The 72,089-nt window shown below is 37.5% G+C and overlaps 2 pseudogenes; both read right to left on the bottom strand.

Moving 5' to 3' along the window:
- Positions 1 to 41,317: 41,317 nt before the first annotated feature.
- Positions 41,318 to 41,953, bottom strand: LOC149220437 (cullin-1 pseudogene; annotated as a pseudogene).
- A 74-nt stretch (positions 41,954 to 42,027) lies between these two features.
- Positions 42,028 to 43,386, bottom strand: LOC149220436 (cullin-1 pseudogene; annotated as a pseudogene).
- Positions 43,387 to 72,089: the final 28,703 nt, after the last annotated feature.

The following is a 72,089-nucleotide window of genomic DNA, read 5'->3' as shown; positions in this document are numbered from 1 at the left end:
GTGCTTTTTCTAATTCTTGCTTTGTATCATTCAATCTTTCATTAAGTTTCAGGAGCAGGTCCATCATGTCTTCTTCTTATTTCTGTTGTACAACTTATGCTGTCTGAGGATGTCTTAAAGGAGGCAGTTTCAGTTGTTTCCTCAGGGCAGCAATGTCCTCTTCTTTCTTCTTGATCAAAGCCTATATGCCTTTAAAATCTTTGGGATCATGTCCCAATCCAATGATGATCTCTTCTAATGATTTAATTTTGTTATCCTTGGCTAGGGAGGAGAATTTTTCCAAGTGAATTTGGGCAGTTGTATTATCCAAGGAATTTTGTAGCTTGTGGGCCATTATTACTTTGTCAGCCAGTGTGGAATAGACCATTTCCCCAGTCTGTTTATGAAGTTCAATTTGGTCCATAGGATGAATATCTTTGGCTAGGACCTCCAAATTTGTTCTAATGTAATCTATTGCTGACTGGGGTTGCTGCACCTTTGGCTTAAAATAACTCATTAACATTTTTCCTTCCTTAATATCATAAGCTGACATCAATCTCTACTGGTTTGTAGGGGCCATTTTTAAATATTGATTATAAATTTGAAGCCTTGCTAGATCATTCCTGGCTTTTATCTCTGTAAATGTCTTCTTAATGTCTGATACTTGTTTGCTTTGTGGCCTGGTGGATGATACTTCTGCACTGTGTTGCTTTTCTAGTTCTTGCCTCTGTGAGCTAAGAGATGTTTCTGCCAATGGAGAAGTTTGTTGGCTCACTGCCCTTTCTTCTCTTTGGCTCTCTATAGTTTCTTTCATCATTTCCTCTTCTGACAGAGGATTCAATCTTTGTCTTTTAGTCCCAGGTTGTTCCATGGGTCTACTGGCAGGAGTAGTGATTTCCTTGTCCCTCTTTTTACCTCTTTCCTCATTTAGAGGAGTTTGCAAAACTGGAGTTTCTACTGCTTTAGTTTTAGGTGGAGGAGTTGGTTCTTGACCCTATTCTTTGGAACTTTCATTTTGATCTGGCATTGTGGGTTGTTCTGTGGTCTCTACTTCCTTCCCTTTAGGTGTGCTTGTGGCTCGTATGTTGACTTTTGGTGGAGGCTATTGAGAAGTTCCAGCAATGGATGCCCCCTTTTCTGGCCCTTGAGATAGCTTGAAAAATACCTGCCCAAAAGAATCTAGGTCAAGGGTTTTTTCAAGGTTTCGCATAGCATTTTCCATCTTTTCCTTTTCACTAATCTCTTCTACTAGGGTCTCTTCTACCCATTCATCCTAATTTGCAAACTGTTCAATTTTTGGGATCCTATGATGTATATAAACTGATAGCCTATTTTTTTTCCTTCTGTCACATACGAAACTATTTGTGTCATATGGCACCCACTAGAAACTTTTCTTCAATCTAAGGTGGTCTTGTAAAATATTTTTAGCTTCTTCCCAAGCATCCCTAGAATTTATGACAAAAGGGCCTAACTGGTTCTTGATTCTTAGCTGAGCCTTTTTCTTTGTGCTACAAAAATGGACTAAGTCTGCATTTATAAGCTGTCTAAAATATTCTAGTGCAAACAATCTCATGGGCACATATCTAGGTAACTTGAAAGGGTAAAGTTCACACCCATACATTCTGATCTCTATGTGATTTTGATATAGGTACCAGTCTCCTATCCTGTACTGTTTAGGGAGCTGCAGAATCTTCTTCATGTCACCAGTGATCCTAGGAGGGGGAACTCCTATCAATAAAGTGGTTGCTGGATGTAACAACCAGTCACTGAACTCATCATAAGTGTAAGGGGACTCACTAGTTTTATGAAAGATGGAACTCCAAAAGATCACAAACCTTCGATTTCCTTTTGAGTCCAATTTCCTGACGGGGAAAGAAAAGCTGTCTGGCTGATGATACAAAAAAAGATGGTATATAAAAGATGTATATTTGAAGACTCCTTCCCTCTCCAAACTTATGAATTGATCATGGATTTTGTTGGCAATGAAAGTGGCATAGTCATATCTGACAACAGGGGGTTGTCCTGGAGTAAAGATTGATATTAAAACTAACGTGATGTCATCAAAATATTCACTGGAATTGAATCCCATGATCAGGGATATCATTTCAACAATGAGTCTGCCAGTGTCAGTGAAAAAGGTTTGCAGATAAGGAGGTGGACCTTTGGGTTGGTGCTTTGGTAGCATGAAGGTCTGAGCAATACGGTTTATCTTTGATGTGGGAAATTGAGATGCTTTTTCAAGTAGATAACCCATGGAAAGACGAGCAAGGGGATTAGTGGAGTGGAATTGTATCATTTCATTAATGGACTTAGCAGTTATAGGAAACAGAACAGTCTGGGATGGGGACATAACTGCTCTGTGGACAGGGTCATAGTTGGCACAACAATGACGAATTATTTCTGGGAAAACATGGACTGAGGGGAGGAAATACATGGGAAGATTAGATTCCCACAGTCCAAAGATGTCAGACTTATTTAGATAGCTTTCTCTGACTTGGCAGAAGGCCTGAAGATGGTTCCGGTCACTAGATAAATCTTTTATTTGGAAATCTTTATCTGTAAGAGGTAGATAATCTAAGTCTTTGAGAGGTGCATCTATAGGCGTGACATTCAGGGCTATGGGAGTTTCCATGTTTGGTTCTTTTGTATTCAAACTGGAATTGGGGCTTTCTAGGGAATAAATGGACTAAACAACAGGCTTAGGGTCTTTTTATGGCAATTACTAAAAGTTTTTACCTTGAATTTTGGCTTTTGCTGGTAGAATCATCAGTGGAAAACAAAAATTGCAAGGTTTCAGGGCGAAATGAATAAATACCAGGATTAAATAGGTAAACTATGTACTTGCAGGCTGAATGATGGACTGCAGAGCACGGTGTTGGAGTTTTCTTGGCTGGGTGGCGGGTTGAATGCTCAGATAGTCGAATGAACGTTCTTTTGCATGGAGAATAGTTTGCAGAGGATAATGGGAAAATGAAATTTTTATCGTTTATTTAACGAAATTTGGGTTTGGCGGGACTTTTTGGCATTTATTTGGCAGATGACGTTAGCGTAACCTGCCGTGTTTGTCGTTATGCGGAAGGGTGGTAAGCGGTAAGTGTCGCATCACTTTTGGGGCTAGGTGGTTTTGAACGCAGGGCAAGTGAACACATGGAGCGGGCGACGCGTGGCGGGGGTACGACAGAAAGCTGCTGGGCGATCGCGGGTTAAAACAAGGTCCTCTGCCTTTCTGTCATCCACAACTACATAAATATGAGGAATTCTCTGCCCAACATTCCGAACAGTCTGCACCTCCTATGCACTATATATCTTATGCCTACCACCTTGATGCTATAGACAATCTCTCCTAAGGTGTTCCTCACTGCATGTCCAACATTCCAACCATATAGTACCATTACCTTTATGTTGCTATTGTGGTCCATGTCCCTATCTAGATGCATTAAACTTCTTTCGAGATGCCACATTTTATTTCTCCTCTACATTTTGAGGCCTTTCTCTCGTTGGCTTCCATTTACCTTTAGCTTTTTCTTTCCCGTTCCATCCTTGCTGACATTCATTCTTACGCTTTGAATGTTCATAACAATGATTTAATTTACCAATGACTTCCTCAAGTGATCGAGGCACATCATACTCAATTTTATCTATAATTGCTAATGGAAAACCACTGACAAATTGTTGAAATCTAGCATTCTAATCTTTAATATATGGTATATACCTCAATAGATCTAGAAACTTAGTCATGTACTCTTCATCGTTCATTGACCCGATCTTTAGCTCATAAAATTATTTGGCCTTACTATTGTAGTACCTTTCCAACAAGTATTTCTTCATGAAAAGCCTCTTGAAATCATGCCAACTCAAGTTCTCTATCTTGATGCCTCTCACCCACTTTAGATATTCCCACCAAATATATGCTTTACATTTCAGGCTAAAGATAAGGATTCTAGCCTTCATACTATATGTGTACTCATGCAACTCAAATAATTTTTTCCTCCCAAGTATCCAAGCCTCTGCATCTTCTGGTTTATTCAAGTTTCCATAAAACATAGGTGGTTTTACTTTATTCAATTCATCAGGAAAGTATCGCCTATCAATCTTCCTATACGAATGACAACAACGATGATCATGATGTCTATTCGAATCAAAACTAGAATAATACATGTACTCACCACCCCTCCTATCCGAAGTGTCCAACAATCTACCATCTTTCATCATGTCATCTCTATCTCACCCATGTCTACCAGGAGACCTACTGCCATATGCCCCATTAGTTATGTCCTCCTACTCTTATATGATCCAAAGTGGCCCTTGCCGCTGCAATTCTGACAAGCTCTGAAGAAGTATTGCATTAAATTCTTTATGTTTCTCTTGTTCCTGTATGATCCTATCATTGTATTTCTTACAACTCCTTATTTCTTTGTTTAGGCTTCTTAATGTGTCTACCAAATCAAAAGAGTTCCCACCACATTTCTCATCTAATTCATAGGGAGAGTCTTTGTATTCTACCATCTTGCTATTCATTTTGATCTTTCTCCTGCAAGGAATAATATGTCAGCTAACTAAATCATAATAAACCAACATTCCTTAGTATAATTTGGGGAGGATACCTCATCTTCAATATCATCCAAATCAACATGGTACATGTATAAACATAATCATAATAGCATATAAACATATAACAACTAAGTGTGCCAACACATAACATCATTCTAGCTAGAGTCCAATCATCACTACATGACCATATCACTACACATATTATGACTTCATGCATGACGACATCAACCATACCAATGTACATGGACAATACACAATCATAAACATAGACGATACACCATCATACAAGTAGACAACACACAAGCATAAACACAGACAACACACACGCATAAACACATATAATCAAGCATAAACAAACAATACTTGTAACAAAAGTTAACAACATGTAACCAAGCATACATGAACGATACATGTAAGAAACATATAACAACATGTAACCAATCATACACTCATGATGACACACTTCCCATCAACAACATCCTCTTTCACATGGTGACATCACTACAACCATAACCGACACCATGCATGTTAAACAAGCACATAGACCATAAGGATGAAAACACATGTACAAACGACATGAATGGATGACCAACACACTGCCCATCTAGTCCAAGTGGTGAACCATGCTCTAATACCACTTCGTAACACCCTCCTCCCACATCTACCCAAGTTTTCGGCCAACAGGGGTAAACATTTGACGAGAGGCTACTATGATGGGATGCAACATCCTATGTGATCTTAAGGAAGTGAAATCGACAGAAACACCATGCATGTGAAATAAGCACATAGACCACAAGGATGAAAACACATGTACAAACGACATGAATGGATGACCAACACACTGCCCATCCAGTCCAAGGGGTGAACCATGCTCTGATACCACTCTGTAACACCCTCCTCCCACATCTACCAAGTTTTCGGCCAACAGGGGTAAACATGTGATGAGAGGCTACTATGATGGGATGCAACATCCTATGTGACCTTAAGGAAGTGAAATCGATAGAAACACAACATACAAACCTTCCACATCAACATGGGTCTCCCAGGAAGCAACCCAACCTCTCTTGCAATCAACCCCCGGGTCCCACTGAGTTTTTAGACCAATTAACTCCCAGAATCTTCCATGCTATGGGCATGCCAACGTCTAGAGGGCTTTGGACACTCCCACAACATTGGATGCCAGCATCTAGGGACTATTTTGCTTAGTGCTGTGCTAAAGTCCCAAGGATTTGAGACAATTTTTCAGGGCCAGAGCCCATGTCATTGCCCATAATTAAATGACACCTTAAGAACAGAAATATAAAAAGGTAACGATGATACGAATGCAATTTCTTGAACAAGGGCTTGACTGGACCTATACTAGCCATGAAAGACATTTCGTCAAACATATCACAAATATGTAAGCTATACGTGTAAACAACAAATTTAAGCACACCAGTCTCATACTTATCTGAGAATCGCTAAGAAGCATTGTTCCCTTATATCATTAACTACATTATCATCTATTAGGTGATAGATACATTGTTTATTCATTTACAAATAAAACATGAGGAGAGCCATACATCATCACTATCAGAATACTTGTTCATGACCAACAAAATAACAATAGAAATACCATGAATACATCAGCCATATAATCCACATATAAACCAGTACATTTACACATGAAAAGCCAAGGGAATGAATTTCTCATTAATGAATGTAGAAACCAACTGTGGGTGAGACTACCATGTTCCACCTGACCATAGATTGGCTAAGCCAAATCTCTCTTCGTAATCACCCCCATGCCATATTCCAAGCATGAATGTGGGACTCATAACCAAACAAGCATGGATGTTACTAGAGTTCTCTTCCTACACCGTGAGGAATTTTAGAGCCTCCTAGTCTCTTAGGATTTACCATAATCTACAGTCTGATCCAGGGATCACTAGGCCCTACACCGAGACCCACTCTCCAGGATTTACTGTACATTCCATTCCAAGAATACTAGGCCCAACAGAGAGTAATCTACCTCTAGGCTTTATCATATATCCCACCATTTTTCGGAAAGGATTCCTATGCACACAATCCTGGAATTACCACATCCCACTATTTGGCTCAGGGGTTACTAGGCCACTAGCTTTACCATGATCAACATTTGGTTCAGGGCACTAGGCCATGTGTTTTTCATTTTGTATATCAGCTCACTCAACTTCAAATCCATCTGATAATCCAACTCAACCAAAGTATGTGAACCCATCTCATTAAGGATATCCAAAAATGGCAAGGCTAGGCTGAAAACATTGTCACACCTGGAAAAACCCATGCCATGATAGAAAAGAACCAGATGCAATACCGTGCATGCCAAATCTAGCAAGGAAACCACACATGAAAATCAATACTTGCAAAGAATCCTATTGTAGCTACTTGATCCTTCTCTTCCTTGCTTGCTCCTCCCTTCTTATTGCTTTATTTTTCCTTTCTTTCTCCAATGCCAAAGTGCTCCAAGAAAACTCTAAGTGTCTAAGAGTGAGTGAGAGAGAGAGAGATAATAATGAGAGATCTTCCAAAACTGAACTAACAAAAGGTACCAACTAATCCCCAAAATCCTTTTTATTAATGAGGCCTTTATTTTATTCATTTTCCATTATTTTCCTCCTCACATGCAAATTTTGACCTTTCACCTCCCTTTTCTCCTAATTTCCTTTATTTTCATTAATAAATGTGCCAAAAATTCCATTTTACCTTTCCAAAGCCTTCACCTTTTCCTTTTCCAATTTCCTTAGCCATAATAAACCAAATGAACACCCACTAGGATGGTTTGCCCAACATTCAGCTTGGAATAAGTGTTCCATCAATCATGGTTATATTTTTTTATAACTTTTATTACATGGAATTTTCACGAGGACTGTTACAGTATTAATAGCATGCATGTTATTCATGTTGTTTTAATACTTCTTTATAAATGCTCTTCATGCCAACTTGATCCTGCAGGAAGTATTTTGGATGCTTGTATGTTTGTTTCATATGTGTAGGAGGTTGGAGACTAAGAGGCGAGGCATCCCCCAAGCTAGTTGCATCAACTGACTACTGGATCTACATTTGATAAGTGTGTCATTTCATCCTCCTCTTCCATATTGGTGTTTATATGATGTAGATATTATCTTGAAATTCTAACTACAAAGGAACTAGTGAGTCCACTGGGGAGTCTACCCTATTTTTGTTTAAATCTTTCCTTCTCTTTGTTTTTTGGGTTTTATATTGCTTCCATTATGTTCTCTGTGGTTATACAACGTTGTCTATGTCTTTGTTTGTGTTATTAACCTTAGACCTATTCAAATCTCATTTGATTTTTCCTTTTCAAGTTGTGTTTCTTTGTCTGTGTCGTTTTGAGCTCAATACATAGCATAGAATAACATTTACATTGGTTTCATACAATTCACTTGTGTAAATTATTTTTTTTGATTACTAGAACTTGTGTAAATGCCTAAAAATTAGGGTTTTTCCCTCAGATTTTGATGTTTTGTTTTAGGTCTATTTTTGTGATCTCTTTTACATTTCATATATGCTTTAGATCTAGTTTGGATCTTTTGTTTTGGATTATATCTATTTGGTTTTTGATTTTAAGGTTTCTTTTGAACTGTTTTGCTTGGTTTTGGGGCACTTTTCCTCAATATATTATTGTTACTTTTTGTATCTATATTCCTAGTGTTCCTGAAAATTTAGATCTACCTCATATCTGGTTTAAAACCCTTATTTTGAATTATATCTACTTGGTTTTTAATTTTAGGGTTTTCACTTAGGTTTTTTTTCCTTGTTTTGAGGGGCTTACCCTCTAAATCTTGCCTTGGTTATTTGGATCTATATTCTTGTTGTTTTGAGGGGCTTACCCTCTACATCTTGCCTTGGTTCTTTGGATATATATCCTTGTTTTGAGCTCTTTTTCGAGTGAGTTTCTTGGATTTTTTTTGGGTCTGTTTTCTTGTAAGCTTTGTGAATTTCAAAAGTGTTATTATTAATATAGTGTGAGGTTTCTATTTTCATTTGAAAAGGAAAAATTTCTCTTGCCTTTTCTAACTAGAGTTCATTTAAGGGAAAATAATTTTTTTCATTCATAAAATGTGCATTAGGGATTGGGTCTCAAGTCTATTCACACCATCTTAGTTTCATACCCCTACCTTGTTGAGTAAAAAACCCCCCCTTAAAATCATTGTTTAGTAGAATCTATGTAGGAATTTATATGGTAAATTCCTCAGACAGAACACCAAAGGACACCGCTCACAAACAGATCACGTGATCAATACACCAGTATTGTTAACGTGCCTAGAATTAAATGACACCTTAAGAACATAAATATAAAAATATAATGATGATACAAATGCAATTTCTTGAACAAGGGCTTCACTGGACCTGTACTAGCCATGATAGACATTTCGTCAAACATATCACAAATATGTAACCTCTAGGTGTAAACAACAAATTTAAGCAAACAAGTCTCATTCTTATCTGAGAATCGCTAAGAAGCATTGTTCCCTTATATCATTAACTGCGTTATCATCTATTAGGTCATAGATACATTGTTTATTCATTTACAAATAAGACATGAGGAGAGCCATACATCATCACTATCAGAATACTTGTTCATGACCAACAAAATAACAACAGAAATACCCTGAACACATCAACCATATAACCCACATATAAACTTGCACATTTACACATGAAAAGCTAAGGGAATGAATTTCTCATTAATGAATGTAGAAACCAACCATGGATGGGACTACCACATTCCACTTGACCATAGATTGGTTGAGCCAAATCTCTCTTCGTAATCACCCCCATGCCATATTCCAAGCATGGATGCTACCGGAGTTCTCTACCTACACCATGAGAAATTTTAGTGCCTCCTAGTCTCTTAGGATTTACCATAATCCACAATCTGATCCAGGGGTCACCTGGCCCTACACCGAGACCCACTCTCCCGGATTTACTGTACATCCCATCCCAGGAATACTGGGCCCAATGGAGAGTAATCCACCTCTTGGCTTTATCGTATATCCCATCATTTTTCGGAAGGGATTCCTAGGCACATAATCCTGGAATTACCACATCCCACTATTTGGATCAGGGGTTACTAGGCTAGTAGCTTTACCGTGATCAACATTTCGGTTTAGGGACCTCTAGGCCATGTGTTTTTCATTTCATAGATCACCTCACTCAACTTCGAATCCATCTGATAATCTAACTCAACCAAAGTATGGGAACCATCTCATTAAGGATATAAAAAAATGGCAAGTTTAGGCTGAAAACGTTGTTGCACCTGGAAAAACCCGTGCCTTGATGGAAAAGAATCAAATGCAATACCATGCATGCCAAATATAGCAAGGATATCACACATGAAAATCAATACCTACAAAGAATCATGTTGTAGTTGCTTGATCCTTCTATTCCTTTCTTACTCCTTCCTTCTTCTTGCCTTATTTTTCCTTTCTTTCTCCAATGCCAAAGTGCTCCTAGAAAACTCTTAAGTGTCCAAGAGTGAAAGAGAGAGAGAGATAATAATGAGAGATCTCCCAAAATTGAACTAACAAATGGTACCAACTAATCCCCAGAAGAATTTTTATTTATGGGGCCTCTATTTTCTTCATTTTCCATTATTTTCCTCCTCACATGCAACTTTTGACCTTTCACCTCCCTTTTCTCCTAATTTCCATTATTTTCATAAATAAATGTGCCAAGAATGTCATTTTACCTTTCCAAAGCCTTTGCCTTTGCCTTTTCCAATTTCCTTAGCCATAATAAACCAAATTAACACCCACTAGGATTTTTTGCCCAACATTCAGCTTCGAATAAGTGTCCCATCAATCCTGGTTATTTTTTTAAACTTTTATTACATGGAGTTTTCACCAGGACTGCTACAGTATTAATAGTATGCATGTTATTCATGTTGTTTTAATACTTGCTTGTAAATGCTCTTCATGCTAACTTGATTATGCAGGAATGATTTTGGATGCTTGTATGTTGGTTTCATATGTGTAGGAGGTTGGAGACTAAGAGGCGAGGCATCCCCCAAGCTAGTTGCATCATTTGACTACTGGATCTACATTTGATAAGTGTGTCCTTTCATCCTCCTCTTCCATATTGGGGTTTACATGATGTAGATATTATCTTGGAATTCTAACTAAAAAGGAACCGGTGAGTCCACTGGGGAGTCTACCCTATTTTTGTTTAAATCTCTCCTTCTCTTTGTTTTTTTGGTTTTATATTGCTTCCATTATGTTCTATGTGGTTATACAACCTTGTCTATATCTTTGTTTGTGTTATTAACCTTAGATCTAATCAAATCTCATTTGATTTTTCCCTTTCAAGTTGTGTTTCTCTATCTCTGTGCATTTTGAGCTCAAGGAATAGCATAGAATAACATTTGCATTGGTTTCATACAATTCACTTGTGTAAATTATTTTTGTTGATTACAAATAACTTGAGTAAATGCCTAAAAATTAGGGTTTTTGAGGGTTTTTCCATCAAATTTTGATGTTTTGTTTTAGGTCTACTTTTGTTACCTCTTTTACATTTTAGATCTACTTTAGATCTAGTTTGGATCTTTTGTTTTGGATTATATCTATTTGGTTTTCGATTTTAAGGTTTCCTTTGAACCTATTTTGCTTGGTTTTGGGGCACTTTTCCTCAATACCTTATTGTTACTTTTTGTATCTATATTCCTAGTGTTCCTGACAATTTAGATCTACCTCATATCTGGTTTAAAACTCTTATTTTGAATTATATTTGCTTGGTTTTTAATTTTAGGGTTTTCATTTAGGTTGTTTTTCCTTGTTTTGAGGGGCTTACCCTCTACATCTTGCCTTGATTCTTTGGATCTATATTCTTGCTGTCAATATAGTTCATCTCTATCTAATATTTGAATCAAGACCCTAACCTCTTGTTGAATTTAATCATTTAATCATTTTTGTTTATTTCCATTGAAAGTATTTATACAAAATATTTTTGTTGGATTTCCATTCCTTTCTCATTTTTTTCCTTGAGTTAGGGTTACATTTTGTTGAGAATTATAGATCATTTCTTATGCTTTCTTTTTCTATCCATTGAGATGCAACCCTAATGCTTACTTTGTGCTTACTTTTGCATATTACAAGCCTAATTTTCATTGATTTTTATGATCTTTTTATTGCAAAGCCAATTTTAGATATTTTGAGTACTTGGTGTTCTCTTTTGATCTATTTTTCAAGTGAGTTTCTTGGATTTTTTTTGGTTTGTTTTATTATAACCTTTGTGAATTTCAAATGTGTTATTATTAATATAGTGTGAGGTATCTATTTTCATTTGAAAGGGAAAAGTTTCTCTTGCCTTTTCTAACTAGAGTTCATTTAAGGGAAAATAAATTTTTTTATTCATAAAATGTGCATTAGGGATTGGGTCTCAAGTCTCTACCTTGTTGAGTAAAAAAACCCCCTTAAAATTATTGTTTAGTAAAATCTATTTGAGAATTTTTTTTTTTCGTTGGTAGTACACTAAGAGTAGCATATTCTAGGGTCTTGGAATAGGGATGTGAGGTTAACTACTCTAAGACCACAAAAGAATACCTAACATCTTGTGTTAGAGAGGGAAAATTCACTTGTTGTTAGGCATTTCTTGGCAATCCTTCCTAACAAGAGGTCATCCACAAGATCACATTGAGGCCAACAAAGTGATATACCCCACTTTGTTTGTCTTGGTGGCATGGTTAACATGTTTTTGTGGGTGATATTAGCATTTTTCACTATAATACTTGGGGACTCACCTAGAAGGAATACATCTCATTTTGAGAAATCTATTAATGGGTTTCAGGCTTAGCTTCCTTTTCCTTGTGTGAGAATACAACTTAATACTATTCCTCCAAGGAGATTGCTATAGGTGGTAGGCTTAGTGGCCTTTCCTAGGTAGCTTACATCGGTGATGGTGAGGGGGATGTCCTTGTTGTACCAAGGATAAATGGTCAAAATCACTTGGTCCTCTTAGGGGATGCTCCAATACTTGTGAGGGTACTTATGCTTGGTCTAAAAGGAACATTAAGAAGGTAAAAAACTTAATCTATCCAACCATATCTTCACTTTCAACTTGGGCCCTGATGAACCAAGCTATGGCAGTAGGAAGATCCCTTCTCTATATCTCTTTGCTTTTGTGTTCTCATCCCAGGAGTACCTTAATTGTATTAATTTTATAATAAACATATATTCACCATGGTTGAACAAAGACTCCAATGCTCAAGTTGATTATTATGCCTTCATCCTGAAGAGGTATGTCCACCACTACATAGACAAAGGATAACTCTAGAAACAAAGGACCTAGGCCATACTCAAGTTGGGGAGATAACCTTGGTCCTAAGGAGGAATATCTTGTTACTATTTACAAATTTGACACAAGTCCTTACTTACCACACATAAACCCACCTTTGATAAACCCTCTTGGATTGGTTTTAGTGTAAATGAGAGCTTATGGCAGTGATCTATTTTCCTTGGTTTCTTATAAGATGTATAGTGAAATAACTTCTTCTTTTATGGGGGAGATGGGTCCCTATTTACCCTCTGTAGTGATAATTTATCCTGCCATGTCATCTTTACCATCACTTATTGTTGTGGGATCCATACCTCCTACTACACCTCTCACTTCTTGGGGTATTCCACTATTTAAGTAACCCCAATAAGTTTTCAACCTTTGTCTGTGTCTATGCCTTCCTCTAGCTTTGTGTTTGGAGTGGGGTTTAATCATATTCAATCTACAGTAGTTGAGACATTCATTCCTAGCTCATCTCAACTTATGATTCCTTTTAGCACATGCATTTCTATTGCTGGAAACTTATTAGGAGGATATTTTGTTTCTTCCAACTAGGGTGGGAGTAACTATGTTTTTGGTAGTAACTATCAACCTTAAAATAGTTCAATGTTTGGAGGGATGTCTTACTCTAGAGGCTCCTTTTCCTTTGGGGGGCTAGTATACCTAAGGGAACTTGCCCTATTAGTCCCACTAAGCTTACATAGTGCTTATTCACATAGGGTTTTTCCTCTACTATTGGGTAAAAACCCATAGGAAATGAAGCTTTTAGGGGTCCTTCATTCTTTAGGGGTACTTACCCTTGGGACAAAAATCCTTACACCACATCTACAGGCCTGGATATTAGTACACTAAGATGAACTATAACCTTGGTTCACACTCTTCTTCCTTTAACTATGGTATGGGGGACCATATGGTTTGTTAGGGAGTTACTTCCATTATTATTTATTTAGTCAACAACAAATTACTTTTATGACACCTATTGATTTCCTAGATTTGGATAATAATAATTTAAAATTATAGCCATGTGTGATGTGTTATGAGACTTAGAAACTGTGAAAAGCTAGTTAAATTCATTTGATGGCTATTCTATGCCTATTCTAGTTTACCAGCCATTTAGTTTATATAGATAAGCTAATTTAATATTAATTAGATAATTAACCCTTTATTTCCCAACACATCTGCATTTTTTTATAGTTATTATATAAAAATATTAATTATTTATTATTCTACATCATTATTATATTATTATTTTCTCACCAATATTTATAGAAAACTATATAATAATATCAAATAAATATAAATATGAGATATTATGAAGGAATATCCAAAAATTAAAACCCTTCTATTTTTTGGGTGGAAACTTAGATATTAAAAAGATATTGTAAAGAATAAATTACTAATAATAAAACTGAATTTTTGCACAATTTATTCTGAAAATACCCCAAATATTTTAGTTTCTCATTTTAATCTTAACCTCCTTTTCCCTGTTACCTTCATATTCAAGGGATATATTTTAACAAATCAACATATTTTTTGTCTCTTTCCAAGAACTCCCTTTTAATCAAATCTTCAATCCGCCTTTCAATATCCATGAAATCTAACTTGAATAGCCCTTCCAGTTCCCGAGCACATTCACTCACAAGTATTTTGTATTGTAAAGCCCTCTTTGCCTTCATAATGCATACTATTGATGCACCAATAAGAAAACGTCTGTCCTTAAAATCTTATCACATCTTTAATCAACTTGTACCTTCTTCTACTACTTCTACTACGAACTTTGACCTTTACGTTGTCTAACTATTCAAACTTGCCAATACTTTAATCAAACCTTTCCTCATAACCAAATATACCTTCCTTCTTTCATTTTGTCAATTTCATCTTCTAATTCAATCCTTGGGTGAAATTTGTTGTCTTTAGGCTTCTTATCAAATCTTCATCTGATTCATCCACCACGACAAAATCCTCATTAACATCGACACACATGTTCTCATCACCCTTAGGCTATTCTTATATGGATGCATTTCAACTCCATTGATCTTTTCCTCCATTTATCCCTCCATTTCTATTTTCTTCTCTCCAAGATTTTTTTCCTGATGATGGGTCATGGTACTGACTCAAAACATCGAAAAATCAAAATGAATACTAGTGAGTTGCAAGAAGTTCTTCTTTTATCTGTAACAAGTTTGCTACTTGTCACCCATACCAATTCATCCTCCTTGTATCTTCTCTTCTCTAGTTTCTTCGTAGTAAAACCTCCTCTTGAGAACTCTTATTCCTCATATTTCAAAGTTATTGGTTGTTACATCTTCAACTATGCACTCTTCTTAATTTTCAGAAAAATTATTTTGATGTTGGGTTTTGTCACCATTTCCTCATCTAAGAAATTTTCCTACTCCTTCTCCTTTGACATAGCTTACTTTTTACAGTGGATGCTACCAATTCAGTCCTGTAAACATGGTTCTTTTAATGCCAAAGTGCTCTGGTTTTCTCAATATGGATGCACTCTCTAGCTACAATGACTAATCAGTGCTAGCATAAACTATAGGCTATAGGATTTTTTTCTTGTTGGCTTGTAGGGGCCTGACCCAAGGTTAGAAGTGGTTTAGCTGAACAAATCCCGCACTACCGGCCCTTTCGGCAACAATCCATGGAGCACGGACTGAAGTCTCACCCGAGGTAGTATGGGAGGGTGTTGGAACCAGTTTTCTGCACCCTTGGGATGTCTTGATGTGTACTGGAGGGGGTCGCGAACCCTCTGCGGCCTTGTTCCCCTTGGTATTGTTGATGGTCTTTCGCGTAGATCAGTATAGATGTGATTTCTTAATAATGACCTTATTACAGATCTAATCTTCTTCTTATAGCCTTTCAGCAAACATTTAACAATAAAACCTAGTATGCGCAATTGTAATTCTTAAAGAAAATCATAAATTTATAATCTAAGGCATAAACTAGAATATAACCAGTTCCGCAATTTTTCAGAATCAACACAATATTTCAGAACCAATTTATCTTTATTAATATCTTGATTCAGTACAATCCACTTCTTGCCTTGCGCACACAGCTGCAGGAGTCCGCACACATGGCTGCAGACTCTATCAGGCCTCCGCACACATAACCGCGAAGCCTCTATCCAACCATTAACACCCACGACCCGGACGTACATACTCAAAAACCCATAACACCTTCGATTTAGCACAACCAAAACCTACTTCTACCCTTAGAGCCTCGCTCTATTTATACATTCCCATGGTCCACGGACCATGGGCAGGCCGACTCACTTCCTATTATTTTATATTATTTTCAGACAGACAACCCTTTGACTCAATCTATTACATTTTGCACACTTCGTGGAACTTTTACAATATCATTACCCTAAATCACGAGCTCTAAACCCCAAAACCGTTACACGGGGCCTTCGCTACCCAACAGGCCCCAAAACAATCATTGTGACTCATCCTGAGTCACTCGTTAGTGTGGCGATACACACTACCTAGGCTTCGCAGTCCACCATCCCTGTGAGTGGCGCACTTCATTCTGCGGCTTCCTCTTTGTCTCCTACAACGCTTCTTCTAGCTCCTGCTCCATTGCTTCCACTAATTCACGCAACCAATGATGCTCATTCTGCTCTGCTCGATTGACGCACAGCACCCCCTTATAGGTTCTTAGCTCAAGCTGGAGTGCCACATATGGGAACGCTTCATGCCAACGCAACAAGTTTCCAATTTCTGGTCTACTATATGCACTGTCTGCTGTAGCTTGTGTTGCAATTTTTCAAGACAATTGTTGTTGTTCACAAGATCCCAATCTTCAAGGTGTATCAAAGATGACCTGCTAACTGCAATTCCATCATTTGTCGCAATATTTACAGTCTTTCCCTTATCTTTTATGGGTCGCCAGTTAGCCCATGGGTTGGGCAACATCATCCATACCAGTTCTGCTTCGTGTCTAAGAATTTCCAATACATCCCCTACCACCAGTGCTAAACTCGCCATTGGCCATATTACAACCCTCAGACATACTCCTTTAATGTAAATAATGAATAGTTCCATATCTATGGGAATGTACAATAGCTTACTTCTCTCCAAATCACACATCATTTGGTGGATGACCCCCCTGTGATTTATAAGCATTTTCAAATTCAAATTCAGTGGTTCCCTCCTTTTCTAGTGTCGTAACGTTAAGCCTGCAGCAGAGCATTCCAGATCGAGCTTGTACCACATCTCTTAATTACCCGCTGCCCACTCCCTTTTGCCATAACTCAGACATCTTGTCATGAACAGTGTTAGCAACGGTCACCTCTCTGCTTGTCCACACAGAAACCCAGCCCCTTCCATGCAACCACGACCTTTGTGACATACTAATTCTACGCGCCCCCTGATCATCGCGCAACTCCCCCATAGACTGCTTTCACGTCTCGCGCTCTCTTTCAACTGCCTGGAGTGGTGAGTGTTATAGAAATTTTTGTGCCTTACAACACTGAGCATGAAATGTCCATAATCTAAGGGATCCAAAGTCCCTAAACATGTTGTTCCTACCCCTAGAGGAACAAGGCTAACTAACCACAGCAATTCACAGAAGTTCTCCACCTGAAACCACTCAAAAACAAGTCAATTCAGGATCATGTCAACTGCTCCACTGAGCATCTGCGCTGAATGTCAACTGCTACACTGGCTACCTGCGTTGAATGTCAACTCCAACACTAGCTACCTGCGCTAAGTGAGTTTGGACATGTGGCAGAGTCATTCCTCAAGGTGTCAATGCTCAGGAAGCTTCCAAAATGACACTTGCCTCAGGGAATTCGACTGGTGATGAGTAAGAGGTTCCAAATCTCCAAGTGGAAGCAAGAACCTCCAAGTGGACTCAAGAACTGAGGGAGGGAGAGGACACTAGTCAGATCTCAAGCTGACTCATCCTCTCTCCAAAATAACTATATATAAATCTCTCCTCCATGGGATCTAGGAGGCTGGAATTTTGTTATTGCAAAGAATTGTTGTTGGTTTGTGACTGGAAATATTGGGTGCTTAATGCTTTGAAGGGAGCTTAAGAAGGAATTCCATTCTGCTGGGAAGGAGATGCTGGATTGGAGCCCTATGGGTTGTATCTTTTCCTGAACCCTGTTACTTATCAATAAAGCTATCTTGGTTTGCTCCTATATGCTGGTGTATTTGTATGATTGCATTAGTGTATTTGATTTGCTTCTAATCCTGAATCATTTATGAATATGAATATATGCCTTTGTGTTATGTTCTTCTCTTGTCGCAAGTAGCTGTTCTCTTGTCACAGGTAGCTGTTCTCTTGTGATCTCGTGGAATCAAGTAGCTGTTCTCTTGAGCGAGCGAGGAGGCAAGTAGCTATGAACATCCAAAGAGAAGAGGATCTAGATTGAGGGACAAACGGAAGACAACGGTAAGTCTATCGATCTCCTCTCTTTCATATTTCATAAAGGAAGAAACCAATGTAGCTGTATTCGTTTGTTGCTAAGGCACTGTCACACCTTAGGTGGATAGGATCGTCCTGCATAGGCATTTTTCCCCACAACAAATTGGCGACTCCGTTGGGGACAATTTGTTTATTCATTTCATTCGTGTTTCAGTCATTTGTTTACTTCGTAGACTTGACAACAACTATCGAACTACATCTTTCCCGGATGCAAAGTAGAAAGTTGCTGCTTTGATCCAGTTGCTGGACTTGTCTATGATATAAACTAGATCCACAAATGATTTGATGATCCTTGTGATAGTCTTTAGTATCCTCTCAAAGCATCCCTCTGTTTATACCTTGCTTGTGTTTCTGATTTGGCCTGAAAAAGTTGATTTTTGAGAATTTTGTGACCCAGAACCCAGGGGAAACGAGAGTTTCTCCTTCAGCGCAGGCACTGTGAAGGCAGTCTGCATTTCAACGCAGGTCCCGTGAAGGCTACCTGCGTTGAATGTCAACTCCACAGTGTTAGACTTGCACTGATCCAGTGTGGCTTTGTGCAGCTGGGGTTCTTTGCTGTCTATTGCCCTGTTTTGATCTCTGTTTTTTGCAGCCTTTAACCAGCATAGGTACCAGTCTGATAACTCTTTTTCTTTGCTTAGATTCTGCCTCTTTTTTGTACAAAAAGACTGTGAATGTTTTTATGTGTTTGTGGCGTCATTTACAGTTTTCCTTTGCATAAGTAAAGTAGTCATCCTGTAGCCTTTGATTCAGATCTGATTGATAGTGATCTTAGAGGAGAGTTCATTGGCTGTTTTCAGATTGATTATAGATTTACTTTTGCTTATTGGTTTGAATTTGTCTCTTTTTAAGTGTCAAAATAAGTCTTTATTTCGAAAATCACAAAGTGATTGTAATCTCTTCTACCCTTGTTGATTTCGAAGAAAGTGAACTTGTTTGTATTGATCATTTTAAAACCAAATTCAAAGTTGTGCAAAAAGCTTTCTTTGTAGGCATTTATACTAAGAAAGTGGAAAACAAACACCTGCATTGTGCATTTTGCATTTGATAGTTTGCATGTTGGATTTAGGGAAAGTGCATTAGAGTGTGCTGATTGCTCTTTGAGAAAAGATAGTGTTATTCTTTTCCCTTAGTAGCTAGGATTTTCAAAGTTGAAAAGATAATAAAGATTGCTTATCATCTTAGACTGCATTTAGGAAGTTGTATCATACATCTCGTGGTGAACCTTGAAAGGCAAACTTTAAAAAGATCAACCTAAAATAAACTGAATGAACCTAACAATGCTTTGTAACATCACGCACAACATAGAGGTCTAGGCTAGAGACATGTTCCGGCGTCGTTAAGCCTAGTGACTGTCGATCTCGGGAAGGTGGGTGATTCCTCCTTAGGGACGATAGCGCTAGTACGGATTTGTGCTCCCACGTACCGTCGCGTATATATTGGGAGACCCCTATAGGCATATATCCTTTATCCTTAGGAAGCCGTGTCGGCCGCCCTACTGATCGCAATGCAATGAACACAGCATTCACGAAGATCGACCGCCCGTACCCTAAAAAGTATTCTGTGGTTTTGCGAAAAGTTTGGCACACCCTCTGCCTAGATCTCCAGAGCAGATCCTTTTGGCCTTTTTCAGACTCTATAATAGAAAAAGTCCATCCGAGCATTTGTCACTTCGGGCTCGTTAAAACATCGAAGGAGACTAGAGTCATCTTTAGCTTTTTCTCGACTCTTTAAAAGTGAAAAAGCAAGTTGTGTCTAAAACGTCGTTAACAATTTATTTTAAATGGAACAATCACCCTTTAATTCCTGCGTTGATCTTTAGGTTGAAAAGATGGAGCACACCAACCAAGGAATTCCTCTTGGTGGAAATCCTAGTCCCTTCTCCTCTTGGGGAGATGTTGGTGCGCCCCAAATGGCCACATTGTCGCTTCTAGGACTGACAATTTGCCTACCAGTTTGGCTCTTTTCAACCAATGTCGTTCAGAACACCACCATCCCTGAACAGTCGAGTCAACAGTTAGACCAGACAAGAGTTGCCTCCCAGCCTTCCACTTCATCTTCATCCCCTCCTTCCTCTTCGCTTGACGGAACTGGTCGAATTAAAAACCAGGTTCTTAAGGAGAAGAAGGAGAAGAAGAAGAAAGAAAAGAAGAAGAAGGAGCCTAAGGCGACTGGGGGCAAACAAGTGTCATCTAACAAAAATCCACACACCGCACTCGTAAGGCCTAAATCGCCATGCCTCATATGCCAGGGAGACCACTTCCATAGAGATTGTCCCTGTATCCCCCGGATACTAAGAGACTGGTCCCCCCATTTGCACAATTCGGTAGCATCGACCTCTGATAGCCATGTCGACTGCTCACCATCAACTAGTGGGAGTGAAGCTCCAGGACAGAGCAGGAAAGCTAAATTTCCCTGTAGACTATGTGAAGGCGATCACGCCATCCACCGTTGTCCCTTCTTAGACGAGGCAAAAAGAGTTCTGGAAGATCGCCCGATTTTATGAGCACATCTCCCTCCTGGATATCAAAGACTCTTGTCAAGTCCCTCACTAGTTGAGAACCTGGCTGACCCGCCGAGGTGGTCAGCCGAAGCACCTATCATTGAAGATGAACTGTCTGGATCCATGCCTGACGAAAGTCAAAAGGTTGATACAGCAGTTGACCCGGTTTTGCCTTCAGAGGCTCCATCTTCTAATGACACCATCATGGAGGAGGATAAAGACGACACCGTCCAAATTCTCTTCATCAGCACTGACTCTGATGATCAAGGGGGCAATGCCACCATTCCTTTATCGCAGGAAGGAAGTTCATCAAAGCGCTATCCGGCCGTATATTCAGTCCCACCACCAAGCAACCTAGTTGTGTCCTTTGATTGGAACCAGCTAGGCAGACCCCGGTTGCCAGCTAGTATACCATTCAGGATTATTTGTCAAATATACACAATGGTAATGGCTGGCACTATCATTGATGAGGGGGCATCTGTGAGTATCCTTTCCTCTATTGCTTGGAAAGCACTTGGTTCGCCAGCGCTTTTACCTGAGATGAGAAATCTATCAGGTTTTGATAAAGGAACTAGTCGACCTTTAGGGATCCTCCCCAATGTGCCTATAACATTGAAAGGGAAGACTGTTCAAATGAACGTGATGGTCATTCAAGGACCCTTGGATTATAACCTACTCCTTGGACGAGACTATATATTTTGCATGGGAGCTGTAGTCTCCTCACTCTTTAGAGTAATGTGTTTTCGGTATGAAGGAAGAATGGTCAAGCTCGTAGACCAACTTTCGTTTCCCGGATCACGCATCGCAAATAGTCATGTGCCATCCCTAAATGGTCCATTCATGCAAGAAGTGTCTCAACCCATGGTCCGTCCTCCTGATGAGCGCGAGTAATCCGGGAGGATATGACTGGAACCCAGGGGGCTTGCATCCTGGTCTGCTTCGGCAGGAAAACTTTGGGTATAGGGTAGGTTTCCGCGGGAGAATATGACTAGTCCGTACCCCGTCCGTGGTTGGAAGAGGGGTTGTTCTAGAATAGGATTCTTTTGTCAAAGTTACGTGTTTGGCACCAGAGTCATTCACCCTTGTCTATTTCGGTAGACATTGCCGAGGAAGTGTTTTGTTTGAAAGAGTAACGAGACAATCTTTGGGTAACCTGAAAGAGGTAAGCCTCTCTCGTTAAAACAAATGTTTTGACGGAAGAGATGTAGAGGTAACCTTGAAACTCTCTTTTATACCCAGGGGCATGCAAACCTTTTGGAGTGCAAGCAAGGGGCGACTATTTATTTTTTAAATTTTTAGGTCCTCCCTTTAAACCTGTAGGTCTAACCCTTTAAACTCGTAGGATTAGTCGTTTCCAAACTTGCATAAAGAAAGGATCAGGAGCAAAGCTTAGTGAGATGAAACTCCATAAAAAATAGAATCTTGATGAGACACTCTTATCAAATGATTGGGTAATCGAGTAGTTTTAGCATAAAGTTCATGCTCGTTAAAAAATAAACGCAAGATCCGAGCAGTTTTAATGCGGTCTTCATGCTCGTTAAAAAATAAATATAAGCAGTGAGCAATGTTTCCTCCAGTGTTTAAGCTCATTTTTAACTAAAAGATGAACCTATCCCGGTAAATAACCACTGTGAATGTAATATCATCAGCCGTTAAAACTTTGGTCATGTTTGCACCTGCCACCTCCACTTTTCATTTGGCCGATCGTTCACCTCCATATGATTGTTTACCCATTTTGAGGAACAGTTGTGAAGAGTGATTTCACCTAGCCATCCTTGTGACACTACCGTGATTGGAAAATTCCAACCTGTACCTGGAATCTGCTGCTATCCCTGTTTATCACTCGTTCCTCAAAAGACGAGTCTTCTTTAAGCTCTTTTCAATTGACTCGTAAAATATGAAAAGATTGCTGAGTTTTGGCCTTCCAGCTCGTTAAAGGACACGAAGAGCTATCCCTCCTCTAGATTTTAATCTTTTTGGACCTAAGGGATTATTGCACAAAAAGTTCGAGCGCTTGTTTTATTCAACTCGTTAAAATTATCGAAAACTCATCCCTTCTGTATTGTTTTATACTTTTTCGGACTTAAGGGATTAGATGACGAAAAAGGAATTGTGGAGTTGACTTTATGTACCTTTTCAGACTCTCTAAAAATGAAAAGGACTGAGTTATCCTTGTCGTTAGACTCGTTAAAATTATTAAATAGCGACAAACTTGTCTTTAGACGAGAACGAGTTTCACTATCGCTAGACTCGTTAAAACATAGCGATGGGCTTGCCCGAATGGCAGGTTATAGAACAAGCATATGTTATCTTCCTCAAGCTTGACAAAAATAAAGAGGTACTGGTCAGCAATGACTGGGGAAAAATTGGGAGAAACTGAAGAGAACTTTGATGGTAGCAGGTCGCTCTTGAACATGACACTTTTCCTCCGTACCACAATCGGGTTGGGTTGTGTCATTCACCGGTCACATCACCATGGTCTCGCCATACCATCCATATTTGGGGTAATGCTACCGATCCATCGCATCAGTGTCGCCATATGTTCAAGAGAAGTCGTTCAGAAAGAGTAAACCGGGTCCCATCCACTGCCATACATTATCCTTCATCCATTCATGACCGCCACCCTGAATTATATGTCACAGATCATTTTCACCTCCATTAAAATCATTAGCTCCGTTCCGTGTCACTGATGTGGGATTCATCAAGGCCCTCCTTTGACGGATCGCTCCTTGTCGACATCAGCTCATTATCCAAGGAGTTGATCTAGGAACAACCCCTTCAGTACTTTGAAGCTTGCATGCCTCAATGGCAAGTTTCTCAGTTTCGGCGACAGGTATACATCAATGACCTTTGACCAGAAGATTTTGCGTGGTGTTCAACGCCAAGTCCTTTATTCACACCACGTGAATTGTACTGCAGTACCTTGAGGGTCATTATCATTATCGGTGATTCCTCTCGCGCTTGTTAACGGTTTACATCATTGACCAGTAACCAAGCGATGTCTTTCCATGTTTGACTTCAGCGCAATTCTCACATGGATCGACTTGTACTTAGAGTGAAGATCGAACGAGTTTGAAGACCCCGGATCTAGTTTCATCCATCCGGGCTGCGATATATATTCAGGAAAAATAAAGACATTTGACACGTACATCATTGCAGCAAATGATCATCCTACTCAAAGGATGATAATTTCGCCAAAATTATCAGTCTACCATCAGACGATCATCTATTCTATGTACAAAAATGAATTTATAAAGCTGAACATGGGAATGCACGCCTCAGCTAGATCATGAAGGCAGTATGAATCATAATGTATTGTATTGTATCTTATTACAGGTCTCCTCCCAGCAAATGGATGAACTTCGGACCCTCCTGGATAAAGCATTTCACCCGATAAACGACCTCATACTTTAGGGGGCAACTGTTATAGACATTTTTGTGCCTTACAACACTGAGCATGAAATGTCCATAATCTAAGGGATCCAAAGTCCCTAAACATGTTGTTATTACCCCTAGAGGAACAAGGCTAACTAACCACAGCAATTCACAGAAGTTCTCCACCTGAAACCACTCAAAAATAAGTCAATTTAGGATCATGTCAACTGCTCCACTGAGCATCTGCGCTGAATGTCAACTACTACACTAGCTACCTGCGTTGAATGTCAACTCCAACACTAGCTACCTGCGCTGAGCGAGTTTGGACATGTGGCAGAGTCATTCCTCAAGGTGTCAATGCTCAGGAAGCTTCCAAAATGACACTTGCCTCAGGGAATTCGACTGGTGATGAGTAAGAGGTTCCAAATCTCCAAGTGGAAGCAAGAACCTCCAAGTGGACTCAAGAACTGAGAGAGGGAGAGGACACTAGTCAGATCTCAAGCTGACTCATCCTCTCTCCAAAATAAATATATATAGATCTCTCCTCCATGGGATCTAGGAGGCTGGAATTTTGTTATTGCAAAGAATTGTTGTTGGTTTGTGACTGGAAATATTGGGTGCTTAATGCTTTGAAGGGAGCTGAAGAAGGAATTCCATTCTGCTGGGAAGGAGATGCTGGATTAGAGCCCTATGGGTTGTATCTCTTCCTGAACCCTGTTACTTATCAATAAAGCTATCTTGGTTTGCTCCTATATGCTGGTGTATTTGTATGATACATTAGTGTATTTGATTTGCTTCTAATCCTGAATCATTTATGAATATGAATATATGCCTTTTTGTTATGTTCTTCTCTTGTCGCAAGTAGTTGTTCTCTTGTCACAGGTAGCTGTTCTCTTGTGATCTCGTGGAATCAAGTAGCTGTTCTCTTGAGCGAGCGAGGAGGCAAGTAGCTGTGAACATCCAAAGAGAAGAGGATCTAGATCGAGGGACAAACGGAAGACAACGGTAAGTCTATCGATCTCCTCTCTTTCATATTTCATAAAGGAAGAAACCAGTGTAGCTGTATTCCTTTGTTGCTAAGGCACTGTCACACCTTAGGTGGATAGGATCGTCCTGCATAGGCATTTTTCCCCACAACAGTGAGACTGTCCTTTGGTGGGTTAGTCAGGCGGTCGGCCTGCCCGTGTAGAGCTTCAGGTGACTGCCATTTACTCTGCCTGGGAAAGGTTCTCCATTCAGCTTGGAAAGCTAGACCACATCCCCATCTGTGACTTCTTGGACTACATATGGCCCCAACCAATGCATTTGGAGTTTTCCAGGGAATTTCTCAAACTTGTTGTCATATAGTAATACTAGATCATTTTCTTTGAACGTGCACATATTTCTATGGCGATCATGCCAAGCTTTTTCCCACTGCTTTTGGACCTGCCGATGGAATCCTTCCAGAAACCGTTCCTCCTCAAGTTCTTCCAGTTGCACAATCCTTTCTTCTAGAGCTCCACGGTCTGCCATGCCTGTCGCTGTTGGGCTCCAGTATTGTAGCAATAATTCTACAACTCTAGGAGCTTCCTATCGCTAATTTTATCAACCCGGTAGTTCGTACAAACTTGGAAGCGACGGTGCTGTATGCACAAGTATTAGCTCTTGTCGCAGCTGTCACTTGGTCAGCTGGCACAAGTCTGCTAGGGCTCAAGCCAACTTCTATATGCTCACAGAAGAAGCTTTATGACTGATGGACGAAAGCTAACTCAAAGGAGGCTAATCTATTAGCAGAAAGAAACTGAAAGCCAACAAAGCATGAAAACCCTAGTAAACCCTAATTTGACTAGCTAGGCCCTTACAATGCAAAACTGTGAATGAAACTTCTACCAATGATGCCATTACTTGCAGTGAGCTGAAATACATGCATCTAAGCTACTTGCATATGAAAAGACATGTTTTTGTATTTTTTCATTAAGTGGTTAGATTTATTGTGATGATGCTTTTGATTAGGGTTTGATTGTGCAGGAACGGTTCGAATGGAAAGAAAGCATGGGCAAGGTCAGGATGGCTAGGAGAGGTCCCAGAGGGTCTCTAGCATTAGTCCACAGAAGTCTACCATGTTCGGATGCTCAGCAACCGAGTTTGCAGGCTTCTACAGGAAGTCTGCAGGGGATCCTACAGGAAACTCAGGGGTTCTACAGGAAGTCTGTGCAATTCTACAGGATGTTCGATCGTGGGAGTTTTGGGAGATGGTGAAGTGATGGAGTGGTGTGGGAGGATAGGTGAGATGGAGATGGAACTGGTGATGGCTCAGGAGCAGAGAAGTCAGATGGAGAAAGAGTGCATGCAGTGGGTTGATGGCTGGAAGGATGGGATCAATGAAAGGTTAAGTACATGGAGCTATGTGAGTAATGGGAGAGCTGGAAGGTAAACGAGCTGAACAGAGGTCGGTTGAGTGGCTTCAGGTGTGGTTGAAAAGAAGAGGAAGGTAATGGAATGGTGTGGAGCAATGTAGATGAAACAAATTGTCTATGAATGTCACCAAAAACGAGAACTCTTTAACCTTTGTTAACTGTGCTATTTTGAACCAATGACCAGCAGTGCAATTTATGAAAGAAACTCGTGCATGGAAGTGAAATGGAGAAGTAATGATCAAGACCAAAGTGCATGGATGGATCTACGACTAAAGTAACTGTTGCAGCTTGCATGGACGTGAAAAGAACTGCGTTTCTTTTTGGTGGTTGATATGGACTTCACCCCAATCCCTAAGCAGAGATGGCAGTGATCTCTAACAACCTTTTTTTGGAGCTCCAATGAATTATAACTATCCTCTTCTAACCTAAATAACTGGAAGCAAATTCACCATAAACTAATCCTATTCAATCTCATAAAAAAACTAAATCAGCAGACTGTAAATTCGAATTGCATGTCAAAGTAAAGAAACGAAGTGCTGGAATGAAAGGCAAATAACATTACAACACCGAGGAGATATATTGCTCTCAGGTTGGGCCCTAACCTGAGAGCTATAGCTCCCTTAGAAACTCAGAATGAGATCAAAATCTGCGTACCTTTATTCATAACCAAAAATCTGATGTCATGCCAAAACTAGCTTACAAAAAGAACCAACATCGAGCTGTAGCTCGTACTTCGAAATTACAAGAGTAATGCAAAAGTTCAAAAAGCTCCTATCAAAGGCTACGGCCTTAGTATTTATGCAAAATGATAGTCCAACAGGTTTCCTTGATTTGTGGAGCTCGGCTGTCCAACTGAAGGTTAAACTGCTGATCCTGTAGAACAGTTGTAACTGCTGTTCCTGTAGAACGGTTGGCTGCCTCAAAGCTCGGTGGGGAGATTGGTTGGAGCTCGGAGCTATGGTGGGAATCACGAGGAAGGTCCCCAAGACTGTGGACATCCTCTCCTAAACCAGCAGTGCCACCTTACTGTCTCGTTGTCTCCTTTCTCGTGGTCTTTGCTCCCTTTTAATGCCAAAAACCTGAAATCATCATGTATTAGTCACGTAGATAGAATGCCTACCCTTCTTCCTACAAACAACATGAATAAACCAAGAAATGAATGCATAAACAATAAACGATGAATGGTTTGAGCAAAGCAAGTAGGCCAAATGAGCCCAAATTGTACCAAAAATTGGGGCTCATCAGTCGCCACTGCTATACGCAAACTAGGTGCAATGTATTCCATTGCCATGATGGATTCTGTGCCATAAACTAACCGAAAAGGTGTCTAGTCCGTCAACTTCTTGCACGTTGTTCGGCATGCCCATAACACAACAGGTATGTGTAAATCCCAATCATTTCACTTCGCATTACATACCTTTGTCAATAAAGTCTCCAAAATTTTGTTAAATGCTTCAACGGTCCCATTTTCTTGTGGGTGGTACGGTGTACTTTGTTGATGGTATATTTGGAATTCCTCCATAAGCGCGCTGACAGTTTCATTCAGAAAGTGCATCTCGTGGTCGCTCATTAGAATTTTTGTACATCCAAACCGTGTCAACACATTCTCAAACAAAAATTTCGTAGCTGTAGTGGTCGTGCAGTCTTTAACTGGTTGTGCTTCCACCCAACAGGTCAAGTATTCTGTCATGGTGATGATATAGCGTGTCCCTGTCTTTCCTGGAGGTGTGATAGGCCCCACAAAATCGATTGCCCATTTCTCGAACGGTTGTAGTGTCACCTGTGGCTTGAGCGGCATTTCATCCCTTCGCGATGGTTTCCTAGTCCGTTGACATATGTCGTAGGCCCGAAAGTACGCTTGTGAGTCTTGATGTAGAGTTGGCCACCATAGTCCGGTGCGAAGAATCTTCTGTGCTATGGCACGTCTTGCATAATGTCCTCCAGCAACCCCCCCATGTGCTTCGGCAAGGATCTATCCTCACTCGAATTCAGGTACATATCTGCGTAGTATTTCATCGTTGCCCATTTTGTAGAGATGCCCTGCAATAACAGTAAAGTCTGTTGCGCATATCACCAATTCTTTCTTCTGGTGAATGGAATATCCTTGCAGCACAGTTCTTGTGGTTAAGAAGTGGATTATATCCTCAAAATGGCCATCTGCGACGCGCACTGCATAAAGTTTTGCATGACGTAGACCTTCCTCTAAGTTTGTGGGCTCTTCACCGTTCTCAGTTCAAGACAGGTGATCTGGTCTTGCGTTTAGGCATCCCAATTTTATGACAACTTCGAAATCATATTCTTGAAATAATAGTAGCCAGGACCATTTGTTGGCTTGTAGGACCTATCCTAGGTTTAGAAGTGGTTTAGCCAAACAAATTCTGCACTACCGACCCTTTTAGCAACAATTCGCAGAGTGCAGACTGAAGTCTCACCCAAGGTAGTATGGGAGGGTGCTGAAACTAGGTTTCCACACCCTTGGGATGTCTTGATGTGGACTAGCGGGGGTCGTGAACCCTCTGTGGCCTTGCGCCCCTTGGTACTGTTGATGGGCTTTCGCGTAGATCAGTATAGATGTGCTTTCTTAATAATGACCTTATTATAGATGTGATCTTCTTCTTACAATATTTAAGCAAACATTTAACAATATAACCCAGTACGCGCAATCATAATTCTTAAAGACAACCATAAATTTATAAGTTAAGGCATAAACCATAATATAACTAGTTCCGCAAATTTTCAAAATCATCACAATATTTCAGAACCAACTTATCTTTATTAATATCTTGATTCAGTACAATCCACTTCCTGCCCTACGTACACAGCTGCAGGGGTCCATGCACACAACTGTGGACTCTATCAGACCTCCGCGCACACAACGGTGGAGCCTCTATCCAACCACTAACACCCACGACCTGGACATATAGACTCAAAAACCCATAACACTTCCACTCTATCACAACCAAAACCTACTTCTACCCTTAGAGACTCACTCTATTTATACATTCCCATGGTTTGTGGACCATGGGCAGGCCGACTCACTTCCTATTATTTTATATTATTTTCAGGCGCACAACCCTTTGACTCGATCTCTTACATTCCACGCTCCACGCACTTCACGGAACTTTTACAATATCATTAACCTAAATCACGGGCTCTAAACCCCAAAACCATTATGCGGGGCCTCCGCTACCCAACATTTCTCAACTCTAAAATGCATTTTTTCTAACCTTAGGGGAATCCAAAAATGAAGAAAATATGTTGAATTCCAATATTAAAACCCATTTATTACATTATCTCTATCCCAAGTCCATGTGAATTGAGCTATTACAAGCTCTTAATCGCACCACACATTCGTCTACATACTTTACTACAAGAATTAAACACAAATGTACAAAAATGATGGAATTTGCCATGCTCGGGTTCTTAATTAAAATTGACTTTACAAGTGCAGGTTTCTAAAGACAACAACACACTGGAATAAAATGTGATTGCAGTAGTTTACCATATACAAAAAGAGAAATAAACAAACACAAAGACATCTAAATGAATTGCTCATTAATGAAATTTGACATACATTAAATTGGCTCGATATATAATGTGGGCATGTGCATCCCAGGCCTCTTGACCTCTACCTCTTCTCCTCCCGCTAAATATTCTCCTCTCTTTTACTTCTCTATACCTCCACTGCACTCCACTTCTTCTCAAACACTCATTTCTTTAAAAATAAATCTAACATTGGACAACCAAGAATCACAAGATGAATTGCTTTCCCTTCTCCACAAAAATAAGGGAAACTGAAACTATATTTACATTAGGAAATATTCCTCAAATTTATTATAAAAAAAAACTCACTTCCTAATGTAAATATTTACAAAACATTCAAAATTACCCCCATAATCACCATTTGACCACCCCATCGCATTGGAAAGCTCTATTTTTGTCTTCATCGAATTTAGTGTCCCATCTATGCACCTGCATCAAAATTGGACGTTCCTTAAAATTGATAATGTTTTTGAAACAATTCATGAAAATAAAGGTAATATACATGTCTAACAATTTGCCAATAATAATATTTTTTCAATTGGAGGGATCACCCTTAGGCTATTCTTCTATGGATGCATCTCAACTCCATTGATCTTTTCCTCCATTTATCCCTCCATTTCTCTTTTCTTCTCTCTAGGATTTTTTCCTAATGATGGGTCATGGTACTGACTCAAAACATCGAAAACTCAAAATGAATACTAGTGAGTTGCAAGAAGCTCTTCTTTTCTCTGTAACAAGTCTGCTACTTGTCACCATATCAATTCATCCTCCTCGTATCTTCTCTTCACTAGGTTCTTCCCAGTAAAAACTCTTCTTGAGCACTCTTATTCCTCATATTTCAAAGTTATTGGTTGTTACATCTTCAAGTATGCACTCTTCTTAATTTTTAGAAAATTTATTTTGATGTTGGGTTTTGTCTCCATTTATTCATCTAAGAAATTTTCCTACTCCTCTTTTGACATAGCTTACTTTTTACGGTGGATGCTACCAATTTAGTCCTGCAAACATGGTTCTTTTAATGACAAAGTGATCTGGTTTTCTCAATATGGAGGCACTCTCTAGCTACAATGACTAATCAGTGCTAGCATAAATGATAGGCTATATGATTGTTTTCTCAACTCTAAAACACATTTTTTCTAACCTCACGGGAATCCAAAAACAAACAAAATATGTTGAATTCCAATCTCAAAACCCATTTATTACATTATCTCTATCCCAAGTCCATGTGCATTGAGCTATTACAAGATCTCAATTGCACCACACATTCCTCTACATACTTTACTACAGGAATTAAACACAAATGTAAGAACAAAATGATGGAATCTTCCATGCTCAGGTTCTTAATTAAAATTGACTTTACAAGTGCAGGCTTATAAAGACAACAACACACTGGAATAAAATGTGATTGCAATAGTTTACCATATACAGAAAGAGAAATAAACAAACAGGAAGACATCTAAATGAATTTCTCATTAATGAAATTTGACATACACTAAATTGGCTAGATATATAATGTGGGCATGTGCATCCTAGGCCTCTTTCCTCTACCTCTTCTCCTCCCGCTAAATATTCTCCTCTCTTTTTGCTTCTCTATACCTCCACTGCACTCCACTTCTTCTCAAGCACTCATTTCTTTAAAAATAAATCTAACATTGGACAACCAAGAATCACAAGATGAATTGTTTTCCCTTCTCCACAAAAATAAGGGAAACTGAAACTATATTTACATTAGGAAATAATTCCTCCAATTTATTATAAAACAAAACTCACTTCCTAATGTAAATAGTTACAAAACATTTAAAATTTCTCCCAGAATCACCATGTGACCACCCCATCACATTGGAAAGCTCCAGTGTTGTCTTCATCAAATTTAGTGTCCCATCTATGCACCTGCATCAAAATTGGAGGTTCCTTAAAATTGATAATGTTTTTGAAACAATTCATGAAAATAAAGGTAATATACATGTTGAACAATTTGCCAATACTAATATTTTTTCAAGTGTATTTGATTCTAACTATGGAGTTAATGATGGATGGTTTCCCAAGGGAGTGAACCATCCCAAGGTTGAATTAAAGAAGTTTTATGGACCATATGTCTTTACCTAGTTACACCAAATATAGCAATATTTTGAATTGAATAATATTATGGATGACAAGCAAAGGATTCACATGACACCTTTTAAATTTGATATAAAACCATATCAACAGTATTGATGGATAGTTTAAAGGAATCCTAATTATCATCATTATAATCGGGGTTTATTTACAAGAGACTTAGAAGCAAAATATGAAAAATCTTGGGAACATTTTTTTTTGTCAATTAAAAAGAATCAAGCAATTTGATGATATTAAAAACTACAATTTAGAATTTCAAGATTTGGATACAAAAGTGGATAACATAATCCATGCAAAAATATTGGAATCCTACATGGGTCATTAAAAGAAGGCATTAAACACAAGTTTTCTCCTAAAATAACTAGAAAATGTGTATGGAAACTGTGTGATTTTCCAATCATATTCAAGCCAAGATAAGGCTACATACCAGTATTCTATGGGGCATACCATACCTGAACCTACTAGAATATCACAAAAAGAAATGGAGGAAAGAGAAAAAATTATATTATTTGGTTGTAACAATAAATCATTAAAAGCGCATAAATTTCAAGAATTTATTTTTTCATCTTTGAAAATAACGATGAAGAGGAATTGGAGGGATCTACACAAAGAAGTGAGGACGGACTTGTGAACATAAAAGAGCATGTAATACATATTAAATTGCGAATGACATTGATTTAGATAGGTGTGAGAGATTTTTTTTCATGCATTGGAAGGTTTTTCAATTATTTGGACTCTAAATATTCTTTGTTACATTAAGAATTATAGGGTCGTAGTGCTTATTGACTGAAAAGTCATTGATAAAATATTGACAATGCCTCAATTGTTTTTTATATCTAGTGACAAATTATCAAGTTTTAGTCATCAATGGGGTATTGATCGTGTGGGAAAATTTCACAACATTAAAATGGGTATGGGAGAACATAAATTGGAAAGCTCAATGTATGCCATTCCAATTAGAGGTGTGAATGTTGTTGTAGGGATTAAAAGGTTGAGAACATTAGGTGTGATTTTTAAAGATTACAATGAATTATTCATGATATTTGAATTGGAAGAAGTTCAATATGAGCTGGGATCTTTTCAAGCTGTCATCTCTTATAAAATGGAAAAGCCCTTAAAAAAGGGTATAAATGGAATTGTGCTAAAACTGTATTCTATGGAAGTTACAAAGAAAGATGAAAATATTCTTGAGGAATTAAAAGGAAACTTGGAAAAGAAATGTAGGGTCTTCCAAGCATTTCCTAACAGTCTTCCTCCATCTAGAGATCATGAGCATCAAATTGAATTAATACGTGGAATGACTCCTCCTAATTCCATTTTTTTGATGATCAATAGATTCACGAAATATGCACATTTTTTGTGGAGATTAAAGTATATACATAACAAGCCAAATAATAGAAGTCTTCGTGAAGGAAATTCATAGATTCCATGATATTCCTATGGTAATAGTAAGTGATAGAGATCCAAAATTCATAAGTAATTTTTGGAAATATTTATGGAAAATGAGTGGAATAACTCTAGCAATGAGTTCAACATATCATCCACAAAGAGATGATGAAAAATAAATAGTAAATAGACGTTTAAAGGTTTATCCACAATGTTATTCTTCATATAATAAGTCTTAATGAATAAAGTGACATTGTCTGGGAAAATAGTGGTATAATACTACCTATCAACTATTTAGTAAAACAACCACATTTTGAGGCTCTTTATGGATATTTGGGTCCTAGTATATCATATTTTTATAAGGCAAAAGTAATAGCAATAAAGTGTCATATGAATAAGACTAACAAAACTTTAAAAGTTCTTAAGGAAAACATTCAAATGGTGCAAAATAGGGCAAAGCACTAAGTACATCAACATTAAAGTGAAAGAAAATTTGAAGAGGGTGATTGGGTATTTTGAGACTAAAGTTATGGGCAATCTATACTCAAGCAGAAGAAGAATAATAAATTAGCTCTAAAATTTTATAGGCCCTACTGTTGAAAATATAATTTCAACGCGCTATGTATGCAACCTAAAACCACCAAACAAAACCACAAAACTGCCCAGGATCATATCGCACCACCATCCATGAAAAGTGGTTTCCGTATGGTTGTGCTCCGATGCGTTTTGGTGAAGGCACGTGGGTCTCACCTGACGTACTCAACTTTGACCCATCGGGAGATATCATTCACTCATGTGAGGGCTTCCGATATCCTTCTCGTCCGTAGGATCTGCTCCCGTATTTTCGTCCGTTGATCCATTGAAGCTGCATACAAACCAAGGTCAAATCATATTTTGCGTGGAGTAAATTAAAAGCATGGTTGACCATACGTTTTAATTAATGAACTGTCATATGCGTAGGTGAAGTTTTAATGTTTCTTTTATGCGGGAGGTATGGGCATAAATTTTATGTGTGTTATATTTTAAATCGAGCGTTGACCATATGTAGTGTAAAAAAAAGAAAGGCCACGGTAATATTTTTTTGTATCATGTTTTATATGGCAAGCAAAAAACATATATGCTTGCGTCTTGCTCATTGTAATTTTTTTTGAAAGGGGAAACACACTGCAGTGTGTAGAAAAACAAGAACAGGGCGTGATTTTTTTTTTTGGCATGTATTGCACACGGGAGTAAAGAGAAAACTGGTTTTTACGGCAGTAAGAAGAACCAGAGGGTGTATGCACAGCAGTGCACAAATATGTTGTAATGTTTTTGTGTGGGCATTGAAAAACAGAGGTGAAGGAAAACCATGTATGGTTTTGCAAGTGCATAAAGAAAATGGTGGAGCGTAAGTTGTTTTACACACCAGTGAATGTAAATTTTGTTTTACAGCAGTAAGCTCATGTAAACTTTTGTTACAACAGTAAGTTGTTTTTCACAGCAGTGAATATGAAAATGATTTTACAGTGGTAAATCCCTCTCAGAAAAAGAGGATGTATTAGTTTCTTTTTGTTTTAATGAATAGAAATCTTTTATGGTGGTGAAATCCTCTGTTACTCAGTGAAATTTTTTTTAAGCTGTCTGTGTATAAAAATCCTGTGGAGGTAAAACAGAGCATTGCCTCTGTGTTTAGTTTGAATCTTGGTTTTGGTATTTTCCCCATTAAAAATACCCAACAGTGGTATCAGAGCTAGTCCAGGCTCTTTGAAGACTCAAAGAAGCTGAAGGAAGGTGTGGTTGCAGCAGTCAAAACTTCTCAGGCAGACAGAAGACTCAGACAGCGAAGGATTCAGGTATTCCCCAAAAGCATTTCTCTTGTTATTGCTGAAGACAGTCAGTTTTAAAAAAAATCACAGTCAAGGATTTAAAACCATAGTTCAAGATGCAAGGAATGGCAAGCACAAGCATGGGTATGTTCAACACCCAGCTCCCACACTTTAATGGGAAGAACTATGACTACTGGTCTATAACCATGAGAGCTTTGTTCATCGCTCAAGATATATGGGAACTAGTAGAATATGGGTTTGAGGAACCAGCAGATGAAACTGAGTTCAATGCATTAACTCAGGGAGAGAAGGATCAGTTGAAGCTCAATAGGAAGAAGGATGCAAAGGCCATTGTCTTGTTGTATCAAGGAGTGGACCAGAGTATATTCCCAAGGATAGCAGCAGCTACAACATCACATGAAGCATGGCAAACTCTCAAGACAGCCTATCAAGGCATGGAGAGAGTGAAGACAGCAAAATTGCAAATGCTGAGAAAGGATTTTGAAAACTTGAACATGAAGGAGTCAGATAACATTGACTCATTCTTCACTCATATGATTGGAGTAGTCACACAAATGAGAACTCATGGAGAAACAATTGAAGATAGAAGAATAGTGGAGAAAATATTGAGAGTCTTACCCTCAAGGTTCGATGCCATAGTCACAACCATTGAAGAGACAAAGGATCTCTCAAAATATTCAGTTGATGAGCTACATGCATCACTGATAACACATGAGCAGAGGTTGAGTAGGAATGAAAACTCATCTCTAGAGCAAGCCTTCAAGACCCAGATGTCCTTTGGAAGAGGAAGAGGTCAAGGAAGAGGAAACAGAAGAGGAAGAGGCAGAAGCCAGAACAGAGGAGGAAGGAACAGCTCATCAAATGCACAAGGAAGAGGCAGCAATCCAAATCAGAACCAAGGTCAAGGCAGCAGCCAACAAGGAGGACAACATCAGGCTCAAGGACAAAGGTATGATAAATCTAATGTTCAATGCTATTATTGCAAAAAGTATGGACATTATGCTAGTGATTGTAGAAAGAAACAACATGATAAGAACAGCAGACAAAATGCCAATGTTACAAGAGAAAACAGCAGTCAAGACAATGTCCTGTTAGCTTGTAACATGGCTGAAACACATAGTGAGGACATATGGTTTTTAGACTCAGGTTGCAGCAACCATATGACCGGAAACATAGCCTTCTTTTCTGCCCTAGATAAAAATGTGAAATCAGAAGTCACACTAGGAACTAATAGTAAAGTGTCTGTTATGGGAAAAGGAGAAATAAAAATACTTTCAAAGCAAGGAGAAAAGAAAACCATAGCAGATGTATACTATGTCCCCGGAATGAGATGTAACCTCTTGAGTGTTGGACAGCTTGTCCATAAGGGGTACAATGTTTTCTTTAAAAATGATGTATGCACCATCATGGATATACCACCCAGCAAAAGATGCATTGCTGAAGTGAAGATGACAAGGAACAGGATGTTCCCCTTGAGGATCAGGGCAGATTTGAAAAACAAAAATGAAATTGCAGCAGTTACCCAAGAGGCTTTCCAAAGCGTGCCAAAGGATGAGAATTGGTTGTGGCACTTGAGATTTGGTCATCTCAATTTTGGAGGTCTAAATTTGTTGAGTAGGAAAGGAATGGTAAAGGGATTACCATTGATAGAGAAACCGGACAGCCTATGTGAAGGCTGCATTTTGGGAAAACAACATAGAGAAAGTTTTCCATCAGGTAAGAGCATAAGGGCAAAGGCACCCTTAGAGATCATCCACTCAGATTTGTGTGGACCAATGCAAGCTCCATCATTAGCTGGCAGCCTATATTTCTTGACATTCATTGATGATTTTACAAGAAAGACATGGATATATTTCCTCAAGAACAAAAGTGAAGTGTTTGTGAAATTCCAAAATTTCAAAGCACTTGTGGAGAACCAAAGCGGGCTGCACATAAAAGTATTGAGAACTGATAGAGGAGGTGAGTATATCTCCAATGAATTCCTAAAGTTTTGTAGAGAAAATGGAATACATAAACAGTTTACAGCAAGGTACACTCCGCAGCAAAATGGAGTTGCTGAAAGGAAAAACAGAACCATCATGGATATGGCGAGGAGCATGCTAAAGGCAAAGCATTTGCCAAATGAGTATTGGGCTGAAGCTGTACATTGTGCAGTTTATATATTGAACAGGTGTCCTACAAAAGCAGTGATGAACAAGGTGCCAGAAGAGGCATGGAGTGGGAGAAAGCAAGGAGTCACCCACATGAGAGTTTTTGGGTGTGTGGCCTATGCACACATACCAGATCAGCTAAGGAGGAAGTTGGACAGCAAAGGGGAGAAATGCATCTTCATTGGATACAGTGATGAATCCAAAGCCTACAGGCTGTACATTCCATCTACCAAGAAGTTCTTTGTCAGCAGGGATGTTCAATTCATTGAAGAGGAAGCTTGGGATGGAAGCATAGAGAAAACAGTGAATGTCAAGAGTTGTTTGTCTCATGATGAAGATGAAGAGGAAGTGGCTGAAATGAATCCCCAAACAGCAGCGCCAACACAAGGACAGCAAGGGACACCATTGAGGACAACACAAGGACAGCAAGGTACACCATTGAGGATCAATGAGAGTGCTTCTCCAAGTACACCACAAGGAGGAAATTCAAGTGCATCTTCAAGCACTTGCACACCAAGTGAACGAGGTAAGAAGTTTAGAAATCTAAGTGACATTTATGATGAAGGAATGAATTCCTTGTTTGCATTATATTGTCATGTTGATGATCCTATTCATTTCGAGGAAGCAATTAAAGATAGGAAATGGATAGAAGCTATGGATGAGGAGATTAATGCCATAGAGAGAAACAAAACATGGGATTTGGTAGAGTTACCAAAAGGCAAAGAAGTCATTGGTGTGAAATGGGTTTATAAGACCAAGAGCAATGCTGAAGGTAAGATTGAAAGGCACAAGGCAAGGCTGGTTGTCAAAGGCTACAAGCAGCAGTATGGGAGAGATTATGAGGAGACTTTCGCCCCGGTTGCAAGAATGGAAACCGTGAGAGCAGTGCTGTCCATAGCAGCTCAAAACAAATGGAAAGTCTACCAAATGGATGTGAAATCAGCATTCCTAAATGGAGTGTTAATGGAAGAGGTCTATGTGGAACAGCCTCTCGGATATGAGAAGAAAGGTGAAGAGCACAAAGTGTGCAAATTGAAGAAAGCTCTTTATGGGCTGAAGCAAGCGCCAAGAGCATGGTACAGCAGGATAGATTCATATCTATTGGAGAATGAATTTGAAAAATGTGAAGGAGAACCCACAGTCTACATCAAGGAAAAGGATGGTAAAATTTTGATTGTGGTCTTATATGTTGATGATGTGATTTTCACAGGTAATGATGATCAGCTCATTAAGAATTTTAAATCAGTCATGAAGGATGAATTTGAAATGACTGATATGGGTTTCTTGAGATACTTCTTAGGCATAGAAGTAGATCAAAATGAAAAAGGAATTTTTATATCTCAAGCAAGATATGTAAATCAAGTTTTGGGCAGATTTAACATGGAAGAATGCAAGGCAGCCATCACTCCCACAGTAATGGGATTAAAACTCAGCAGAGAGGACAGCAGCAAGGATTTTGATCCTAGCCTATACAAAAGTATTGTAGGCAGCCTTATGTATTTAACAGCAACTAGGCCTGATCTAATGTATGCTGTTAGTTTGATTTCCAGATTCATGGAGAGGCCAAAGGAGGCACATTGGCAGGCAGCAAAGAGAATTTTGAGGTATGTCAAAGGTACCAAAATGTCTGGAATTTTATATAATACCTCAGAACATTCAGATTTGGTTGGTTACACTGATAGCGATTGGGCTGGAAGTGTAGATGATCGGAAGAGCACTTCCGGTTATGTTTTTCATATGGGTTCAGGAGCCATTTCATGGGCTTCTAAGAAGCAGTCCATTGTAGCATTGTCTACAGCAGAGGCTGAATATGTGGCAGCTACAGCAGCAGCATGTCAAGCAGTGTGGATGAGAAGAATGTTGAGAAGCTTAGGCCAAGAGCAGGCAAAAGCGACAGTGATATTTTGTGACAATAGCTCAGCTATTGCGTTGTCAAAGAATTCAGTGTTTCATAAGAGAACGAAACACATTGATACAAGGTTTCACTACATCAGAGAATTGGTGAACAATGGAGAAATTGTCTTGGAACATTGCAGGACTCAAGATCAGGTTGCGGACATCCTGACAAAGCCACTGGATCAGAAAAGCTTTGAATTTTTGAGGAAGTGTTTGGGTATGACCGAATGCCCAGCAGTTGAAATTAAAGGGGAGTGTTGAAAATATAATTTCAACGCGCTATGTATGCAGCCTAAAACCACCAAACAAAACCACAAAACTGCCCAGGATCATATCGCACCACCATCCATGAAAAGTGGTTTCCGTATGGTTGTGCTCCGATGCGTTTTGGTGAAGGCACGTGGGTCTCACCTGACGTACTCAACTTTGACCCATCGGGAGATATCGTTCACTCATGTGAGGGCTTCCGATATCCTTCTCGTCCGTAGGATCTGCTCCCGTATTTTCGTCCGTTGATCCATTGAAGCTGCATACAAACCAAGGTCAAATCATATTTTGCGTGGAGTAAATTAAAAGCATGGTTGACCATACGTTTTAATTAATGAACTGTCATATGCGTAGGTGAAGTTTTAATGTTTCTTTTATGCGGGAGGTATGGGCATAAATTTTATGTGTGTTATATTTTAAATCGAGCGTTGACCATATGTAGTGTAAAAAAAAGAAAGGCCACGGTAATATTTTTTTTGTATTATGTTTTATATGGCGAGCAAAAACATATATGCTTGGGTCTTGCTCATTGTAATTTTTTTTGAAAGGGGAAACACACTGCAGTGTGTAGAAAAACAAGAACAGGGCGTGAATTTTTTTTGGTATGTATTGCACACGGGAGTAAAGAGAAAACTGGTTTTTACGGCAGTAAGAAGAACCAGAGGGTGTATGCACAGCAGTGCACAAATATGTTGTAATGTTTTTGTGTGGGCATTGAAAAACAGAGGTGAAGGAAAACCATGTATGGTTTTGCAAGTGCATAAAGAAAATGGTGGAGCGTAAGTTGTTTTACACACCAGTGAATGTAAATTTTGTTTTACAGCAGTAAGCTCATGTAAACTTTTGTTACAGCAGTAAGTTGTTTTTCACAGCAGTGAATATGAAAATGATTTTACAGTGGTAAATCCCTCTCAGAAAAAGAGGATGTATTAGTTTCTTTTTGTTTTAATGAATAGAAATCTTTTATGGTGGTGAAATCCTCTGTTACTCAGTGAAATTTTTTTTAAGCTGTCTGTGTATAAAAATCCTGTGGAGGTAAAACAGAGCATTGCCTCTGTGTTTAGTTTGAATCTTGGTTTTGGTATTTTCCCCATTAAAAATACCCAACACCTACAAGTAATAGATTACTTGTAGGATTGAACAAGTGGTGTATGAGCTAAGTTGGCCTTCTACTCACACTATAAGTTTTTTCATGCATCTTTCCATTTACACTATAAGGTTTTTCATGTATCTTTCCTTAAAACAAACTTATAAGATTATATAAAGAAGGAATTTGATTTTTGAACCAAAATATGAAAAAACACAATAAAACAAAATAAAATCTCCGTATGGAACTAAAAAATAAGAAATAACTTTGATACCCCTTATTATCTTCCTTAATGATGAAGATGAATAATAAAAGATAGAATTATATAATAGAAATTATCCTTCCTTTATTTAATGAGAAAAACCCTTTAGTGTGTGAAAACATCCTACAATGTTCTATTTGACAAATATTAAACCCCCTCATCCAATACTATAAAATAATAAATTCATAATTAAATTCAGAATAAAAAAATATGGTAAAAAATAAATTTACCTTCAAGGGATATATTTTAACAAATCAAGATCTTTTCTGTCTCTTTCCAAAAACTCCCTTTTAATCAAATCTTCAATCCGCCTTTCAATATCCATGAAATCTATCTTGAATAGCCCTTCCAGTTCCTGAGCACATTCACTCACAAGTACTTTGAGATGTAAAATCTTTGTTGCCTTCATAATCCGTACTATCGATGCATCAATAAGAAAACGTCTGTCCTTATGAATATCCTCAGATACCTTTTTCTTCTCGGTCAGTAGTGGCATTGGAAGTTTTATCTTCCCTCTTTTATCCGTAAAAGAATGATTGATTTCACAATCATCAGATACCGTTACCGTGGTTGTATCTGGAGTCTTGAGAAGAATTTTATACTTGTCACATGCCAGGGAATGTAGGAGTCCATCAATTTCATCCTCTGCCAAATTCAGCTGCTGTTTGATGTTGGAATAACTCAACTTTTCAGAGGCATTGAACAACAATAGTATTGCTGTTTGGCAAGTTGTTGCTATCAGTTTTATTGATCTTATATCAAACTTACCAATTATGGTACATGATCCCATGGAATATATCCATTTAAGTTTTTGATGTTGGGCCTCTGCAGAATAATAGTCTGTAAATGCCTCAACACATCTAACCATCTCTGCAGGTAAGTTAATGTGAGGGCACTTGTATGTTGGCCAAAAGTTAGTTGTCAGCACTGCAGCTGTAAACTCTATTCCAAGATGTATATTTCTATTATTTTTAACATATTTTCGAATTTGCTTTGCACCTTTTGCGATCTTGTCCAATCCGTAAGCATGCTAGCAATCTGTGACGTTAATTGACCTCCACATTTCTGTTTCAGCTTTGACAATATGCTCTGTTCATGACCAACATTTGCAGTTTTGCCGAACAGAATTCTGCGAGTTAATTTTTGCCTGTAGGACTCAAGAAACATATCTTTATCCCAGATATACTGTACAAATTCCACCACATTTTCAATTATATCGTCCCCGCTCAACTTTTCATGACTGCTATTCTCTTTAAGTACAGTATCACATAGTGTAGCCAGCCATTCTGCACTGGTACTTCCTGCAATTCCTTTATTACAGAACACCTCAAATACCTCTTTCAAAGCCGTAGAAAAAGCAACGTTCTGTTCAGCATATTTCATATAATGGTCACGTAATTCTATGACCTTCTTCACAAATGCAGACACTTCCTGCAACAATATTAAACTTTTATCCATTCTCCCTGCATTCTGCTTTAGCACAGCATCTTCAGCTTGTTTGACAGGTGGTGTTACTTCACTAGTAACATGCTGCTTAAAAATATTTGCAATTGATTCCCAGCCATTGGGTACTGTATCAAATAAACTCCCCATCATAAAAATATCGTCATATCTATGTTCCCTGAGCAAGGCGAGGCATCCTGAATGTGCATCCTCAAGAAGATATGTCATGTAATTGGAAAACAGTACATTTTTCACTTTGTTTAATACCTTTTGCTCGCTGCTCCCATGCAAATATCTGGCAACTATTTTCTTCTCGCTTATGAGAGATTCATCCACCCTTGACATATATTCAGCATAGGAATTTTCTAAAATCCATGAAGCAGCCTTCCGAGAATAGAAATCTCCAGTATGTTCCAACAGGGCCACTTCAAAATCGTTTGTATAGAAATCCATGTCAATCTCCACAAAAATGCCCACAACATCCTTCAAAAGAGTCTCATTTCTAACTGGCTCTCCTTCACGCTCTTCATCAATAAGACCAAACAATGCATTCTTCACATTCATTTCCCGGAAAACCAGGTCTCGGAAGTACATGATTCCAACTTCTCTGACTGAAGGAAAACGATGCATAGCGGTGAAGTAGCGATCTAAATATTCGAAGAAAACGACCATCGAACGGAGCATCGCCTGGAAAATTTTCCAGCGTTTGATAAGTTGTTTCAGCAACAATTGATCATCTATCTGTTCCCTCAAAGCCGGTAAAACAATTGAGGTGATGTACTCTTTAATCGAATCCTTGTATCTATCATAGAGTCGTCGAGAGTTTGATGCTTCCTTGTTAACGTGGTCACTGCACATATTGTAGACAATAGTGTCTCGTCCACAGTCACCTGGCAGTTGAGATCTGCTTTTTCCAACCGGGTTCTTAGCTGTAGAATAGCTTTATAAACAATAGACCAACCTTCTTCCAGATCAACCCTATTGTTCTTGGCCCTCTTCACAATAGCCCATCCTTCCTCCGCGTACATGATACTGCCACTGCTCGTTGTCATTTTGAAAGCAAAGCCAACTCTTTTCTTGAGGAGCGAATACTCGGTGATCAGAAGTTTGACAACACACTGTGCGCTGCAGCAGACTGAAGATGGAGAATCCGTTTGTGATGAACGACTGCTGGCAACTTTGCATTTATATCATCCTAAGGGTAGGTTTTGTGGGCCGCTCATATGAATGTATAACGGTCACGTAGCCCGAGGAGTGCCCCTTTGAGTCGGCCTTTCAGCTATGAGCATTTTTGGGAGCTTTTGCAGGTTCATGATATTTATATATATTTCCTTGTTCCTTGCAAATAATATTTTAATTTAGGTGGGTCTAATGGGTAATAATTTAATATTTTGAAATTTTCTTTTTGGGTGGGTCTAATAGGTAATTGTATACTTCAAAACTAGAGCGGGGCAGAGTATGTATTCATAATATTTTGAAATTTTCCTTTATTAGTGACTGTTTGCATTTTGAGTGGGTCTAATGGGTAACAACATGTGTTTCTTCCTAAGAGGCCACACGTTCAAAACAACGGGTAGAGTATGTATGGGGAGGTGGGTCCCTTGTCCCACAAACAAAGGGGGTCTCATACACCAATTTGGTGTCTGGCTTGGTCATGACCTTAAAATTGGAAAATAATAATAATAATAATTATTATTTTTAAACCATTTGTTAAGAATATTGCAAATTATTTTAAGAAGATATTTTCATATTATTTTTAATTAATTGAAGAAAATCGTTAACAATATTATATAAATCTTAATATATAACTAATCCAGTCAATATATATAACCGTTATGGATCTATCAACGGTTAAGAGGGATCCAATCTTTTTTCATCTTAAAATAGGTTTGCAGGTTTGACCCATACTCACTTTTCGGTAAATCCAGAATCAAGATAGATCTAGCCTAGTTTAATTACTAATTATAATTATAATTTTTATGTTTATGTTTATGTTTATTTTATATTTACTTTTATATCTCCACCATACTAAGTTGGGACGGAAAGCACCTCTAGATGCAATAATTTTATATTGATTATAATTATAATTAATTTTATGTTTATTTATTTTATTTTTATATAACTATTAATTATTTTATTTTATTTTTACTTTTACATCTCTACGGATGGAGAGCACCTCTCCACACAATAATTTTATATTAATGAGAACAGTCATATAGGAGAGATATTTCTTATTAACATAATGAACGATAATTGGTTCTCAATCTTTATGGAGCATCCACAAGGGACTATGTGCTTGTTCTATTTTCAATATACTGTGAACCTTATGTAAAAGAGAGATTACCCACAAAGTACTAAGGTCTTTTTCTACAATATATCACAATCCCTATTTTTATGAAAATGGCGGAATCCACAAGTGATTGGGGAACCCTATTAGAGGGCATCCACAATGGCGCCTCCTACTAGTGGGGACTGTGTGCATACTCTACCTCTAATATACCATGATGCATATGATTATTAAAATGCAAGAACTAATAATGGTTGATTATTCATATGCTAATGAGATCAACATAAGGAAATATGCTTACTCCACTGGAACCAAGATCCTTGTGGTTATTGAAATGGGGTGTTTGTAAGGGAGTGGAGCCTTCTATTAAAATAATGATTGATTATTGCTATGTAATAAGGGAGCATCGAAAAAAGATCGATGCCTTTCACTAACATAATATACGTGTTTTGATGAAAATAAAGGAATCCATAAGGATATGGTGCCTCCTTTTAACATAATGGTTGATTGGAGGCATGATGAGTATTTGCCAACTTACTCGCTACAAGGATTCTATGACATGTTATGGGGATACGTTTTCCCCTTACACTTTATTGATCAAGCACTAGATGTCCTGGCCTATGAGTAGTACTTCTCATTCCTAAATGTGTTGGTGGGTTTAATGAAATTCAAGTTAGCATTGATGAACAAGAAAATATGACCTTCACCTATCCTTCAGTCACATTTTATTACAAATTCCTTTCACTACAAGCATGCCACCTTGTAGCACATGTTTTTGTAGAGTATCCCCAAAAAAATATCCTTTGTCTATTTAACCCAGAGGTAGCTACCAAAGGTAAGTGATAAAAGGTTTTTTTAGAGCTTCCATTTTACTACTTCTTAATCATATGCACAACTAGGTGCGCCTTAAAAAGGAACACAATGGTGCATATATAATACGACACATTGATGCCTGTTATTATTTTTTGGTGTGAGTTAGGTAGGGATTGTATCAAACTATTATGAGTCTATAGCTACTACTCTATCATTTGTAAAACTAGACTAGTATCATAGACATATCCCTTTTGTCAAAATTATGAGACCAAATGTAGTATAGTGTTTATATAATTAACTGAGTTTGATCCTATCATAAAATTAGTAATTAAAACAAGACTTAAACTGGAAGCAAGTCCAACATGCTTACTTAATCATAAAAACTAAAAATCATAGAACTTGAAACATGGTTTAAGCATTGGGGAGTCCATCTAGGTGGTACTAAATCATGTTCCTTCTCATTGCTATTATGGAACCACAAGTTAGTCATTTTCTAGGTGAGCACTAAGAATTTTTCAATTAGCTTGGAAAGTTGTCTCTATAGGGCATCCAAATTCCATGCCAATCAATATTTCCTACTAAACTTCATTGTGCTCTAGTAGAAGTTTTCTCATGATGGTTTTGATCTTTGAGTAAATATCCACTATTTTCTTGATTCTTGCTCAGCCATATTAAAATCCTTTCTAACTACACGAGAGGCATGCTCCCAATAGTAGGCTACTAAGGCTTCTACATTAGCTTGGTCCCATTGACTAATTAATGAATTAGAACTAACCTGACCATCTATCCATACCTCACAATTTTTTAAGGTGACAACTACATGGAGATGGGGATTCTTGCATGGGGTATGGGTATTGTTCAACATCATGGCATTGATGTGATTATTATTATAAAATACTATAATATCATTTTTTTTATTTAAAACATATGAAAATACCTAATGGTGCTCCAAAATAAATTGAGAGCACTAATGAAGTTGAGAAGAATGCACTAAACCAAGATAGAACTTTTTTTTTTATTATTCAATTAAAAAAAATCAATTTTAAATGCCATAAAAAATATCAATGCACTTCACTAACATATTGCCGCAATGTGTATAAAAAATTAATGCACCACATAAATTAACGTTACACTCGATAATACTATAGCACCATTTTTTTACAATATATAAAAGATTTCCATAAATGTGATACAAAAACACACGTGCACTGACGCATTTAGGAACAAGAGTACCACATGTTTTAGAAATTCACTTGCAAAATATAAATATAAAATAAATATAAATATAAATATAAATATATATATATATATATATATATATATATATATATATATATATATATATATATATATATATATTCATAAATAAAATAACTTATTGGTTTGTCTTGTCATGATCAAATTTCAATATTAGCATATATAGATTTAAATTAGAAAACATCATAAATATCATTTTTCAACATAGTTAGCCTTTATAACCAATTTAATACTAATTTGAAGCGTCCTTATATAACTATATATTAGTTTAGAAAGTAATATATTTAAACTAGAATATTGAAATACCTACATTATTAATGTACCACTCTAGAAACTATCCTATTTTTCTTTACTGGCTTCCCATCTAGATTTACCTCCTAGCCAATTGGGAATATCCTCTAGCTCCCTAGTTCTAGGAAACTTCCACAAGCTTCCTAGCCCTTTTGTTCCCAAAGTGCTTAGAACCATCATCAATATGTCCAATATTGTTTCTTAATTTCTATTTCTTGTCAAAAAATTCCTTAGCCCCAACAAAATGATCAACCCACAACCTATCACATCTCCTTTTCTTATATCATCCCCCTCCACATCCTTTTCCCTGAGATAACCTAAAATTCCAAAATACCTTGGGCTCCTCGTAATTATATCACCTAACCTTACTTTAAATTAAGCCTAAATACTAAAATATTTTGGATATCCTTATACATTATCTTAAACAACAATCATTTCAATCAACATAAAGGAATCAAATCTATATTGAATTATCATAACATTAAAGTTATTATTATTTTATTTTTTTTACAAAAGATAGGAAATTTTATTTATTCCTTAAAGAGAAATGACTAAAGCATGTAGATGAGGTGTATAAGCTTTTTGCACTAGAGCTAGAAGTACATAGATGTGATGTTAACCAAAGAAACATCTATTCTAATATTGGATTATCATAACACAAGCTTCTAAAGTCCCTAGAATTTCCAAAATTTACATTTTGAAACACAAAACTAGCATAGAGAATATTGCTCAAAATAAGATTCCTATTACAAAATGTGTCAAAGCCTTCCATATCCTAAGGACCTATTACATAATTGTTGGATACATAGTAGTATATGGAGGATGGGAGGCATCTGTATTCTCAATACAAAATTGTTCATTCAAAGAAGAATAGAGAGGATTACCATTTTTGAGACCCATGGGCTCAAAAACAATTCACCAAGAGTTACCTAGACTATAATTAATGAGTTTTAAAGCCACAACTTCCAACACCAACCCTACACTTCATATATAGGAGAATTGCTAACCAAACCTCATTGCCAAAACCTATTGAGCATTCAATTTCCAATAGATGATTAAGTATTCCTCCCAAATCTTCGTGAAATGCACTCAAACATTCCCCATGCACTATTTCATGTAGCCTAAAAATTGTTAAAATCCATAGCCTATATACAATAGAGAGTGCTATAAAGAGAATAAATTGAAATTGGTTTATTTCCCATTTTCATATAGAATCACTTGTTGCCAACTCGTCCTTGTCTTGTATAGCTAGATTGCATAAGAGGTGGTCATCAAACTGAGATTCGACCATTAAATGATCCATGGATTGAGTATAATTAGTCCCAACCATGTTGTGTTTGATGATACCACAACAATTATTTCTTAAGGTGGTACAAACATAATAAATGATGAAGAAGAGAGTATACTTGTGGGATGATATGTTGCCTTCATGAAAATTTAACTACTCTATCTTGCTCGTGATGATTCCAACTAAGTAGACACAAGGATGTATAAAATTTCTATAGGATAGGTTGTGTGACATGTTTCTCATTAAATATAAACTTCCCTTTTTACTTAAATAATTTTCTATATTTTCTTGGGAATTAAGCATTTGGTTATTGCTCCCTTGAATGTGGAATAATTATATTTGGAAATACATGTAATCAACTAGAGATCTAATTTTGATGAAAATTGATTTCATTCTTATATTGTTGACCCGAGTTCCTAGCTACAAGTGTCTAAGAATAAAAAGTGAATCATATATGATGGTGAGATGTTAAGGATGGAGAGAGTGGGTTAAAATACTACCCTCTAAAAGTGCATATGTTTCGACTAGATTATTTGTCCTCACCGCTAAATTCCAAGTGATCTTTCCTCCAATTTTTCCTTTGGAAAGAAAAACTACAACACCCCCTCACAACTTCCTCCTCTAGATTTCATTTCAAGACACTGTCAAGAAAGATAATATGAGAGTATCTTGATATCTATCATTTAAATAAATCCTCTTTGATTGAAGATAACACTAGGATTTTGATGGCATAATAGGAGGAACCAAACTTGATGAGATATTGAGATTGTATGAGTGTGACCACCATGCTTTCTCAAAACAATCCAATGAATAATAATGAATCAGAGAAAGTTTGTGGGAGAAAAAGATCAATTACAGGAGAAGAGATTTATTTACTATCCTTCTAGGAAGAGGAACAAGCTAGTTGAATATAACCTTGTTTCATGTAAATCACCTTTGAATTGAGGACTTGGGGACTACAAACCAAAATTTCATGAAATTCATCTTACTTGAACCTCTATAATGATGATTCCTATTTACGAGTATCTCTACAATTTCTTGTAGGGGTGACTTTGTAAAAAAAAATATTTAAAAGAGAAATTCCAAAATTTCTTAGAACACTTACAATTTGTAAAGATGTGTTTTGTATATTTTGAAGCTTCAAGGCATAATGCACTTTTCTAATGACCTTTGTATGCCACTTTTTAGAATATTTTATACTATTAAAATTTTAACTTGAACCAACATCCAAAATGAAAGTTGACTATGGGAGGGAATTATTGAATATAATTTTTTTCCAAACAATATCTTTTGGTGGAGTGCCCATTTGCAACAACTTCCAATTATGTTCCATTTTTATTGTGTAATTTTGAAATCACTATCATCCAATTTCGGTAATATTTGTATATTTTGGGGCATAACCTACCAATGAAGATTTTAGAGTGGTTACTACTAGGAGTACATTAACTGGTATTTCAACTAGATTCTGGCCACTTCATACACCATGAGGATCCAATGTCGATATATCAACTAATGGTATCTTCCATTTATTATCAATCCGATATTTGAGTGGATTGAGGGTGGATTTTTTTTCGATAAAGGAGGATTCCCCATGATAATATCTAACTAGATTCTCACTTTCAACCCATTCACAAGATTTCATGAAAGATTTTCTTAGATATGAATTGGGAAGGCCTCAACAATATTCCAGATTCAAGAGCCATTTGTGTCAATAAATAGATGGTTTACACATCTTTGATGAGAGCATATGAAGTAGTTTTTGACTAATACTTGCTTCCACCATTATGAGACATCAGTGATCATGTGTCAAGGTATTTTATACGACATTTATATATTGGTCAGATGTGGATCTTTGATTCCTAGGCCACATGATGTGGTTGGACCTTGAAATGCTCTATAATAACCTTTGTAATTTCTTCAGAAAAATAACCAAAGAATATGCATTTAATTCTAAACTTAGTACACATATGGATCTTGCAAGTACCGTGCACTATATATGTAGGCTACACTCTCTATTTCCATTGTTTTTTTTTTTTTTTTTTATGGTTGTAGTATCAATGCTACTTTTGTAGAGGGAGTATCGAAAATTCACAAGGTTTGCAAGGATATACAAATTTAGAAGTAGAGTAATTAAAACTACTTGCACTAAATTAAACATACTTGTAGGCAAGAAAACACACTTGTAGGAAAGTGAACATGCTTGCAAGAATATAAACATGATAGTAGGAAATTAAAAGAAATTGTAGGAAATTAAATACTCATGATGATAAGAAACATGCATGATGAAATGAAACATACAATATGGAAAAGAAACAAACATGTTGGAAAAGAAACACACATGATGTGAAAGAAACACAAATGCTAGAAATAAAAGAAGCGTGACTTGCCAAAATGAATGTGTGGCTTGTGTAGACTCTTTCTCTCAACCACCCACATAGATCATCATCTAACCAATAACAATATGTCAATTGTTTCAACTTGGATTAGAAAATGCAGTCACTGTGTTATTGATTTGTAAGACATAAAGGAATACAAACCAAGATGAGATACAAAAATTGGAAATAATTACATAAATGGATAGTCAACTACATAAATAAATAAACACAATCTCAAATGAGCAATATAATTGCATGAAAAAATTGAATCGTTTAAGAAAAAAACTAGTCACATAAATAAATTAAATATTTTTGTTTTTTTGTCTTTTTGTAAGGCTGATTTGTATTACTTCATAAATTTAGAGTACATTCATATCATCATGTTGTTGTTACTAGCTTTCCACTTGGGAAACTAGATTACTAACATAACTATAGGTGTTTTGATGGAAAAATAAACTAGTATTATTTGACCCAAATATAATTATCATACAAAATTGGGTTGAGTGCCTTGAAGTTTGACTGAACCAAAATCATCATTCAATATCATAAAAGTGATAACTGGACACCTAACTAGTACTGGTAAATAAAAACAAGAAATTAAACAAGTGTGTCATGTAAGAGTTAATTTCTAGGGAAATCCATCTAAATGGTTTCTAGAGGTCTAGTTTCCACTTGAACTGTAGTAAACATGATATTAGCTTGATGATTAGCTAGGATGTTGAGCTTTTGGTCCAATATGTTAATTTGCCACTAGATTTCCCTCAATTGGACTTGCATCTTTTGTTGAGCTTCCCTGATATCCTTCAAGATGTGTGAAAAACCAATATTTATTTACTACTAAACATCCACGGCATGAAAATACTTAGCTTGTTAGGTATGGGAGTAACTATTGTCCAAAATATACCCTCCTAGTTATCCTAGTAGCTCCACATTTGATAGATTTTGGGGCCTCAGATGAATTTCCTCCTTTTCCTCCTTTAGTTCCAATTGGAGAACTAGTGAGGTGTTAATGAAGAATCATTCGAAAGCTTCCTCCATAACCATATAGGCACAAGTGGGTGGGCGTAGCCCCATGGGACACTGACTACATCCCCTACAACCCCAATAGTTTGCTACTACTTTGCCTTGTGCACATCTACCCCTTGTTATGCTACCAGATGAAGTATGAACCATATCAAATGAATACATGTAAGGGATGAAAGTCAATGTCTAGTTGCCTATAGATATCACCAAAGTCCCCAATCTAGCCTTATGTTCCTCTATATTAGATTTTTTCCAGATTGAGGAGAGGTTTAAGGAGGCCTAATAATGCATTCAGTTTCTTTCCAAAAAAATATTTCTCAATTCATGCACATGATAGGGTTGAATTTCATTTAGAGAGACCTCCCATATTTCTTCTTTTAAATCCCTAGATCAAAAATAGTCTTGATATTTAGTAAGGAAGGCTTCTTTCATTTGATCCCATGAGGTTATGCTACCACCTCCTAGTCCCATGAACCATCGTAAGGCTGCTCCCTTTAAGGTATAAGGAAACAATTTCAATTTTTGAGGGTCAGTGGTATAGTCATAACCTCAACATAAAACATAAAACTCAAACATAAATGCGTCAGGATCCTCAAAATCCATTCCATGGAAATTTAGAAGATTTTTAACGGGATAGCCTTCATTGGTGCATTATCCTGCGCGTTCGACAATAGGATATTCTATGGTTGAAGTTTATGTTCCTAGTGTTTTATTTTCCAATTGGTTAAAAACCTGCCAGTAATGTTCAGGAATTTCGTGATTAGCAGGTAGTATATGGAAAGTAATATGCTGGCTAGGTTTTGGACCTTGAGTATGTCTGATAGCATTATTCAGATTAGGAACTTTAGGTTATTTCCTTACAATACGTGTTGAAGGAAATTCTAACTCAAAAATGCGTGTGTATAGATCATTCGTCTCACCTTCCCTGTCTCTTAAATTGCAAGAATTCCCCTCACTTTTACTTGAAGGAATGAGATACCTAACAAATGTATCTTGAAAACTTTGCTCAGATCCTACACTATTGTGATTAATCTCAGCATGAGTTGTAGCGGATGACCCTACTACTCAAGGGGCAATAATGGAACCCTTCCTAGATGTTGTTCTGGGACCTATCGATGCTTGATACTTTGATTTTCGAATGATCTCATCTATAAAGATTGTTCTTCCAAGCCATGTCTTCTGTTGGGTCCCTATAATACTAGTGATTACCCCATTACTATTGTAGTTATACCCCTTATTTATATTGTTGTGCCCCTATTACCCCAATATTGTTATTTCTGTGCCCCTTAGAATCCCTCTATTGTTATTTTTGTGGCTTTATATTATTATTGTTAGGTCGGCTGGATTATATTGTGACTCCTTAGACTCCTATATATAGAAAGGAGGTTTTGTCATTTGTATCATCCAAGAATTGTTCATTTATGTAACGTAAAGGAGGTTGCCCCCTCGAAGAGGCTGAATTCTAAGGCGTTGATCTTTCTTTTCTATATTTTCTTGAGCTGGTTTCATAACATTTGGTATCAGAGCTTTGGATTCTAGGGTTTCGCTGCTCCAAACAGGTCATCGTGGCATTTTCGCTATAACTTTTTTTCTGTGACGTTTCAGAAGTCGCCAAAAAAACCCATTTGAGAAGACATTGCGCTGAACCTTGGGTCCAAATTTCAGAGCATTTTGCGTGATATTTTCGGAGATATGATCTGAGGAAGTTGGTCTTTTTGCAGACTCCTGAATTACATTTAAAACAGGTGACTTGGGGAAAATCATCATAACTTTCTTTCTGAGCATCGGATTGAAATTTAGTAAGAAGGTACAGAAAGAGGACGGACTTTAGTTTTCTTGTATATATTTTTCAGAGTCAAAGGTTGGAACAGTGACACGTGGCACTTCATACAAGTTCGCTCTACTGAACTAGTCTATAATCAGGTCACTGCGGGATATTGTGAATAACTCTCTTTTGGAGAATCCAATTTGGATCAGACTAGTGGCATTGGAAAGAGGACATAGAAGGCTACTACAGGTAACAGTTTCAGAACTGGATGATTCGAAATTACAGAGATACATCAGATTCAATATCAGGCTTCTACAAAGTAAAAAAAAGGTGTGTAGTTTTTTTTAAATTTTTGCATAAGCTTGGTTTGAAGGAATTCAAAGGGCATAGTAAAGCATTATTATCGGTAACTGATGCCCTGAGGAAAGAAAATGCAAACACCTAGTAAGGAACCTGAAAGCTCTAGCATGACTCATGAAGAGGAAGAAATGCTACATGATATATCAAAATTACAAGAACAAGTGCAACAAATGTCACGCTCACAAAAGCTAACAGATGCTAAGATAAATGGCGTGGAATCTAAGATAAATGGCATGGAATCTAAGATAAAGGGCATGGAAGCTAAGATGGATGATCTGAAGATAGATTTGAGGACAGATTTGAAGACAGACATGGCAGATTTGAAGACAGATTTGACAAATTTTCTACAAGAAATACTTACTAATGGTGAAAAGGTTGTAAAGGAAACTCATGATGTGAACAAAAGAAATGTTAATCATGATTCCATAGACTCTAATGTTGGATCTAAGACCCACCATATTCCAAAAATCGATATGAGGAAGTTTGATGGCAAGGATCCCGCCACATGGATATTACAGATGGAGCAATTTTTCGATCTCAATAATGTGCAAAACACACAAAAGGTACGTATGGCAACTTTATATTTGGAACCAAATCAGTTTGTATGGTATCAATGGCTTTGCTCTCGTAAACAATTTATCACTTGGGCAATTTTTACGGAAGAATTGATAGCACATTATGAGGATACAAAAAGCAACACTTTTTTTAGCCAATTGATAAGTCTCAAACAAAAGGGTTCAATAATGGAGCACATTGAGGAGTTCCAAAAATTGAACATAAGGGTAAAAGATATTCCAGAGGAGCATAGGATTGATGTGTTCATAGGGTCTTTAAAGGATAATATCCAACATGATGTGCGCCTTTGGGAACCTGATTCATTAGAGAAGGCATTCAGGTTAGCAAGAAAAATGGAAAGCAAAATTATGGCAACTAGGAAGCATACCATTCACAACTATAAAGACGGAAGTGTTGTTGCCCATAGTCTTCCACAACCTACAAGGTTGACACCACAACAATTGGAAGAAAAAAGAGCAAAAGGGCTTTGTTACAATTGTGATAGCAAATACACAAAAGGTCATAAGTGTGCTGAGAAGAAATTATTCTACATAGATTGTGAAGAGGAAGAAGAAAAGGAGCAAGAAAGGTCAAAAGAAGAGGATATATTCCAGGAACAAAGCCTAGATGAAGAAAAAATAAATCCGACCATATCTTGTAATGCATTGGCGGGAATTACCACTCCTCAAACCATCAAGATAGAAGGACAAATCAAGAAGAAAAAGGTAATAGTGTTGATTGATTCAGGAAGCACCCACAATTTTATTCATTGTAGGGTAGCAAAAGAATTGAATTGCTTCCTATATCCAGCACCAGAGTGTCAAGTGATGATTGCAAATGGAGGAACAATAAATTGTTCTGGAAAGTGCCATAATATCAAGCTATCCATGGGAGAATATGTATTGACTAGCCCAATGCTTTCCATTCCAATGGGAGGTGCTGATGTTGTACTAGGAGTCCAATGGCTACAATCCTTGGGTACAATAGCTTTTAATTTTCAAGAACTTTTCATGAAATTTTCTGTGGAAGGAAAGGAAGTTGAATTAAGGGGTATTGCAGGGAAACCAGGAAAGATAATCAGCTCTAATGGCATGACAAAGCTTCTAAAAAAGGAGCAAAGAGGTGTAATTGCACAATTATGTTCGCTAGATGTTTCCACATTGGAATCATCTATTTCTCCAGATCTCCAAAAAGTCCTGGACAATCATTCCAAGGTATTTGAGACTCCCAAAGGTCTCCCACCTATGCGTGATCATGATCATGCTATTCATCTGATTCCAGGAAGCTTTCCTCCAAACATCAGGCCGTACAGATATCCATATGTCCAAAAAAGTGAAATTGAACATATGGTTGCAGAAATGCTAGAGGCTGGTATAATTCAACCGAGTCAAAGTTCTTTCTCAGCTCCAGTAGTATTGGTGCACAAGAAGGATGGATCATGGCGCATGTGTCTAGATTATAGGGAGCTCAACAAGCTCACTATTAAAGATAAGTTCCCCATTCCTGTCATTGATGAATTACTGGATGAATTGCATGGATCAATTTACTTCACCAAGTTGGATCTTCGTTCGGGATATCATCAAATCAGAATGAAGATTGAAGACATTCCGAAAACGGCATTTAGAACTCATGAGGGTCATTATGAATTTTTGGTCATGCCTTTTGGCCTTACCAATGCACCTTCAACATTTCAAGGTTTGATGAATTCAATTTTCAAACCATTCCTTAGAAAATTTGTGTTGGAATTTTTTGATGATATACTAATCTACAACAAGTTTTGGAAGGATCATGTTGAACATGTTGACAAGGTGCTACAACTATTGGAGGAGAAACAATTATATGCAAAAAGATCCAAATGTTTCTTTGGAGTCCAGGAGGTGGAATATTTGGGTCATATTGTATCTCATGAAGGAGTTAAGGTAGACCCTAGCAAAATTAAAGCCATTAAGGAATGGAAAATCCCCACATCCATAAAGCATCTGCGAGGATTTCTTGGGTTGACAGGGTATTATCGCAAGTTCGTTAAGAATTATGGGAGAATAGCAGCACCTCTAACAACATTATTGAAGAAAGATTCATTTTCATGGACTCCGGAAGCAACAAAGGCCTTTAAACATCTTAAAGAGGCAATGTGCCAAGCACCGGTCTTAGCTACACCGGACTTCACAAAAACCTTTATTGTGGAATGTGATGCTTCAGGAAATGGAATTGGTGCTGTTCTAATGCAAGATGAAAGACCCATTGCTTTTGAAAGTCGTCCAATCAAGGGAAAACTTTTAAGCAAAGCTATTTATGAGAAGGAAATGTTGGCAATACTCCATGCACTTAAGAAATGGCGACCCTACCTAATGGGAAGACACTTCAAGGTAAAAACGGATCATGATAGCCTTAAATACTTTTTAGAACAAAGATTATCCTCTGAAGAGCAACAAAAGTGGGTCACAAAGATGTTGGGTTATGACTTTGAAATCATCTACAAAAAAGGGAAGCAAAATGTGGTGGCAGATGCACTCTCAAGAAAGGATGAGGATATGGAAGCATTGTTGTGTGCCATTTCTATTATCCAACCAGATTGGATAAACGAAGCAAAGGAGGAATGGAAGAATGATGAAGAAGTGTGGGCACTTATTCGAAAGCTACAACAAGATTCCAGTACTTCTGATACATTTAGCTGGAAAAATGATTCGTTATGGTACAAAGATCGCTTATACCTCTGTAAGAATTCCCAGCTAAAACAAAAGATTCTTATGGAATTGCACACTTCTCCCTTAGGAGGGCACTCAGGATTTTTAAAAACTTACCACAGGGTTAAGAAGGAATTTTTTTGGGATGGCCTTAAATCAGATATTCAAAAGTTTGTGGCGAAATGTTTGGTTTGCCAACAAAATAAAGTTGAAACAATTAAGACACCGGGTCTATTACAACCTTTATCCATTCCAAGCCAACGTTGGGAGGAGGTTTCAATGGATTTTATCACAGGTTTACCCAAGTCTGAGGGAAAGAGTGTCATCATGGTGGTAGTTGATAGACTTACCAAGTATGCACACTTTTGTGCATTATCACATCCATTTAAAGCCAGTACAGTTTCTACTGCATTTATGGAAACAGTTCAAAAGCTACATGGAAACCCAAAGATTATTGTAAGTGACAGAGATCCCATTTTCACTGGAAATTTTTGGACAGAATTATTTTCTTGTCTTGGTACTCAGTTAGCTCATAGCTCATCTTATCATCCTCAATCTGATGGACAAACTGAGATAGTAAACAAATGTTTGGAAGGATATCTTCGTTGCTTTGTATCTGATAAACAGACACAATGGGTCAAATGGTTGCCTCTGGCTGAATGGTGGTATAACACTTCCTTCCATACAGCAACAAAAATGACCCCATTTATGGCACTTTATGGGTACCAACCACCATCAATCACATCATATTTAAGAGAAAATTCTAAGGTTCAGGTAGTGGAACATCACATCGAACATCAACAACAAGTCCTCCAACTCTTAAAGGATAACCTCGTGTTGGCACAAAATAGAATGAAACAACAGGCAGATCAACATTGCAGTGAAAGAAGTTTTGATGTAGGTGATTGGGTATTCCTACGGCTACAACCATATAAGCAAATGTCCCTAAAGCAAGCTAAGAAGGATAATAAATTATCACCAAAGTATTATGGTCCATACAAGGTGTTGCAAAAGATTGGTACTATGGCATATAAATTGGAGCTTCCTGCAGCTTCTCGATTGCACCCAGTTTTCCATGTTTCATGTTTAAAGAAGGTTATAGGCGACAAGCTCCCAGTTCAAACAATATTGCCAGAACTTGACGAGGAAGGAAAAATTATATTGGAACCGGAAGCAGTCACAGAAACAAGAACTCGACAGCTACGAAATTGATCAATTTCGGAGTATCTTATCAAGTGGAAGAACTTATCCGCTGAAGATTCCACATGGGAGGATGAGAATTTTATGCAGAAGTATCCAGAACTGCTCAAGCGTTGAGGACAACACTTTTTTGAAGGAGAGGGGCATGTTGGGTCCCTATAATACTAGTGATTACCCCATTACTATTGTAGTTATACCCCTTATTTATATTGTTGTGCCCCTATTACCCCAATATTGTTATTTCTGTGCCCCTTAGAATCCCTCTATTGTTATTTTTGTGGCTTTATATTATTATTGTTAGGTCGGCTGGATTATATTGTGACTCCTTAGACTCCTATATATAGAAAGGAGGTTTTGTCATTTGTATCATCCAAGAATTGTTCATTTATGTAATGTAAAGGAGGTTGCCCCTCGAAGAGGCTGAATTCTAAGGCGTTGATCTTTCTTTTCTATATTTTCTTGAGCTGGTTTCATAACATCTTCCCTTGGGTTTTGGTTTTTTTTGAGGTAATTTTTTTTTATCTATAACTATTTGATTTGTAATCCTAGGATTTTTCCTAGTCATACACACTAAAGGATCTAAATGTATCAGCTAAGGGTAGGTGTTCACACAATATTTTTATCTAGTGCATGCACAGGTTCTTAACTTCCGTCTTTAATACCCAATCCTTCAGAGATATGATTAGCACTTATTTGACAACCTCCCCGACAATGACACCAAAATGTTGGGGCGTTTAGCTATTCCTAAAGGACCAACTAATCTCTACACATTAAATCATCATCCCGGAGTTTCGTCTATTTATTTCAAGGCTATCCACATAGTTTTTGCAAGAGACAATGCTAATATGATCTAATTTGTATGATCCTAATGAAAATTAAAAGCATGTAAATAAAAGGAATAACTTGGACTTGTTGAAAGAAAAAAATCACTCTTAACTTCTAGACTTCAAGCTTAAACAATAAAAACTTCTAAAATAATCGAAGAATTATGTCTCTTACCAAAAACAATGAAGTAATCCAACTAAATACAATGTTGTTTCCTAAGAAACTGCGTCTACAAGAAAGGAACAACACTATGACTAGAAATGAATCTACAGGAAATGATATCAAATATTCATAATTAACAATTCTACGTTAATCATAGGAAACAACAAGGAAAAATAACAATCAAAGAACCAATTGCATTAAATATAACTCTATAATATTCAATTATAGTTACTGCAAAAACTCATACTTTAACAACAAATCTAATAAGCAATTAGATCTAGAAAATGATTGAATAAGTGTAGAACAAGAACTGAAAGAAGAATAAAAATTTAATAATACAAGAAAGGATAGTATTAGTTCTAGGACTGGGCCCAAAATCGTTGGAAGTCAACTACCTCGTAGCTAGCTCAATGAAATAAGTTAAGATCGAACCTCAAAAGTCTCCATTAAATTATAATGAGTAAATTGCAAGGAATTTCTGTAAAAATTTACAACATAGATCAAAAGGACTGTAGCTCAAACTCTCTTACTGAGGTTCAATTCCTCATTTTTATTTATAAACGAGTCTATTTTCAAATAGAAAAGTGGTCTTGAGAATTTGAATATTCTCAGGATGCTTTATTCAAATTACAAAAATATCCAACGTTTCCCCAGAATAGCAAAGTCAAGATCTCTTCCCCAACTGATCCATCCACGATAGAAGTCAAAATCGTTCAACTGGTTATAATTAAACCAAACAACTCCTCATAATTTGTTCTTCCTCGACTATTCCTGGGAACAACAACCGATATGATATCCATGTTCAAATAACAATTCAAATCGTAAGTAAATCACGCTTTTTGTAATTTAAATCAATTCTTAAAGAGATAAAATGATTAAAATCCGTTGACTCCTTTCTAAGATCTATATCTCACGAGTTATCACATTATGCACAAAACAAGTCTTATAAAACAAGAATACAAATAAGAAATAAGATAAGAAAATTGTATCAATTACGAAGCCTAACAATATGCATTGTGGTTTTGGCTGGAATTCTCCCTCTTGTTCCACATGCAATATAAACCAATCAATCACATGATCAACATCCTAGACATACTTCTTAATTAATGAAACATGAAATACATCATGTACTTTCATTGTGACAGGCAGTGCAAGTCCATAGACCATTGGTCCAATCCTCTCAAGAATCTCAAAAGGCCCGTAATGTCAAGGTGTCAACTGGCACATGCTCCAATACTAAAGAAGTTCCTCTTGGGATTTTTGTTCAAGTGGACATGCTCCCCAACCTAGAACTCCTTAAATAACATATGTTGATCTGCATAAATCTTATGCCTGTCTTGTGCTACCTTTAGATTTTTATTGATAACCTACATTTTTTGTTCCATCTCTTCCAACATATCTGGTCTAATCAATACCTTATTCACTAGATCAGTCCAACTTAAGGGAGTATTACAACTCTTCCCATAAAGTGTCTCAAATAGACTCATCCTCAGTGTCTCTTGATACCCATCATTGTAAGAAAACTCCACCAGTGGAAGATATGCTTCTAACTTCTGATGTTGATGCATAACATGCATTCTCAACATGTACTCAAGAATATTTTTGACCCTTTTTGTCTATCCATCTGTCTACGGATGATAAGTTGTATTTAAGGCTAACTCTATCCCCAAACCTACAAATAACTCTTTTCAAAACTTGGAAGTGAACTTGGCATCTTTTCCTGACACAATCTTCTTATGAATACCATGTAAACTCACTATCCCCCAAATGAAGACATGTGCTACCTTGATAGATCAATTTGTAGACTTCACTGGAATTGAGTGAGCTACCTTAGTCAAATTGTTAACGATAATCATAATAGAATCATGCTGTCTAGATGTCCTCAGAGAACTTGTAATTAAGTCCATGGAAATGACCACCCATCTCCACTCTAGAATTGTGATTAGTTGCAATAAAGTACCTGGATGCTTACACTTTGCTTTTACCTACTGATAATCCAAACAACTCGCAACAAACTCAACCACCTCTTTCTTCAAATTTGGCCAATGGTAGAACTTCTTAACTGTTTTCAATGTCCTTTGATATCTCGGGTGACCAAAATATGGCTTGACATGAAATTACTGAAAGATAAGATTCTTGAGCTTGTTGTTGTCTAGCACATAGATCATGTCCCTAAATATGACCAAACCATCTCTTTTGATATGATAATCCACATCATGTTCACCTATACCCTGCTATTGTAACCTATTCTTATGCTATCAATGCTTGTCATCCTATTGTCCTCCCTATAAGATCTGCCCCTGTAAGTCTGTCCCATATGAAATCATTGTTGCAATGTGATTTAATTGCACTCTCATACTAAGAGGATATGCAACCTTGTTCTCTTTACCCTTAATGTACCTAATTTTGAAGTAAAACTCACTAAGTGTAGCAAACCACCTAGCTTTCTTGGAATTTAGATTAGGTTGGTCAAACAAGTACCTTAACCCATTGTGATCGCTCATTAAAACAAACCTCCTACCAAGAAGATAGTGTCTCCACATATTCAATGCATGAATGATCCCTACCAACTCAAGATCATGCCTCACAAATTTCTTCTCGTTCTTATTCAATTTCCTTGACTCATAGCATACTACCTATCCCTCTTGCATCAAGACTCTACCAAGTCCTCTCTTGCAAGCATCTGTACATACCACAAAATATTTATCTAGATCACTAATCTTTAGAACTGGAGAATTTGTAAACAACTGCTTGAACTACCCAAAACTCATTCCTCTGTCCATTCAACCTTCTTTCCTTTTCTCTGCAAAGATGTAATAGAATAGGAAATCCATGAGAAGTTCCTGATGAACCTCTTGTAGTAACATGTTAATCCCATAAATTATCTAACCTCATCCACATTCTTAGGTGCTTGCCACTCCATGATAGCTCTAATATTTTTTGGATCCACTGCTATACCTTCCTTGGAAACCACATGTCATAAGCAATAAAATTTTGTCTCAAATAAACTGCACTTACTAAGTTTGGCATACAATTGATTCTCTCTCAATAGTCTTAACAATGCTTCCAAATTTTCAGCATGCTCTTCCTCATTATTAGAATATATAAATATGACATCAATGAATACTATCACAAACTTGTCCTGATAAGGATGGAACACACTATTCATCAAACACATGAACATAGTTGAAGCATTAGTCAAACCGAAACGGACCACAACAAACTCGCAATACCCATACCTAGTTTGGAAAGCAGTGTTGTAGATGTCCTCTTATTTGTTGCATACTTGATGATATCCTGATCTCAAATAAATCTTCGAGAACATTATTTATCCCTTCAGTTGATCAAACAAGTAATCAATCTACGACAAAGGATACTTGTTCTTAATCATCACCTTTTTCAACTGCCTGTAATCAATGTATAACTTAAGAGTACCATCCTTATTCTTCACAAACAATATTCGTGCACCTCAAGGTGACACACTTGTCGTAATGTATCCCTTATCAATCATTTCCTTCATCTGCAACCTCAGTTCCACCAACTCTAGAGTGATCATCTTGTAAGGTGCCTTAGATTTTGGTGTTTCTGTTGACATCAAATAAATACAAAATTACACCTCCCTATGAGGAGGTAACTCTAAGATCTCTGTTATAAATACATCTTGAAACTACTACAATACATGGTATCTCTTCAAGACTTCAACATCCTCAACCTCCTTCCCTTTATCACTAGAAATATGAACTGCAAACAATATACATCCTTTCCTACTACCGTGCTTTGCCTGCATAGCTCTAACCATTCTCATTAATGTAGGCTTCTTCTTACCCTGCAAGATTCTCTTCTCCTTGTCATCATCCAAGCACTCAATATCCTTATCATAGCAATCCACCTTAGTCCTACGAATGTAAAACCAATCCATACCCAACAACATACTATATGATCCCAACGGAAGCACATTTAGATGCGATGATGTAGACATATCATTCAACAAAAATGCACAATATCTTACCTAATGATGAACTCTTTTATTGGTACCTATAGCCAATTGAACTAACCAAGACTCTTCATCCACTTCTTTATTTAAGAAACACTTATCCACAAGGAAAAGATTGATATAACTATAGTTAGGTCCAAGGTCAATCAAAATAGAAACAACTTGATCACAAAGCTTACCTTGTATATCAATAATAGATGCCTGATGATCAACTTTCCTATTATCTAATGCTGCAGAAATACATGGAATAATCTATCCAACATCCCCAACTGTTTATGCTTCTTGATGATTCAAAATTATGCAAGAACACAACATAATATAGATATAAACATAAACACAAAGATGTAGCAGAAATAAAACTTCATTTCATTAATATCAAAGAACTAAAATATGCTTACATACATAATGGAAATAAACTAGCTCGGGCGATGGTATCTTATCTTTGAAAAGAGATGTGGTGGCTACATGCCTCTGAACTGTGTTACAATGACACTCGAAGGCCTATTTAATATTTAGAAAAAATGGAAATCCCTAAACATCCAAAACATAACCCTAGGAGATGGAACACCAAAACTCTGGGCCTCATTTGTCTAAATTGTTACATCAACCTCTTGGGATCGTAACTTTGCCATACGATCTTCATTTGATGCACACAATAGCTCATTATAAAGATCTATCTTAGGACTACAAATTTCGAATGAAAACATGAGTTGAATACTCATGGTTTCTTTGCTTTCCCAAAAAAACGTCGTTTAGAGCCTCAAAACTAATCCAGAAGTTATGAACCTGAAGAAACTGCCAAAAATAGTGAATAGTGCTACAATCAAGGAAACTGAAAAATTGAAAGAGACCATGGTGGGGCTCCAAGTGTAATAGGTTTGTGGCCACCAATATCCACCTGGATCAATCCTCCCCCCTTAGGAAGAAATGGTCCCCATTGTGTTGAGTGCCACCATGAGATGGGGAAACTTCTGCTAAAATTGGTCCTTGGTGAGCCACTTGCCTCGGTGCAAGAGTTGGCCATCTTTGACAACTTGATATAGTTGGATATTCTACTGGTGAATGTTATTGATCTATGTGTCCATGATTCAATGATTTGTGGCTTTTTCTATGCATTCTGGGTTCAACTCTATTGGTGTGAGTTGTTCTGCAATGTCTGATGTGTCCAATAATGGTGGGAAGTATGGTCGAAGATGGTCGACATTGAACACTCGGTGTAGGAAAAGTAATGGGGGAATGTTGAGCTGAAAATCATTGTCTCCCTCAACCTTGGTAATGGTTTAAGGCCCATATCGGAGTGATTTAAGCTTCCGATGGGCTCCGGTAAGGCGTTCTTTCTACAAATGTAACGAAACTTTGTCGCCCACCTGAAACTTATGTGGCACCCGATGTTGATCATGTTACTACTTGTACTTGGCATTTGAATTCTCCAAGATGTTTTGAACCTGTTGGTAGATGTGTTGGATGCATTTAATAAATCTGGTTGCTTTATCATCCTCAGACAATACATGTGTGGACTTTATTTGTGTAGTTGCATGAGGCATGGAAACATCAATCAGACACAATGGCTGAAATATTAGGCCCACTTGAAAGGGAATGTGACCAGTCAAGCTATGGGTAGCTTTGCTATAACTATGTTGAACATAGGGAAGAATCTCATCCCAGGTTCATGGATGCTTGGAGTTGTACATGCAAAGTATGTGTACTATCATCCTATTAACAACCTCCATCTGGCCCTCAATCCGGGGATGTAGTATAGTCATCTTGTTGAGTTTTGTGTCCAATAGTGTCCATAGGATCAAACAAATGTGCTTAGGAACCTTTCATCTCGATCTGATATAATCGTCTGTGGGATCCCAAAATGTACCCACGCTCATTCAAACAAGAGTTTGGCAGTGTCGTCTCCTATGATACTCTTCTTGAAGGCCACCAATATAGCCATCTTAGAAAATTTGTCCACGACCACAATTACACAATCATTACCATGCTTGGTAGAAGGGAGGCCAGACATATAGTCCATGGAGATGGATTCCCAAGGTTGGTTGGGAGTAGGAAGAGGAGTGTATAGGCCTTGCTTCTTTATGGTTGGCTTGGTGATGGCCCAAGAAGTGCAAGATCTGATATATTTCTGAACATCTAGTTAGATTTTTGGCTCATAAAAATACTTTTGTACTACACCCATAGTTTTCTCCACACCAAAGTGTCATGTGACTTGACTGTAGTGCACCTCCCAAATCAGCGTGGCATGCTCGCTTGGAAGAACACAAAGGTGGGCCAGGTAGCATAGTAATGCATCCTGGAGGTGGAAATCATGAACTTTCTTGCCATATACTAGAATTTTGTATGTGGAGGTGAACTCTGGATCCTTTTTTATAGTTGCGGCCATCCAGAGGTCTCATGCCCACAAGAGTTCAGAATAGTAGCTAGCGCTGCAATTGAGGGCTAGCCTAGGCAGTCTACAACATGATTAGTAGTGCCCTTTTGTATTTAATGTTTAAGTGGAGTTGTTGCAGATATGTATACCACTTCTGATGGTGATCATTCTACAACTTCCCTTATGTATGTATAAACTGAAGAGGTCGTTGATCGGTGTGGATGACCGTCTCCTTCCCTAGAATGTAATTATTCCATTGTAGCAATTCTGTAGGATGGAATACAAATTTTTATCATAGGTGGGGTACCTTTGAATTGTATGGAAAATGTCTCACTATGATAGGCCACTGCATACCCGTGTTGGGAGAGGAATGTGTTGAAAATAACAATAAGAAATGTTAAAAATAACATCTAGAAATTCTAATTTAATTTGTCCTTGAATTAAATTGTGAATTAAATTGTAATTATTTTCTCATAACAACTTTTAATAGTTAACTAAGTTAATTTGACTTAGTTGGATCAGTAGATTCAAGTTCAAATTATACTTAAAGTCATGCAGAGTGATCCCTAAATTTTAGGGGTCCAGGTTGAGTTCTTTGGAGTTGTAAATAGATAACTTAGTCTAATTGAGTTATAGTAAGTTAAACTAGTTCTAATTGTTGGAGGAACTAGTAGAGGTCTAATAGTGAGTTGGTGCACCAGTTCATCCTCAGTGCCACACTAGCTAACTGAAGATTCACTCAAGAATAAACCATGCATTTCAGTTCAGAGGAAACCCTAGTTGAGTCTAGAGTGTAGGGACAGTTTACTATTAGTTGTATAATTTTCCAAATTGTGCAGATGGTGCATGCAAGCAGTTGAGGACCTAATTTTGGATTGTGTAGTTATGGAAGAAGGATTTCCCAATTAAATATGGGCTAATTCTTCTAGGAATTGCACAAGAACGTAGGGGCTTGAAGGACAGCAAAATATGCTAAGTGTTGGCTTAAGATAACTTGTGAGGAGAGAGAGAGATTATACTTGTACAGGAATTGTTCAGGAGGAACAAGAATTGTATTTTCTCCTCATATCTTCTAGTTAATACAATATAGATAGTTGGGTTTTTGAGTAGTTTCTTTCCCTAGAGAAATATTATGTTATGTGCCATTGATATTCTTCCTCTTTTTGTGTATTATTTTCATCGATCATGTTTGGTTTATGTTGAGAAGAGTAGAGTAGATTATTGTCTTATGCTTTAGTATATCACATGAGTTGTTGAATATACAAGTAAAAATATACATGGTATCAGAGTTGAAGACAATATAGAAGAGGGTATTTTGAGTTTGTTGTGCAGGTGAAAATCAAATTTGCAGTTCATACTTCAGAGTCGACAGTATGGATTTCTACTATTTGAGACTTGAGTATGCCTTGGATGGTAGCTCGAATTAGCCTGGAAGTATAGGATGGAAGTAGTGTTGGAAGATAATGGCTCAAGGAATTCATTGATCAAAAAATTCTTCAGCCTCCAGCATCATATGCTAAAGATATGGTTGAATGGAGAAAGTGTGTGGCAAGGGTGAGGCGGATTATCCTTGAGGCAGTTTGGGATCAGATTGTCTCAAGTGTTCGCAATAAGGAAACACCATACTCAATGTGTAAGGCATTGACAGACCTGTTTTAGAATAGTAGTGACCATAGGAAGTTGACTAACAGAAAAACTTTGAAAGATCAAGATGGAGAAGGGCGACTCAATCCTGAATTACTTGATCAAGTTCAGTAATTGTCGGGATGATCTTAGAAGTGTTAGGATTATTGTTTTTAAAGTTGATATGGCGAGCCTAGCTCTTCTAGGACTTCCCAAGAGGTTGCACAATTATCAAGGCTCCGTCAATGTGAGGGAGAAGTTACTAGAATGGGAACAACTGTGGTTGGATTTGGTACGAGAAGAGTTTTGACGGAACACCAGAGATGGGACCTCTTCAAAAGAAGTGGAAGAGGACGTTTCATTAGTTGACAATGGAAAGAAAGCAGAGGGAAATAAGTCCCAAGGCAAGGTGGGAGGAAAGAAGATGGACTTTTCGAAAGTCAAGTGTTTTCAATGTCACGAGCATGAGTAATATGCCACAGATTTCCAAAGAAGAAAGAAAGCAAGAAGGAGCCTGGAGTAGCTGCAACAGGTGAAGCTCTAGCTTCACAATTTGAACTTGATTTCACTCTCATTTGAATGCATGGGCAACACTATAATGGGAAGCGTGTGATATCCTTACAACAGTGCCTCGTTCCATATGACAAGGAATAGATATCACTTTAGTTATTTTTGAGGAGAAAGACCTCAAGAAGAACATAGAGTTTGGAGATGATGGGAGGTATAACACTACCATGATAGGTATAGTTACCTTTCAGAAGGATGTTGAATCCCCTCTCAGAATCACATATTTGATGTATGTTCTAGGACTAAAGGATAATCATGTTTCCGTTGCGGTATTGGAGGATTGTGGCTATGATGTAATTTTTAGTAAGGGAAAGGTTTTCCTTAGACACATTGCCACGAAATAGGTGAACATACCGGTGTATGAGTAGAGAACCTATATTCTGTCGAGTTTGAAGATGCATGCAAGGCCTTGAGGAGCAAGGAAAAGGTTGGAGACTTAGTGGTTGAGAGGGAGAGTGAATTACCTCTCAACATTCAGTCCCAGAAGAAGCCTTAGAAGTAGTCTAAGAAAATTATGGAGCAGACACAATTAGATAAGCAAAGAGGAGACTGAGTTGAGAGATCCACTCAAGTAGAGAAGAAGCAACCTTAGAAGCAGGCTCTGAAAGTTGTGGAGTATCCACAACTAGAGAAGCAGAGAGGAGACTGAGTAGAGGCATCCACTCAAGTAGAGACCTCTAGCAAGGGGAAATTTCTAGCTAAGTGGGCAGAGGGAGCACATGCATCCATACCTCTGGGTGAGAGGTGGGGCGATGTGAAGTGATAGTCCTAATAGGGCATCAATTACGCAAGGTCCATTGAGATGAATTGTCTCTTGGATCATACCTTGCGGGAGCCCAAAGTACATAGTAACATGATGGATTAGTGGTGGTTGATGTAGTTAGATATCAGAGTGATAGAGGCAGAGGCTAGTAGCAGTCAAATACTGGAGAGCACAGAGTAGAGTTGACAACAGTGTAGATAGGCAGAGTCAGTAGAAGCACAAAGTTTCAGTTGACAGAGGTAGAGTTAGTAGTAGTCAAAGACTTTGGTGATAGATGCATCATACTGATTCGGGTTGGATTATTTTTCAGTTTCAAGGGTTGTTGTAGAAAAAAACATTAGAGAGAAGTGTTGCATGCAAAACATTTGAAAGGTTTTAGATCAGGATAGAGTTGAATTCCTTTATTGTTGAGAAGGAGTGTTGAAAATAGCAACAAGAAATGTTAAAAATAGCATCTAGAAATTCTAATTTAATTTGTCCTTGAATTAAATTGTGAGTTAAATTGTAATTCTTTTCTCATAGCAACTTGTAATAGTTAACTGGGTTAAGTTGACTTAGTTGGCTAAATAAATTCAAGTTGGAAGTCTATCTAGAGTCATGTAGAGTGATCCCTAAATTTTATGGGTCCAGATTGAGTTATTTGGAGTTGTAATTACATAACTCAATCTAACTGAGTTATAGCCAGCTAAACTAGTTCTAATTATTGGAGGAACTAGTAAAGGTCTAGTAGTGAATTGGTGCACCCGTGCATCCTTAGTGCCATAAAAAATAACTGAATATTCACTCGAGAATCACTCATGCATGCCAGTTCAAAGGAATACCCAGCTGAGTCTAGAGTGTAGGGATAGTGTACTATCAATTCTATAATTTTCCGAGTTGTACATATGGCACATGCAATCAGTTGAGGACCTAACTTTGGATTGTGCAATTATGGAAGATGGATTTCCCAATTAAATATGGATTGATTCCTCTAGGAATTGCGCAAGGAAGTAGGGGCTTGGAAGGTAGCAAAATAGGCTAAGTGTTGGCTTGAGCTATCTTGTGAGTAGAGAGTTAGATTATACTTTTGGATTTCAGGCATTTGTGGTTCATTTCTTTTAAGTTGAGTCTCGGAGTATCCACAGTAATAATCATACTTGTCAACGTTTCAAATCCCAACAGGGATCCATCATTAGGATAATTACTGAATGATGATAGAAGAAGAGCTTAGTGAGAGAATAAATAATAATAAGATAATTTGATTTAACGAAATGAGGTCAACTATTAATTTTTTAAAATTTTTAATTTAATTTAATTTAATTTAATAATTATTAACCATATTTAAAGTTTTATTATAATATTTATAATAATTTTTTTTTTTTTTTATTGAGTTCTTTGGAGTTGTAATTAGATAACTCAGTCTAACTAAGTTATAGTTAGTTAAACTAGTTCTAACTGTTGGAGGAACTAATAGAGGTCTAGTAGTGAATTGGTGCACCAGTGCATCCTTGGTGCTACAATAGATAACTGAAGATTCACTCAAGAATAACTCATGCATGTTAGTTCAAGGGAAGACCCTGTTGAGTTTGGAGTGTAGGGATAGTGTACTATTAGCTGTATAATTTTCCGAGTTGTACATATGGTGTGTGCAATCAGGTGAGGACCTAAGTTTGGATTGTGCAGTTATGCCAGAGGGATTTCCCAATTAAATATGGGTTGATTCCTCTAGAAATTGTGCAATGAGGTAGGGGCTTGGAAGGTGGAAAAATAGGCTAAGTGTTGGCTTAAGCTATCTTGTGAGCAAAGAGTTAGATTATACTTGTGCAGGAATTGTTTAGGAGGAACAAGCATTGTATTTTCTTCCCAGATCTTCTGGTTAATGCAATATAGATAGTCAGGGTTTCAACATTTTCTTTCCCTCGATAAATATTGTGTTATGTTCCATTGATATTATTCCTCTTTCTTCTTATTGTTTTCATCGATCATTTTGGTTTCCACTAATAATAGTAGAGTAGATTCGTGTCTTATGTTTTAGTATATCACATGAGTTGTTGAATCTAAAATAAAAAATCTACAAATTGCACCAATAGCATATTCATAGGCATCTATCTCAATTTCAAATGGATGTTGCAGGTCTGGCAATGTGAGTACTAGTGCAGAGCAGAGGCAATGCTTCAACTCAATGAACTCCTTCTATTGGGACTCAGACCAAGAAAATTTTTCTTTCGCTTCACCCTTGATAATCTAACTTGAAGACCAAGTGATATGGGAGAATCCCAACATGGATCTATGATAAAAATTTGCAAGGCCCAAAAAGTTGTGAAACTCTGTTAGATTGGTTGGGGTTGGCCAATCCCAAATGACTTGAACCTTAGCCAGATCCACATACATGCCACACTCATCTATGATGTAACCCGGATATTAGACTTGGTTCATGCCAAAGGTGCATTTATCCAATTCAGCACACAATTTGTACTCTTGAAGGGTTTGAAGGACTTGTCAAATGTGTTGCAAGTGTTCTTCCAAACCCTTCTTGAAGATGAGGATGTCATCCAGATAAACAACCACGAATGAGTTGGTGAAGGGCAGTAAGATGTCATCCATTAGCCTCATAAAAGTAGCAGGGGAATTTGTCAACCTGAAGGGCATAACCAACCATTCAAAAATTCCTTCCCTGTATTTGAAGGTGGTCTTCAATACATTTGTGGACTCTATTGGAACTTGGTGATAGCTCGACTTCAGATCAATCTTGCTGAAATACTTGACCCCCTTGAGTTCGTCTAGATGGTCATCAATTTGTGGGATTGGATACCTGTTCCTGGCAATGATTTTGTTTAGTGTCTGATAATCAATGCATATCCTAAAGGTCCAATCCTTCTTCTGTACGAGTGCAATTAGGCTCGCACAAGGAGAGGAACTTGGTCGGATGTGCCCTTTTTGTAGAAACTCCTAGATTAATCGAATGCTTGACCTGACAGTGCAAGGGTACCCTTGTGGGTGAGGAGAAGATGTCCTTGTATTCTTCCATGACCATATGTACCTGCTTTTGCTATGTGGAGGAACCCTTAAAAAAAAAATTGATTTTTTTTATTCAATTTATTTGCACATCGGTGCATTCAATACTCAAGTGCACGGGTGCATTTATATAAAAATCGCACCAACATTTCTGGGGTGCCATATTTTTTCAATTCACTAACATGATTAATTTTTTTTTTTGAAATCCTAAAACTATGTGATTTTTTTTTTAATGCAACAATGTAGTATATATTTAAAAGAGAACCGAGATGATGTGATTCATTTTTTTTTCTAAATTCGGGAAATAGTTGCATACTGGTGCATTTTTATGCGAAATAATACTACTATGATAACATTT

Source organism: Pinus tabuliformis, chromosome Q, assembly GCF_031772625.1.
Source record: "Pinus tabuliformis cultivar Carrire ecotype Pingquan chromosome Q, CPIR1, whole genome shotgun sequence".
NCBI classification, from domain to species: Eukaryota; Viridiplantae; Streptophyta; class Pinopsida; order Pinales; family Pinaceae; genus Pinus; species Pinus tabuliformis.
The sequence above is the reverse complement of the archived record's forward strand: the minus strand, read 5'-3'. Positions and strand labels throughout refer to the sequence as shown.